This window comes from Rana temporaria, chromosome 6 (assembly GCF_905171775.1).
Source record: "Rana temporaria chromosome 6, aRanTem1.1, whole genome shotgun sequence".
Taxonomy (NCBI): Eukaryota; Metazoa; Chordata; class Amphibia; order Anura; family Ranidae; genus Rana; species Rana temporaria.
In genome coordinates, this window is record NC_053494.1 from 2,522,833 (window position 1) to 2,594,921 (window position 72,089).

A 72,089-nucleotide genomic window follows, 5' to 3' on the forward strand; every position below is an offset into this window, starting at 1 on the left:
ACTGGCAAAGATATTTTTCTGGCGCCTGTCGTCAGTAGCAGAGTCTTTGCTTTCTCGCCATCAGCACTGTTCGGTCCAGGGTAGGAGCACCTTCACAGCGGTGTTAGCTGTCCGGGAGGCCTTGGAGCGGTGCAGGGCTGCAGGCTGGGGAAAGTACTTGCTGACATTGGATCAGGCAAAGGCTTTTGATCGTGTTAACCATGCTCCTTAGTAAGTACGGTCTGCCAGGTGGTTTTGTTGATTGGATGAAAGTCTTGTATAAGGGGGCAGAAAGCTTCCCTCTTGTTAATGGTTGGGTTGGGCAGTCCTTTGAGGTTGGCTCCGGGGGGCGCCAGGGCTGTCCCCTGAGTCCCCTGCTCTATGTGTTTGCAATCGACCTCTTCATCAGGAGGCTAGAGAGCGGCATGTTGTGTGGGGTACCAGTGGGGCTCCCGGGTGAGCCGCCATTGAGGGTTGTTGCCTATGCGGACGATGTATCGGTGATTGTCACTGGGACGGATGAGGCGGAGGAGGTGGTCTCTCTGACATCACGGTATTCTGAAGCATCAGGCTCCAAGATCAATCAGGAAAAGAGCGAAGTTTTATGGATGGGAAAGGAAGGTGAGGGGTTTGATCTCCCGGACACCTTTCCAGTGCCCCGGGAAAGAATTAAGATACTAGGCATTGAATTTGGACCCGGCGATTATGGCCTCAAAAACTGGGAAGGCAGACTGGAAATTGCCAATGCTAAGGTGGTCAACTGGAAGAGATGGAAGTTATCTATGAGGGAAAGGGTTGATCTGATTAAGACTTACCTGATACCGATCTTCTTGTATGTCAGCTTTGTCTGCATCTTGCCAGTGTCTCTCTATGCTAGGGTCAGTAGTGTGTTCTTCCAGATGCTGTGGGGGAACAGACTGAACCCCATCAAGAGGAATGTCACCTACCTATCCAGGAGGGAGGGTGGCTTAGGTATGGTCAACCCAGTTCTTTTCTTTTCACTGCTATTTCTCAAGTTTAACATTGGTAGTATGCTTGCAGTGGAACCTCCTGGATGGGCAGGCATATTTAGATCTTGGTTTAGTCCTTTTCTGTGACTTTGGGAAGAAGGTGGCCAAGTGAAGAATCGCAGGGGTCATCGTGGTCAGCTACCAGCCTATGTAGCTCCGTGCCTGAAGTTACTGCGGCAGTGGCGATTGTCGGCTGAAGATCTCAGATCGGTTCCGAGGAAAGACCTTATGAGTCGAGTCTTGAGCGAAGTCTTTCATGACCCACTGGCCTTAAGGGATTGCCCAGGCCCAGTTTTGAGGGTGGGGTTGAGACTTATTAATTTGGATAGAATACCTCCTAAATTTAGGGATCTGGCCTGGTTGTGCTTCCATGGGAGGCTCTATGTTCGGGGCAATTTGAAATTCCGCAGTGGGGTGGATCGTAGCTGTCCTCAGGAGGAGTGTGCAGGTGAGGAGGAGACTATGGACCATTTTCTGCTTCGTTGCCCTTTTAACATAGAAGTGTACAAACAGGTGGGGCGGGCGCTCGGTGTTCCTTTCCTCTCCAGGCTGGGTTATGCCGAGTGGGTGTACGGAGCATTCAGTACCGGTGGAGGTTTTTGTTTGGATACACTTTTTTTAGTTAGCCTAGTGGTCCGTTATTTCACCTGGAACGCACGGTGTCAGGTCAGCATTCGGCAAAAAATCCTTCCTGTTGAGGTGGTGGTGTATGACATTGTGCATGAGGTGGGGAAGATTCGGGGGCTTGAGAGAGACAAGCGGGGTCAGGGGGCTTGGCTGAAGGCGTGGAGGGGTTTCAAGCCTCCCTGACTGCCAGGAGTCTCTTTCCCGGGTGTGGCTGTCTGTCTCTTATCACCCTAGATTATTATTTTTGATACATTTTTGATAAATGGCTGCGTACATAGGTGACGGGTTGTGCCTCTTAGGCCCTCTCTGCTGCTTTGTGTAAATAGTTTTGTAGTAATGTTTTGGTAGTGGTGTATAGTGTATATATTGTATATATTCTGAACCTGGATGTGTATTTCTTGGATTTATGTTTGAAGTTTTGTACTATAGTTTTGTTTTTTACTTTTGTATAAAATTGGTTGCTTGATTCTTTTCAATAAAAGATCAATAGTGTCCCATCATTGGTGTCAGTGGGAGGAATAGTGTCCCATCATTGGTGTCAGTGGGAGGAATAGTGTCCCATCATTGGTGTCAGTGGGAGGAATAGTGTCCCATCATTGGTGTCAGTGGGAGGAATAGTGTCCTATGGTTGATGTCAATTGACGGAATCCTGTCCCATCATTGGAGTCAGTGGGAGGAATTGTGAAATTATGTTGGTGTCATTGTGAGGAATTGTGTCCTTTTGTTGATGTTAGTGGAGGAATAGTGGCCCATTGTTGGGATCAATGGAAGGAATTATGCCCTATCTCTGGTTTCAGTTGGAGTTGTGCCCTTTTGATGGTATCAGTGGGAGGAATAGTGCCTCATTGTTTGTGTCAGTGGAGGAATTGTGCCCTTTTGATGGAGTCAGTGGGAGAAATAGTGCCCCATGTTTGGTGCCAGCGACAGGAATTATGCCCCATTGTTGGTGTCAGTGGATGTTATAGAGCCCAAAGAGCCAGGTAAAGATAAGGGAAGGGCTGCAACAGCCCCCGCCTCCCCTCCCCCCCCTCGGGCTGCATTTTGGAGACCACTGTTGTATAGGATTTATGTAGTTCCAATAGTTTGCACAGCGCTCTACTAAATAAAGAGAGACGGTACAGTTACAATTAATCTTTTCTAGATTTTTTTTCAGCTGTGAAAAATATGAATTACTATATTTTGCACAACTTTCAGACGTTTAGCAACTTTAAAGTATGTCCGTACAAAACTTGTTTTCCTTATGCCCCGTACACACCATCACTTTATGTGATGAAAAAAAACGACATTTTCTGTGAAGTAAAAAACGAAATTTTTGAAACTTCAATTTTCAAAGAGGAAGTTGCCTACACACCATCGTTTTTCTCACAATGCTCTAGCAAAGCGAGGTTATGTTCACCACGTTTTTCCATTGAAGCTCGCTTCATAACTAGCTTCTGGGCATGCGCGGGTGTAAAAACGTCATTTTAAACGTCGTTTTTTGCTACACACGGTCAATTTCTGTGAAGTAAAAAACGACGTTTTGAAAACGACACATAAAATTGAAGCATGCTTCAATTTTTTGGGGTGTTTTTTACAAGACATAAAACGACGTTTTCCCCCACACACGGTCATTTAAAGTGACGTTTTTAAAAACATTGTTTTTTTTCATCACATAAAGTGATGGTGTGTACGGGGCATACGTTTTGAATGGCATTGGGAAGGATTAGAAGCCCCATCAGGTGTATTTGGTTCTCAGTTAGAAAGATTTCCCCTCACTTCCTGTCTGGCAAAATGTTGTTAGCAGAACTGGAAGTGAAGGGAACTTGTTAGATGGATTTTCTTGAATATAAAGATCGTTTAACTCTTTCACGGCCACTGAAATTCATTGGTGGCAGTGATGGCATTTACATCTAAAGAAGTACATTTTTTGGTTGGTATTCTCATAGAAATGGTTCACCACCCCTGCCTGACCCCACCCCGCCATGTATCCTGGACTCTGCTGCCCCTCCTGGATGCCTGGGACATTCATGACTGGTATCAGTGGGAGGGGGGGGGGGTTGAGGGTAATTAGCAGTGGTTGCTAATGCTCTATTTTTAGGGGGGTGGCAAACAAACCCCCCGACCCCCCACCCCCTGTTCGTTCGGTTAGTCGGTCAGTCAAACCCCCCACCCCACCATTGCTTGCCCGTCAATTATCCCATTAGCCCTGCACTTACCCCATCCAGGCTGCGGACAGCTTCGGTGGCTTCCTCCTGCATCTCCTCCTCTGTGCTTCCCCCCTGCTCCCGGACAATACAGACGCTTTTCCTCTCAAGCCAATCAGGTTTTAAAACCAGCTTCCTGATTGGCTGGGAGAAGAAGCAGAAAGACAATAGCGAATATTAATTTGCTATTGTAACACAACTGGGTGAGCTCAGGGCGCAGTTCTATGCGCCCCAAGCCCACACTTTTTTAAGCCATTTAGAGCCTCTGGCTTTTATCATGTGCTTTAAAAAATAAACATTGAAATCCATGTGTCTGGCATCCTGCTTGTAGATTAGGAGCCGGGTGCAGGGCTTAGGAGGGCGGCACCCCTACACCCCTAATGTAATGACCTCCACTGGTAATTGGTAAACATCCACCTGATGATTGGCCCTGTAGTGAATGAAGCCCCGAAGCTCCGAGTGATTCATCATTCCCTGGCCATTGGGGGCTGAGAAGAAGATCATCAAGCATGGTCTGAGTTTAATAAGTTTCAGTGGAAGGCAAAGGAGACATTGAGGACCCCTGATATCTCATTAAAAGGAATCTGTCACTTTCTTTTATGCCAAAAAAAGGTTAAAATTATTGAATTCTAAATAAAATTGATGAAACATCTCTCTGTCCACTTACCAGTAGTTGGGTTTGGTCTGGGCTCGTCCATTTATTCTCTCCTTATCAGTAGCTTCTTCTTTTTTTTTAAACATCCAGGATCCATAGTTCAGGTTTGTCAGATTATTTTGCGTAAACACTTCCAGTAGCACTCATATATGTGTTCTGACTTTTTTTATTTTTCATAGACTGTTTTGCTGTAACTCTGAGGCCCCGTACACACGGTCGGACCGAACCGATGAGAATGAACCAAAGTTCAGTTTCATCGGACCAAACCGACCGTGTGTATAGGCCATCGGTCTGTTTTCCTTCGGTCCAAAGTTTTAAAACATGCTTCAAAACCGAACCGATGGACCGCTGCCCGATCGGTCCAAACCGATGGTTAGTACAGAAAAGCATTGGTTCAAAACCCGCGCAAGGTCAGAATCAAGTTGACGCATGCTTGGAAGCATTGAACTTTGTTTTTTTCAGCACGTCGTGTGTCTTACGTCACCGCGTTCTGACCCGATCGGATTTTGAACTGATGGTGTGTACACACATCAGACCATCAGGCCACTTCAGCGGTGAACCGATGAAAACAGTCCGTCGGACCATTCTCATCGGTTTTGTCCGACCGTGTGTACGGGGCCTGAGTTGTATCTGTGGCTGTATCTAGTGTTGTGTCTGTAGCCAGGCTCAGAACGTGTTGGAAAGATGCTGCAGATATGACTTCTACCATTCAAGATAGTAATGGACACTCTGCCGAGCCCTTCTTGTTTTATTGTAAAATATCAGAAACACAAGTTACTAAAAGCATATAAAGCTTTCCCATGTATAAGACTTTGCCCCTTTGGACCGCAGTAAAGTGCTCATGATGTGATATACAATATAAGAGAATTTCTGTCTGTTGGGAGGATTTCCTTCCACTTGTTTCTCAATCAATTATTTTTATTAAGAAAGGCAGTGAGAGGAAATCTCCCCAATGGAGGAGCCATTACAAATCAAAATCTGATTGGGAGCCAACCTTCCATTACTCCATGCAAATTAAATCTAGTTCTTTTGTTTTGTATCTCTACAGGTCAGAGCAAACCTGATGGACGTAGTGGATGCGTCACAGAAGGTAAGTTCATGATGAGAAAGAAATAGAGAGGGAGAGGAAAAAGAGAAAGAAGAATGGAGACAGAGATGAATGAAAGAGAAAAAAAGAGAGAGAGGAGAGACATAGAGCGAGAGAGAGAGCAAGAGAGAGTAAGAGACAGAGAAAGAGAGAGCGAGAGACAGAGAAAGAGAGAGCGAGAGAGAGCGAGAGAGGATGAGAGTGAGAGAGAGAGAGAGAGAGAGAGAGAGGGGAAGGGAGAGAAAGAGGGAGACAGGAGAGGGGGAGGAAGGGGGAGGAAGTCAAAGAGAGATAGATGGAGAGAGAGATAAAAAGAGAGAGAGAGAGCAAAAGAGACAGAGAGAGGAGAGGGTGAGAGCGAGGGAGACAAAGAGTAAAGGAGAGAAAGAGAGGGCGAGGGAGAGAGAAGAGAGAGAAAGAGGCAGAGAGGGGATAGAGAAGAGAGGAGTGAGAGAGGAGGAGAGAGACAGAAGTACAGAGAGAAATAAAGGGAGGGGGATGGGTAATATAGAGATAGTGGAGAAAAAAATGAGGAGGGAGGGAGGAGGAGAAGGGAGAAGAGAGGAGAGAGAGCAAGAGAGAGAGGAAAGTGGGAGAGATAGAGAGAGAGAGAGAGAGAGAGAGAGAGAGAGGGAGGAAAAGGGATAGATAGCAAATGAGAGAAAGAAACATAGAGAGGGAGAGGGGGGAGAGATGGAAAGAGAGAGAGAGAGAGTGAGAGGGAGAAGCATTTAGAGGGGGGGCAGGGAAAGAGAGAGAGAGAAAGGGAGGGAAAGAGAGGAGTGAAAGAGAGAGACACAGAGAGGGGGAGAAGCATAGAGAGAGGGAGAGATGGGGAAAGAGAGAGCGAAAAGGAGGGAAAGAAAAGGGAGAGAGAGGAGAGAAAGAGAGAGAGAGGGAGAAGCATAGAGAGGGGGAGAAGTATGGAGAGGGGAGAGGGGGAAGAGAGAGAGAGAGAAAAAGAGGGAAAGAGAGGAGAGAGAAAGGGGGGAAGAGAAGCATAGAGAGGGAGGAGACAGGGAAAGAGCGAGAGAGAGAAAAGGAGGGAAAGAGAGGAGAGAAAGAGAGAGAGCGAGAAAGGGAAAGATAGAGACACAGAGAGTTGGAGAAGCATAGAGTGGGGGGGAGACAGGGAAAGAGAGAGAGAGAGAAAAGAAGGGAAAGAAAGAAGAGAAAGAGAAGGAGAAAGAGAGAGGAGAGAGAAAAGGGGGAGGGAAAGCTGCCGTTGGAGAGATAGTAGCACAAACCAGGTGGGTGGAATAGAACCTCAGTGGATGCTGATGTCCTCAAGAGACACAAAGTCAGAGAGGGACTCATACATCGGCACCAATAAAACACAAAAAACACTTTTTGGATAGCTTGGCAGTTAAACCTTTTGAACCTTCCCCAGAGTCTCCATCCTTGACCTATGCGGTGGACACCACAGGAAGCATGTATGATGACTTTACAGAACTGAAGAAAGTGAACACCTGGCTTCTGGAACGTGTGGCTCTTAAATTTCCATGCAGTTTCCGGCAGTACACTATGGTGGAGTTCAATGATCCTGGTATGTCTCTGTTCTTTATATCATAACTAAATCAGCAACACAAAACATTGTTAAAGATCACCCCTAAATGCACTATCCTGCAGAGTTAAAATGTTAAACTAATGTTTAAACTTACTATAGGAATGGTCTAACACCAGGGGTTCCCTTCACAAATACATTTGCTCTTCTCCCCACCCCACACGTATGAAGCTCTTCATTGATATTTATTATCACACATATCCTCTTACCATTGTACCATCCAAAGTCTTTATCTTCACAGCTTAATATGCTTACAAATACAGCCATCCAACTAGATTTACCCCAAGCCCGACATTCACCTCTCCACTTGCTCCAGCTGCACATAAATGGCACAATACCGACACCAACATCGCTTCTTCTGAGGTCAGCGCCACAAACGGACCAAAGCCATTAACTCTGTAATGGTATACTTTGTACACAGTGCCCCAACCATTCATCCAGCCCTTCTAAATACCATTGTCATATTAATCTCATATCCATTTCTGCCCCAAGCTTCAGCTTTGTATACAACCCTTGAGTGACTCTACTCCCCCGATGAGTGTAAGCAGCCATAGAGATGAATGGAACTATATTCTAATGCCGCATACACAGGATCAGAATTTCCAACAACAAATGTTGGATTGAGCTTTTGGTTGGATATTCCGACTGTGTGAAGGCTCTATCGGACATTTGCTGTCGGAATTTCCGCCAACAAATGTTTGAGAGCTGGTTCTCAATTTTTCCAACGGCAAAAGTTCTTGTCGGAAATTCCAATCGCGTGTAGCCATTTCCGATGCACAAAAGTGCTGCGCATGCTCGTAACCAATTCAACACATGCTCGGAATCATTGTACTTCATTTTTCTTGGCTTGTCGTAGTGTTGTACGTCACTGCGTTCTTGACCATCGGAATTTCCGAGCAACATTTGTGCGACCGTGTGTATCCAAGACAAGTTTGAGCCAACATTCCGTCAAAAATAAAAAACACGGTTTTGTTGTCGGATTTTCCGATCGTGTGTACGTGGCATAAGACTGAAGAAACAATAGAGCCAATCTATTCAACTAGGAATGAACTGTGTAGGTGGATTCTCACCAACAAGTTTATTGTTCAGGACAAATGGGATAACGTGCATCTTGAAGGACGAGGCGTTCCTGGATGAAGGCGAAGGTTGAACTCAATAAATACGTAGCAAAGAAAATCCATATTACAATCTAATAGCCAGATTCATAAAGAGTTACGCCGGCGTATCAGTAGATACGCCGGCGTAACTCGGAATCTAAGCCGTCGTACATTTAAGTGTATTCTCAAATTGAGTTACACTTAAATGTAGCTAAGATACGACAGCCTGCGCCGTCGTATGTTAGCTGTCTAGTTCTGCCGGCCGCTAGGGGCGTGAACGCTGATTTACGCCTAGAATGCGTAAATCAGCGAGATACGCAGATTCACGAACGTACGATTGCCTGTCGCAGTGAAGATACGCCGTTTACGTAAGGCGTTTTCCGGCGTAAAGTTAGTCGAACAAATAGCTGGCCTAGCCAATGTTAAGTATGGCCGTCGTTCCAGCGTCGAAATTTGAAAATTTTACGTTGTTTGCGTAAGTCGTCCGTGAATGGGGCTGGACGTAATTTACGTTCACGTCGAAACCAATACGTCCTTGCGGCATACTTTGGAGCAATGCACACTGGGATATGTCCACGGACGGCGCATGCGCCGTTCGTAAAAAAACGTCAATCACGTCAGGTCACGAAACATTTACATAAAACACGCCCCCCTGTTCCTTATTTGAATTAGGCGCGCTTAGGCCGGCCCATTTACGCTACGCCGCCGTAACTTAGGAGGCAAGTGCTTTGTGAATACAGCACTTGCCTCTCTGACTTACGGCGGCGTAGCGTAAATACGATACGCTACGCCGCCTCAACATTAAGCCGCCCTACCTGAATCTGGCTATAAATCTGCACACTCACAGCAGCTGCTTCTAGCATCTTATTGAATAGAAGTATTTGGGGTTCTTAATATCTCAGTACAGAAATTAACTGATTGCTATTTCATTTTTCAGATGTGGGACCCGTCAGGATCACTGACAAAATGGCAGAATTTGGCTCTTTCTTTAACAATCTGGAAGCCATAGATGGTGGAGACTGTCCAGAATTGTCAATGACAGGAGTCAAGTTGGCTCTCCAGTCCTCCCCCCACATGTCATTCATCATCGTACTAACAGATGCTTCATCTAAAGATTATACAAACGCAACTTTGATGAATGAAGTCATAACGCTGATAGATACCACAAAGTCCCAGGTATGGAATTAATTCATTAAAATTGACAAACCCACATAAGTTATAGTCAGCAATTTATTTTCGGTTGATAATACACCTGATATATACAGAACACATAGAGTAAAGTGACCAGATTTTTTTAATGAAATCCGCCATTTACTAGTAATATCGGCAATCAACGACTCTCTGTCCATCGCCGCCACCGCCCACCTCACAGCCTGTCAAGTCCTACTCTCTGGGCCCCGGCTACTACTGGGTGGGGAGGAAGATCACTCCACCAGGGAAGGCAAGAAGTTAAGCAGGCAGGCGGCTGCCCTGGACTTGAGCCGAGGAAGAAGAAAAATTCCCTCCACTCTGACCAGCACATGATCATCAGAAAGGGGCACAGATAATGGAAAAAAATACACCCCCTAAGCTAGTAGGAGCGATGGAGCGGGGGTGTGTAATTCAGATTTTTTTTTATTCTGCACTGACTGTCTTTGAAATTTCCCCAGACAATGTTCAAATCCAATCCAGGGACAAAACCGGGGACAGATTTGGTCCGGGGACAGTGTCCTCAATCTGGGGACTGTCCCCTGAAACCGGGGATGTCTGGTCACCTACCCTAGAGTGTCAGAGTAAAAGCAAAACTCAAATAAGACATTCTGTTTATTGATAAAAACATTAAGGAGATGGGAAAAGTGTCAAGAAGCCCAATAAGCTTTAACCACTTCCTGCTGGCAGGGCATACATGGCTGTCCTCTGGTTTCAGTGGACATACCGGGATGGTGGTGCACCTACAGGGCATCACCCGGGTATGTATTTTTTCAGCTGGTGATTGTCTTTCAGACAGAAGTGTTCTGAGTGGCTAATAAGCCACTTTATTACTTCTGCAGGTGGCAGAATGGGGTCCCACCCCTTCCTGCCACCGCCTCTCCCGGGCTCACCGGTCCCATCACAGAGGCCAGGAGATATGCGGCTGGTGGCGGTGGCGGTCCTGTACAGAGAGAGAGAAAATTACGTTGTTCCTTCTCTCTGTAACCCCCAGAAACCGGGAGCGAGGAGTAGTTTGTCACTTTCAGTTCTGCCCCTTTGTTTATCTGGCCAGGTAAGTAGTCAATCAGAACAATCTGTGTCTGATCAGCTACATGGGAGGCCAGAGGAGAGATTTGGGGTCTAATAGACCCCAGATCTCACCATAAAGGGGATCTGTCACATCCCATGCTATCACAAGGTATGTTGTTCATCCCTTGTGACAGCAATACAGTTAGTATAAAAAAAGTTAAAAAAAATTGTGTATAAAATAAATAAATATTTATATAAAAAAATTAGGTGACCCCGTTCCATCGTGCATAGGAGTGCAAATGCATACATTACTCCTGCATACATATGTAAATGCACATGCATATGTAAAAAAATTGTGTTTGCAAATACTGTGTGACATAAAAAATTGCAACATCCACAATTGTATCTACTAGGGTCTCTGCTAAACAAACAAACAAAAAATTCATATATAATGTTTGGGGGTTCTGTGTAATTTCCTAGCAAAACAAGGTTGATTTTTACATGAAGGAGGAAAATGTCAGAAATGGCCTGGGTGGGGAGGGGTTAAGAGATAGTAGAGTTGATTCAGCAGCTAGTTTGATAACTAAAGTGCTTCAACACAAGTGATAATTTTTTAGGGAGCATTTCATTACTCTACCATGAGATTACAATAACTACCCTACAATGAGATTACAATCATTACTCTACCATGAGATTATAATCATTACTCTACCATGAGATTACAATCATTATTCTACCATGAGATTACAATCATTACTCTACCATGAGATTATAATCATTACTCTACCATGAGATTATAATCATTACTCTACCATGAGATTATAATCATTACTCTACCATGAGATTACAATCATTACTCTACCATGAGATTATAATCATTACTCTACCATGAGATTATAATCATTACTCTACCATGAGATTATAATCATTACTCTACCATGAGATTATAATCATTACTCTACCATGAGATTACAATCATTACTCTACCATGAGATTACAATCATTACTCTACCATGAGATTACAATCATTACTCTACCATGAGATTCCAACTATTACTCTACCATGAGATTACAATCATTACTCTACAATGAGATGCCAGCCATTACTCTACCATGAGATTCCAATCATTACTCTACCATGAGATTCTAATCATTACCCTACCATGAGATTCCAATCATTACTCTACCATGAGATTACAATCATTACTCTACCATGAGATTATAATCCTTACTCTACCATGAGATTCCAACTATTACTCTAAGGCCACGTACACACGACCGGTTCATCCGATGAGAATGGTCCGATGTACCGTTTTCATCGGTCCAGCGCTGAAGCGGCCTGATGGTCTGATGTGCCTACACACCATCGTTCCAAAAACCGATCGGGTCAGAACGCGGTGACGTAAAACACACAACGTTCTGAAAAAAAACAAAGTTCAATGCTTCCAAGCATGCGTCGACTTGATTCTGAGCATGCGTGGATTTTGAACCAATGCTTTTCTGTACTAACCATCGGTTTTGACCCATCGGTCAGTGGTCCATCGGTTCGATTTTAAAGCAAGTTCTCTAACTTTTGTCCGAAGGACAACAGACCGATGGGCCGTACACACGGACGGTTTGGACCAATGAAACTGGACTTCGGTCCATTCTCATCGGTTTGGACCGACCGTGTGTACGTGGCCTTACATGAGAATCCAATCATTACTCTACAATGCTATTATAATCATTACTCTACCTAGAGATTCCAATCATTACTCTATCATGAGATTCCAATCATTACTCTACAATGCGATTATAATCATTACTCTACCATGAGATTCCAATCATTACTCTACCATGAGATTCCAATCATTACTCTACCATGAGATTCCAATCATTACTCTACCATGAGATTATAATCATTACTCTACCATGAGATTATAATCATTACTCTACCATGAGATTACAATCATTACTCTACCATGAGATTATAATCATTACTCTACCATGAGATTATAATCATTACTCTACCATGAGATTACAATCATTACTCTACCATGAGATTACAATCATTACTCTACCATGAGATTACAATCATTACTCTACCATGAGATTCCAATCATTACTCTACCATGAGATTCCAATCATTACTCTACCATGAGATTCCAATCATTACTCTACCATGAGATTATAATCATTACTCTACCATGAGATTCCAATCATTACTCTACCATGAGATTATAATCATTACCCTAACATGAGATTAAAATCATTACTCTACCATGAGATTCCAATCATTACTCTACCATGAGATTACAATCATTACTCTACCATGAGATTCCAACTATTACTCTACCATGAGATTCCAATCATTACTCTACAATGAGATGCCAGCCATTACTCTACCATGAGATTCCAATCATTACTCTACCATGAGATTCTAATCATTACCCTACCATGAGATTATAATCATTACTCTACCATGAGATTATAATCATTACTCTACCATGAGATTCCAACTATTACTCTAAGGCCACGTACACACGACCGGTTCATCCGATGAGAATGGTCCGATGCACCGTTTTCATCGGTCCACCGCTGAAGCGGCCTGATGGTCTGATGTGCCTACACACCATCGTTCCAAAATCCGATCGGGTCAGAACGCGGTGACGTAAAACACACAACGTTCTGAAAAAAAACGAAGTTCAATGCTTCCAAGCATGCGTCGACTTGATTCTGAGCATGCGTGGATTTTGAACCAATGCTTTTCTGTACTAACCATCGGTTTTGACCCATCGGTCAGTGGTCCATCGGTTCGATTTTAAAGCAAGTTCTCTAACTTTTGTCCGAAGGACAACAGACCGATGGGCCGTACACACGGACGGTTTGGACCGATGAAACTGGACTTCGGTCCATTCTCATCGGTTTGGACCGACCGTGTGTACGTGGCCTTACATGAGAATCCAATCATTACTCTACAATGCGATTATAATCATTACTCTACCTAGAGATTCCAATCATTACTCTATCATGAGATTCCAATCATTACTCTACAATGCGATTATAATCATTACTCTACCATGAGATTCCAATCATTACTCTACCATGAGATTCCAATCATTACTCTACCATGAGATTCCAATCATTACTCTACCATGAGATTCCAATCATTACCCTACCATGAGATTATAATCATTACTCTACCATGAGATTATAATCATTACTCTACCATGAGTATACAATCATTACTCTACCAGCCCCTGGCACCCCCACTACAGCCTAGAAGTGAAAAAAGGTATTGCTTCACTTTAAGTACATTTTCGTTTGAAATACATGCTCTGGTCCCATTGTGTACTTAAAAGTGGGGCATGCCTGTATAGATGTTCTCTCCCAGGGACGGTATTGTCATTGGAGGAAGATCCCTGAAAGAAGGGACACAGACCAAAAGAAATCCTGGTGGGTGTTTGAGGTGACTGAATACATTTAATCCAAGCCAATGCTAGAACATCCCTTTTAGATGCTACCCATTAATAATTATTAACATTGTGTCTTCTTCTCACTGTAGGTCCTTTTCCTCACCACTGGAATTTGTGTAAGTGAGATCTCTCCCGATTACACCATATACAGGAATGTCTCCTCGCGAAGCTTCGGACACGTCTTCAGACTTACCATTCCTGATCTGAATAAAGTAAGTCATTTGTATCCGATCATTTCATTGTTATTACACAACAAATCTATGAAAACCTTCTGGCTTTTTTGCCTATATCAGTTTAGGTTCCCCACCCAACCATGAAGAGCAAAGATATCCTAATGTACCAAGTAATGAAAAACAGGACATTTGGGACTTTGAGTGAAGCAGTGGACTGGTAGGGGTTAAAAATGAAATTGAACAGATTTGTATTGCATATGTGTATTGTAGTAATAAATCACATATATAACAGGTAGCGTGTACATAAGCACATAGCATAACCAATAATACATCCATATACAAATATTAGTATGGTAACACATAGCAATACATTGTTAAGATCAAAAGGGGATACAGTGTGTATAACCACATAAAACCTGAGCAACACATAACAACATGTTGTAACGTAAAAAAAATTCAATAGTCGTAAAGAAAATGGTATGTCTGAATAGAGTACTAATAGTGCATATAGCTACATCCTTGATGCCCGACGCGTTGCGTGTAAAAAACACTTCCTCGGGGGCGGATGCTATAGGGTGTCTAAAACAAGAGAGTAAAAACGAATGAGATGATTAACTCAGTGCCACCAGAGGAGACAATCTGTGAACTCTGGGTACTTACGAAGTAAACCAAGCTGTGGTGTATGTGAGAGCTGGGCCGAGGGGGACTGTCCGTCCTGGGAGCTGAGGTGTCAGAGAGTCCAGCACATGACAAGCCACAAAACAGGACCAAATACCTGGTTCCATGACTTCAATGGCAACTTGCTGTCTGGGGATGATACCTTTGCGGCTATTCGTTTAATAAAAATGCAAAAAAAAAAATATCCCCTATTTTGTAAACGCTATAAATTTTGCGCAAACCAATCGATAAACGCTTATTGCGATTTTTTTTACCAAAAATAGGTAGAAGAATACGTATCGGCCTAAACTGAGGGGAAAAAAAATTATATATGTTTTTGGGGGATATTTATTACAGCAAAAGGTTAAAAATATTGAATTTTTTTCAAAATTGTCGCTCTATTTTTGTTTATAGCGCAAAAAAATAAAAAACGCAGAGGTGATAAAATACCACCAAAAGAAAGCTCTATTTGTGGGGAAAAAAGGACGCCAATTTTGTTTGGGAGCCACGTCGCACGACCACGCAATTGTCAGTTAAAGCGACGCAGTGCCGAATCGCAAAACCTGGCTGGGCATTTAGCTGCCTAAAGGTCCGGGGCTTAACCGGTTAATGTCTAAACCACTGGCACCAAAAGTGAGCACACCCCCTAAGTGAAAATCTCCAAATTGGGCCGAAAGTGTCAATATTTTGTGTGGCCACCATTATTTTCCAGTACTGCCTTAACCCTCTTGGGCATGGAGGTCACCAGAGCTTCACAGGTTGTCAATGGAGTCCTCTTCTCCTCCTCCATGATGACATCACAGAGCTGACGGATGTTAGAGACTTTGCGCTCCTCCACCTTCCGTTTGAGGATCCCCCACAGATGACCAATAGGGTTTAGGTCTGGAGACACTACTTTACATTGTAGAAAAGTGTAATTTATTCAGTGTTGTCACATGAAAAGATAGAATAAAATATTTTCAAAAATGTGAGGGGTGTACTCACTTTTGTGACATACAGTATATCCCATAGTTTGCGGACTCTATAACTTTCCTACAGACTAAATAATATTCACTGATTTGGGTTCTTTTACCCAAAAAATGGAGCAGTATACATTTGGCTTAAATTTATGAAGAAAGATTATTTGTTTGCAAAATTTTATAACAGAAATGAATAAAAACATGACTTTTTTTTAAATTGTTGGTATTTTTTCGTTTATATTCAAAAACAATATGGTGATCAAATATAACCAAAAAAATCTCTATTTGTGGCGAAATAAAATTATATAAATTTATATTAGGTACAGTGGTGACCGAGCAATTGACATTTAAATTAGCACAGCGCTGAAGAGCAAAAAATGCTGCCGGTCATGGGGGTAAAGCCTTCAAGTCCAGGTCAAGTGGTTAAAATCATATATAGCCAGATTCAGAGAGACTTACGACGGCGTATCAGTAGATACACCGTCTTAAGTCCGAATGAGCGCCGTTGTATCTTTGCACACATTCTTAAAATGAGATACGCCTCACTGTTGCCAAGATACGACCGATGTAATTCTCCTACGCCGTCGTATCTTATGTGCATATTTACGCTGGCCGCTAGGGGCGTTTATGTTGATTTACGCGTTGAATATGTAAATGAGCAAGATACGCCGATTCACGAACGTACGTACGCCCGTCGCAGTCAGCTACGCTGTTTATGTAAGGCGTTTTTCCGGCGTAAAGATAAACCACCAAAAAGATGGCGCAGCCCATGCAAGGTATGGACGACGGAACAGCCGTCGTATTTTACGTCGTTTGCGTAAGCCATACGCGAATGGGGCTGGGCGTAGGTTACGTTCACGTCGAAAGCATTGAGTATTTGCGACGTTATTCTGAGCATGCGTGCGCATGCGCCGTACCAACGGCCCTTCATTTACATGGGGTCACGGTTACTTTACATGTAGCACGCCCACTACCTGCCTAACTTAAATTAGGGGGGGGTTACGCCAGCCTATTTCCGCTACGCCAACGTAACTTACGGAGCAAGTGCTTTGTGAATACTGGCCTTGCCTCACTATGTTACGTCGGCGTAGTGCAAATGGGATGCGCTACGCCGGCCAAAAGATACGCCAATCTACCTGAATCTGACTAATAATGTCTAAACCACTGTCAACAAAAGTGAGTACACCCCTTGGTGGAAAGCAGGTGTGATACATTTGGTGTTATCGCTCTCACTCTCTCATACTGGTCACTGGAAGTACAACATGGCACCTCATGGCAAAGAACAACACAACACAACATCAATACCCGGCCTCACAAATGAGCACAAATTCCCACAGATACCCTCCAATGATGAAGTTCAGGTGTCTCCAATGAAGGGTCCTAGTAATACTCCATCATAGACAATTGGGCTCTTCCAACCTTATGGTGACAGTTTGGTGAATACCAGCATGGCTTGTCCAGTTTGGAGTAGAGGAACTTGAGTTTCCCTCACAGAGCCCTGAACTCCACCCTAGTGAACACATTTGGGATGATTTGGAATGCCGATGGTGAGCCAGGTCTGCTAATCCAACATCAATAGCTGAGCTTACAAATGGACACAAATTCCCACAGACACCCTTCAGAGTGTTGTGGAAAGTCTTCTGAGAAGAGTGGAGAATGTTATTGTGGCAAAGAGGGTCAAGTCAGGTCCAACATTCAGCCATACATTATAGGAGTTATAGGATAGAAAATATCTAATATGTTTGGACCTAAAGACAAACTATTATTTTGGTCTGAGGTCCTTAGATTGCTAACCCTCTGAGGAAGATAGAGAGATACCACTACCTCTGAATGGATGGGATGGAGGGTTGCAACTATACATATATATATATATATATATATATATATATATTTATTTATTTTTTGTGTGTGTTCTAGGCATTTCATTACTTGGATTACACCCTTTCAATGGCACTTAACAGTTCAAAGCGTCTCTACTCTGGAGACTTTACTGACCTTGTTCACAGCAAATCTTTTTCAGTCAATGATATTTTCTGGACACTAATGATCACCACAGATGGTCGGATTAACTCTTTTGAATTTGTAGGACCTGCCGGTAAGTCGACCATTTTCTTTTGTTGTCCGGACCATTTTTATGGGGGGCAGGCATTAACACCAGCTTGATTACTGTGGACTAAAGGATGCAGGACATTGTGTGTCCCATGGACTTTGGTTGGAACAATTATGCCATGTACACACAACCGTTTTCTCCATCGGTATAAACTCTGAGTTTTTCCGACGGAATTCCGCTCAAGCTGTCTTGCATACACATGGACACACCAAATTCCGACCATCAAAAACGAGGTGACGTACAACACTACGAAGAGCCTAGAAAAATGAAGTTCAATGCTTCCGAGCATGCGTCAAATTGTTTCCGAGCATGCATGTTTTTTTTCTCCGTCGGCATTCGACAAATTGAATTTCCGATCAAATTTTTTTCCGCCATATTCTCTTTCCAAATCCGTCGGAATTTCTAACGGAAAAAGTACGATGGGGCATACAGACGGTCAGAATATTCGATGAAAAAATTCCGTCTGACTTTTTCCATCGGAAATTCCGACTGTGTGTACGCGGCATAAGTGATGACATTTTCACGATTTGACCTTTGTGTATTTATGTGCTCGGTCGTTCCTCCTGGACTCTTGTTATTCATTTAACTGCCAAAGAAGGCTACTACACTCCAGGTACCTTCAATGGATCCTGTCCATGCTCACAATCCCAAAAATTTGGTGATCCCCTAGTGGGAACATCCTGTATCTTCTGAGGCTTTTGTGCCCGGATAAAAGCACTGAGAAAAATTGTCATCATTGCTGTAAAAAACTCAGAGATCTATTAATAATTAATAATTGTTTTCACTCAGGATTCACACATTTTCCTAAATGAGTAAATCTTGAGTGAAAGTTGTGTTGTTATTGAATGAAAACATTTATATTATAGACTTCTTAAATCTAAGCAGGTTTTAGCGTATTTTCTTATTACCCACAACTGGGTTTCTCAACTAGGGTTCCTCCAGAGGTTGCTTGGGGTTCCTTAAACAATGAACATGTATTGCTTCTCAGATAAGTTCCCACTAACACCATTGATCTTTTTTAGCTATCTGTAAGGGGGGATTCATCCCAATGACCACAAGTGTAAGGAGCATTCTTCCCACTGACCATCACACTCATGTATCATAAATTGTAGATAGAGGAATTTTTAGAAGGGGTTCCCTGAGACCAGAAAGTTGAGAAAAGGTTGAGGAAGGCTGATCTAGAACTTGAAGAATGTTGGTGATAAAGCCCTAAGGTACCAAAACAACCATTGAAATTGACCAAACTATAACCAAATTGTGTGGAAACCAGGCTCATATATGACTAATTTATGTAAAAATGGCGCATTGGATGATGGGAAACAAAGAACATAATTATCAAGATATTTGGTTAAAATTGGAAGATCTGAAGACTTGGCTACCATCTAAGAGCAGACAACGAATATGACATCTAAGAGGACAAGGGGGTACTCTTTATGTCTGGAGGAAAAGAGATTTAACCTCCAAATAAGGAACGTTTTTTTTCACAGTGATGCCGCGTATATAGACGATCAGACATTCCGACAACAAAACCGTAGATAGCCTACACACGATCGGAATATCCGACCAAAAGCTCCCATCGGACTTTTCTTGTCGGAATTTCTGATTGTGTGTACACGGCATTAGAGCTGTGAAAATGTGAAATAGACTCCCTCAAGAGTTGTTCTGACCAGCTCAGTACATATTATTTTTATGCAAAATCTTTATACAGAGATATAAAAACAAAACAGTTGAGGCTTTTGAAGAAATTAAGGGCATCAATTACAAGAGACAGGAGAAAATGACAACTCCATTACCCCAATATACTCAAAATTCCCAGGATGTACTGGGGAAACACTAACTTTTACAAGCCAAGTGCAGTAAACATTTGTGCTAAATGCCCTGTACACGCGACCGGTTTTCCCATCGGAAAAACTGTGATGAGAGCTTTTCGACGGGAATCCCGACCATGTGTATGCTCCATCAGACTTTTTCCTACAGGAAAACTGCCAGGAAAAAAAGAGAGCAGGATCTCTTTTTTCCCATCAGGAAAAATCCTAGTGGGAAACCCGTTGGTCTGTATGCTTTTCCAATGGGAAAAAAAACATGCATGCTTGGAAACTAGTTGACGCATGCTCGGAAGCATAGAACGTCATTTTTTCAGCTCGTCGTAGTCTTTTACGTCACCGTTTTCATGGCAGTCAAAAGTTAATCGGACTTTTTGTGTGACCGTGTGTATGCAAGGCAGGCTTGAGAGGAATTCCGTCAGGAAAACCATTGTTTTTTTGTTTTGTTTTTTATGGGAAAACTGCTCGTGTGTACTGGGCATCAAAATATTAAACACCAATATCGATCAATAAACTAAGCAAAAAACTGAAGGCCTATGAAATCTCCCAGCTCCATGGATGTGCTTGATAAACCCCAAACTAAGAAGTAATCAGAGAACTAAGAGGAAAGGGGGAGATGAGGGAAGAATAGGAGCCAAAGATCTCCGCCATTCCCTTCCATGGGAGAAAAAAAGGGACACCTAAAGAGAAGGTGGAGAAAAAAAACAGGTCAGCAACCCTAGCCTGTTATCTTCACAAGGTTGTTAAATAAATAATAGCCATCAGAAAAAAAAAAACTAGCGCTATCATCATATTAATTGTTTGTATGTGTCAGAGGACGGGAACTCTATAGTGCCGACGTTTCGTAAAACCGTGAAAATATATCCATACACCGATAATACCACTCCTCCGCCTGTTGTATACCTTTAAGATCCAATCCTTATCCATTAGGACCACGGAGAACTTCCAAAGTAAATTAGTTTAAGAAAGTCCTGAATTCTTTCCTAAACACACATAATATAACAGGATAGTGACATTTATAGGTAAAGTTGATCCGGGGAATACCCGATTGCCTCTTTGGGAGGGTCAGGAAGGGATTTTTCCCCGCTGGATCTACTGTGGGTATCAAATGATGTATATGGAGGTTTTTGATTTATGTGTGTTTATTTTTTATTTTTTTTGGGGGGGGGGGGGTTGAACCGAATGAACTTGAGTCCAGATTAAAGCGGGGGTTCACCCAAAAAAAAAATATAATAATATTACATCTAGCAGAGCCAGCATAGTAAGGGCATTTACGTTTGGCATTTTTTTTTTCGTACATACCTTTATATTCTGTTTTTGTCCAGGGCTTTCGGGTTTCAATGACTGCGGGACTGGGCGTTCCTATCCTTCTGTTGGATGATTGACGGCTTGTGAAACAGGTCCCCTGTCGCACAATGCGCATCACCAGATGTCGGGAAATAGCCGAGCTGCGAGTCGGCACTATACGGCGCCTGCGCAGTCAGCTCTACACGGCGGGCACAGGCGCCGTATAGTTCCGACTCGCAGCTCGGCTATTTCCGGAAATCTGGTGACAGGTCAACTGTTTCACAAGTTGTCAATCATCGAACGGAAGGATAGGAACGCTCAGTCCCGCAGTCATTGGAACCCTAAGGCAGGGATAGGAAAGCCCAGTCCCGGAGTCATCAGAACGCGGAAGCCCTGGACCAAAACAGAATGTACAGGTAAGTACGGAGAAAAAAAAAATGCCGAAAGTATATGCCCTTACTATGCTGCCTCTAATGTTAAAAATTAGTTTTTAGGGTGAACCTCCACTTTAATTATGTAACTAGGTTGATAAAAATTACCCCTTTGTTTGTTTTTTGTGTAGGTTCTGTTCTTGCCCTGGAGGAACTGGTGTCAGAGCACTGGGGTTCTATGCATCTCTTCAAAAATCCCATCAAAGGAAATTATCGTATTAATATAAATGCAGGAGGCGTCCACGCCATTCGCATACAAGGATTCTCAGGTAGCAGCACTGGGTTACCTTTGCTAAAGAAAAATAATAGTAGTTGATTAATTTCCAGAAAAAATAATTTTCCAGAAATAATCAGGAGATATGGTGTGTTACTTATTTTTCTTCTGATTAATTACATCTTTTTTTTTTTTTTTTCAGTCACAAATGTACCAAGTAAGTATTTTATGTTATCAGACAACACTGGTAAAAGGTAAACTTTAATGATTTTTTGCTTCTCTTTCTAATGTATTGCACTCACTCCAGACACGTGCCACCATCATGACCAATATCACCTTGTAATTCAAATGTTCACAGCCTAGAGCAGTCATGGGAAAGATGTATCTCTTATGGTATCTTGTCATATCCTCCAAGAGGTATAATTAGGTCTTTATAGGTCTAGGTCTTTCATTACACACGTGAAATTCGTTTTTTTAACACATTTTGACAAATTGGTAAATTTGGAATTATCTGAATTAACAAAAACCTGTTTAACAAATTTTACCGAATATTTGTAAATTCATAAATTTGTAAGTGCATAAATAAAAAATGAGAAAATTAGAAAATTCTGAAATTTGTAAATTCGTAATTTCGTAATTGGAATTTGAAAACCTCAGAATTAAAAAAACCTGTTTAAATGAGTTGTAAAGGAAAAAAACATCAGATGATGCCGGCCCACCCCCCGAGCCCAAATTTTACTTACCTGACCCTTCGAGAGTCACGCGCTCGCCCCTGTCATCCTCCTCGAGTTGAAGCCCGGCTGTTGATTGACTGCAGTGGATGGATGGAAAGCAGCGCAGCCATTGGCTGATGCTGCTGTCAATCACATCCAATGACGCGGCGCGCCGGGGGGGTGGGGTCGAGTGAAACAGCGGCAGCTATGGCCGCCACTGTATCACGGGAGCGTGCCCGCAACAGCTACACACCATGCAAGCTCGTTTGCATGTCTGTGTGTAGTTGCTGCGGGGAGAAGCTGTGACAGCTGCCGAGGGACCCCAGAAGACCAGATTCGGGGCCACTGTGTGCAAAACGAACTGCACAGTGGAGGTAAGTATAGCATGTTTGTTATTTAAAAGAAAAAAAAATTCCTTAAACAAATTTTTCTTAATATTCATAAATTCGAAAATTTGTAAGTTGGTAAATTTCAAATTCGTAAATATGTAAATTTGTAAATTTGTGAATCCAAAAACCCGAAAATTAGAAATTCTGAAATAATAACTAACTACAGTATTAAATTATTGGAATTTCCTTTCAAATTCGGCTGTTTATCCCAAGTTACAAATTATCCAAAATAATGAAATCTAAACAAATGGAACGTAAGGCCCCATGCACACGAGACGCTATTACAAACGCCTCTAATCTCAGCTTTTCAAAGGCAAAAACCGGCATTTAAAACGCCCGTTTTTGCTGCGAATTGCGCTGCGTTTTGCCGCGATTTGCGGCGTTTTACCGCGATTTGCGGCTGTCAGCGTTTATCGCCAAAACACTGTAGACCCTCCCCAAGCTCAGAATCAAACTATTTGTGCCGCGTTTTGCCGCGTTTAGCAGCGTTTTGCCGCGTTTAGCGGCGTTTTGCCGCAATTTGCGTCTAAAACGCAAAAGCTGAAAGCTTCTGAACCCAAAATTTTGGGTTTGAAAAAAACGGCCCTAAACCCAACTGCTTTGAAACGCCAAAAAACGTGATTGTGTGCATGGACACATAGGATAACATTAAATGTGTTCAGGGGCAGTTGAAAAAAATGCCCAAATGCCTCTGAACTCAAGTTTAGCAGCGTCTCGTGTGCATGGGGCCTAACAAATTAATAATAATAAATAACAATAATAAGTAACTAGCAGCTAACACAGCAAACAGATGAAAACTATAAGCAAGAAAATTGTGTATGTAAAAAAGTGTAGCGCTGGAAGTGTAGCGCTGGAAGTCTGAGTCAAATGTTGAATGACCATCAGACTATATAAACAAAATAAATGTGTAACTCTTAAAATAAATGTTCAATGTGAGCAGAAAAGCAATATTTGTAGTGCAATACAAAGTGAAAAAATAATTGTGATTTTAAAGTCCATACAAAAAAAACGGTAAAAGTTCACCATATGACTAAGCACAAAGGTTATGAAAGAAATAAATCAATGAATGGAATCTTGAATCCATCATGATGATATCCATATGGTGAATGCAAATAATGATTAATAGTGAAGAGAACCGCCACCAGGTGCAATGAAGGCTTACCGGATGGTTTGAACTCAGGGAAACATATGTTTCCGTGAGTCAAAAAAACTTGTGCAATCAGGTAACAGCAACTTCTTCAGTACTTGGACAACAAAGACATCCAGATTTTCACAGAATCAAGATCTCCATGGAAGGGCGATTCAGCAAAGAGTGATGTCAGATTCTCAACAGAATGCCGTAAATATTCAAAAAAGGGGAATAGAAAGGAAGACCACATAGTGTAATTTCATAAAAATGTGAACAATATTTAATTAAGCTGAAAAACTTACATTTAAAACGGATAATGAGCGCTCTGAGTATATAGGTTGTGGCAGCAGTGGAGTCCTTTCCGACGCGTTTCGTCTCAATAGACATCGTCTATTGAGACGAAACGTGTCGGAAGGACTCCACTGCCGCCACAACCTATATACTCAGAGCGCTCATTATCTGTTTTAAATGTAAGTTTTCCAACTTCAGTGATACCTTAATTTATACTTTGTTAACCTTCTGAGTGGTGTTCCCGAGTCTGATTCGGGGTGAGATTTTTTGGCTACGATCGGTAACCCTGAGTCAGACTCGGGCTCGCCTCGCTGAATCCACAGGCATGGTTTACTTACCTTGTCCCTGGATCCAGCGATGCCGCCGCGCTGTGTGAGCGAGCGGGGCCTTGCTCGATTCACACAGTGCCTCTGTGTGCCGCCGATCTCCGTTCCCTGCGACGTTACGACGCACGGGGACGGAGAACGCCGCCAAATTCAAAAAGGTAAACAAACACATTACATACAGTATACTGTATGTAAAAAACTGCACACCCCTTTGTCCCTAGTGGTCTGTCCAGTGTCCTGCATGTACTTTTATAAAATAAAAACTGTTCTTTCTGCCTGGAAACTGTAGATTGTCCATAGCAACCAAAAGTGTCCCTTTATGTCAGAAATAGTTTTAGAGCAGCTAAAAAACAGCGATAATAAATTATAATCACTTGCAGAATTGTGCGATAGCGATTTGTGGGGAAATTCGTCATAAAAAAAAATTTCAGTGATTTTTGAGTTGATTACATTATTGAATAATTTTTATTATAATTATATTATTATTTGTTATAATTATTTATAGTTTATTATATTATAATTTATGATTTTGTTTTTAAAAAAATATCATACCTGGGATGCCTACTAGACTCTTGTTTGGTCAGATTTAAGTGAGTTATTTCTAAGAATTACAGGCCTACAGTATAAAACGCCAAATTTCTTTGCAAAATAATTGCACCGCTTTTGGTACGTAATTCCAGACAGAATCATACCGCCAGGGAGGTTAAATGTATCTGCAAGATGATCTTGTATTGCCCACTCCTCCTTCTATGTTGTAGGGAGGTTAGCCTTTAACCTTTATGGTTATTTTGAACCTCTTTATATTTTTGTTTTGTGGATTCTTGAAGGGGAATCTATTCAGTACCTGTGCCAATCACAGCACCCTGTACCATATGATAACTGTGGGCTAATCACAGCACATGATAGTAAATTGCAGCTGTTTTGAATGTAACCCATTCATGATGGTTCAAAATATTGATGTTATAATAATTATCAAGTGTGATAATCAATCTGTCTTCAGTCTTGTCACATGAAAAGATAGAATAAAATATTTACAAAAATGTGAGGGGTGTACATACTTTTGTGATATACTATATATCCGATAGTTTGTAGATGCTATCACTTTCACAAAAAAAAAAAAATTAATATACACAGATTGGGATTTTTTTTTACCAAAAACATATAGCAGAACACATTTTATGATTTTTTGGGGGGATATTTTTTTATTTATTTCAGTCTTTTTTTGTTTTTATTGCAATAAAATAAAAATAAAATAAGTGCTGATCAATCAAATACCACCAAAAGAAAGCTCTCTTTGTGTGAAAAAAAAATAAAAAATCATATACATTTCACATGGGTACAAAGCTGAATGCAATTACCAGTTAAAGTAGCACAGTGCTAAATAGCAAAAAATGGTCTGGTCATAAGGGGGGTGGGGGTAAAACCCCCTTGAGGTCAAGGGGTTAATGAATTCAGGGCCAGGGAGAGATATAAATAGAATACGGTACAGTCAGCGGTGATGGCGGTTCAGGTGATGGTGGTTCAGGTGATGGTGGCCCAGGTGATGGTGGTTCAGGTGATGGTGTATCGGGTGATGGTGGCCCAGGTGATGGTGGTTCAGGTGATGGTGGCCCAGGTGATGCTGGATCAGGTGATGGTGCCCAGGTGATGCTGGATCAAGTGATGGTGGTTCAGATGATGGTGGTTCAGGTGAATGTGGTTCAGGTGATGGTGGTTCAGGTGATGGTGGTTCAGGTGATGGTGGTTCAGGTGATGGTGGTTCATGGCCCAGGTGATGGTGGTTCAGGTGATGGTGGCCCAGGTGATGGTGGTTCAGGTGGTGGTGGTGGCCCAGGTGATGGTGGTTCAGGTGATGGTGGCCCAGGTGATGGTGGTTCAGGTGATGGTGGCCCAGGTGATGGTGGTTCAGGTGATGGTGGCCCAGGTGATGGTGGTTCAGGTGATGGTGGCCCAGGTGATGGTGGTTCAGGTGATGGTGGTTCAGGTGATGGTGGTTCAGGTGATGGTGGCCCAGGTGACGGTGGTTCAGGTGATGGTGGTTCAGGTGATGGTGGTTCAGGTGTTGGTGGTTCAGGTGATGGTGGTTCAGGTGATGGTGGCCCAGGGGAAGAATGACTGAAGGGTGAGGTCATTGTGTATTTGTATTTGCACCACCGCTGTTGCCTATGACATCTTTAGGGCCGGGGGACAAAATGTACATATCAACAAAGTGTGGTCAGCAATGGTGACACAGAATGAGATCCAATATGTACAGTTTTGTTTTGGCATCTGTAAAGCCAGAAAAGCTGGTTTAGAGGAAAGCAGGTTTTAGAATGAATGGTATTGGTAAGTTTATTGATCATGTTTTTCTTTTTCTTTCTTTCGCAATTGCAAAAGATTGCACAGATTGTCACCCTAATGCTAAGTGTGAGAAATATGCTGAGTACGAGAAATGTGTCTGCATGGACGGCTACATTGGAGATGGAAATGACTGTACTGACATTGATGAGTGCGCCTACCCTTGGACACACAGCTGTCCTGAGGGCATTTGTGAGAACACTGATGGCTCTTATATCTGCCGCTGTCCAAATGGTGGCATCGCTTTAAATGGTACCTGCAAAGTTATCAGTTGTGACAATCCCATCCCGAACAATTGTCATCGTTTCGCAAAATGCACTGATAACATTCATGGATATACCTGTAAGTGTCACGATGGTTACTACGGGGATGGGTTCCATTGTGAAATTGATGAATGCCAGACAGGTATATGTGGCACTGGAATGGACTGTACCAAGTTACTTGGCTCCTATCGCTGCTATAATCCTTGTGTAAGCCACACGGTGCTCGATGAGCCCTGGAGAAGCACAGACAGAAAGTTCTCCTCAACCAAGAACTGTGATATTTCCAAGAACGGGTGGTATCAGTTTGTTGGCAATGGAGGTGTTCGTATACCAGAAACCTGCATACCCGAAGGTAGCTGTAGTACAGACTATCCAGTGTGGATGAATGGAACACATCCGGTCATTACAGACGGCATCGTGAGCCGCCCTGCTTGTGCCAATTGGAATGGAAACTGCTGTCGTTGGACATCAACCATACAGGTGAAAGCTTGTCCATTGGGATTCCATGTGTACAAATTAATCAAAACTCCAGACTCAGAGTGCGCATTGTCCTATTGCACCGGTAAGTGATTTATTTCCTTTTCCCAGAAAAAATAAATAAAGTGTGATTAGACTTATCAAGGTTTAAAGTTCTCCAGGTTGTGGAAAATCTAAAAACAGCAAATCAAGATCAACTGGGTTTGAAGAAATTTGATTGTTCACTTCAGTCTTCCTAACTCTAAAGTGGTTCTAAAAGCTTCTAAACCTTCTGTGTGCAGCAGCTCCCTCAGCCCCCTGCCCCCCCTAATACTTACCCGAGCCCCATCTTGATCCAGCTCTCATGCAATGGGCATTAGAGCCTCAGCTCACAGCCAGTGAGGCAATTAGCAGAGAGAGGGGGAGGGGCCAAACCACAACTCTGTGTGTGAATGGTCCCGCAAAGCTGAGGCTCAGAAACAAACCAGCTTGGGTTCCCCCCATTGCAAGCTGCAAGTTGCTTGGGGAGAGAACCTCTGGGGGGATCTAGGATGGAGAAGGGCCTGGGGGTTCTAGTAGATGAGAGGCTCAGCAATGCCAAGCTGCTGCTAACAAAGCAAACAATATTGGCATTAAAAAGGGGATCAACTCCAGAGATATAAGGATAAATTCTCCCACTCTACAAGACTCTGGTCCGGCCGCACCTGGAGTATGCCGTCCAGTTCTGGGCTCCAGTCCTCAGGAAGAATGTACTGGAAATGGAGAGAGTAGAAAGAAGGATAACAAAGCTAATAAAGGGTCTGGAGGTTATGAGTAGGGATGAGCCGAACACCCCCCTGTTCGGTTCGCACCAGAACTTGCGAACACACCAAACGTTTGTGAACTTTAGAACCCCGTTAAAGTCTATGGGACTCGAACATTTAAAATCTAAAGTGCTAATTTTAAAGGCTAATATGCAAGTTATTGTCCTAAAAAGTTTTTGGGGACCCGGGTCCTGTCCCAGGGGACATGTATCAATGCAAAAAAAGTTTTAAAAACGGCCGTTTTTTCAGGAGCAGTGAATTTAATAATGCTAAAAGTGAAACAATAAAAGTGTAATATTACTTTAAATTTCAGTATGCATGTGAAATAGCGCATGTTTCCCATACATAGAACTGTCCCTGCACAAAGTGTCAATTCTGAAAGGAAAAACAGTCTTCCCCAGTGACGTAGCAGAGGGTGCGTCAGAGGGGGCGGGGTCACGTGACGGGTGGCCCCGCTTCCCCTATATAAGAAATGTCACAGCTTCAGCGCGTCATTCGCTGGGCTGTGTCCAGCGGAGAGAGGAGGTCGGCGTGGCTGCGCTCTGGATGGATGGATCTTCTCATCGCTGGAACGGAGATCACCTGTCGCTGGATACAGACAACATTGGAGCAGGGAGCTGGGGCTGAGTAGAATACCACTGCTGGATTTTTTTATTTATTTTTTTATTAATAAAGGACTTTTTTCTACGGTGTCTGTGTGTTTTTTCCAACTATTTACACTTCCTTCGTGAAATGGTAGGGGTACAATACCTCATTACCAATTCACAGGGGGGGGCAGGATCTGGGGGTCCCCTTTGTTAAAGGGGTCTTCCCGATTCTGATAAGCCCCCCGCCCGCAGACCCCCACAACCACCGGGCAAGGGTTGTGGGGATGAGGCCCTTGTCCCCATCAACATGGGGACATCCTCCCCATGTTGAGGGCATGTGGCCTGGTGCGGTTCAGGAGAGGGGGGGCCGCACTCTGTCCCCCCCTCTTTTCTGCGGCCATCTAGGTTAACGTGCTCGGATAAGGGGTCTGGTGTGGATTTCTGGGGGAACTCCACGCCATTTTTTTTTTAAATTGACGGCTGGGGTTCCCCTTAATATCCATTCCAGTCATGAAGGGCCTGGTAATGGAATTTGGGGGAACCCCCACGCTTTTTTTTATTTTTTTATGAATGAATCCTCTCTGAATTGCCAGAGCCGACAATTCATTAGAGCTGCAAAGCCGGTTTTAAATGTCTTTTTTTCCTATCAGAAATGACACTTTGTGCAGGGACAGTTCTATGTACAGGAAACATGCGCTATTTCACATGCTAACTTTACACCCCCCCTAGGTACGAAATTTAAAGGAATATTTCACTTTTATTATTTCACTTTTAGCATTATTAAATTCACTGCATCCTGAAAAAATGTCCGTTTTAAAAAAAAAAATTGCATTGATACATGTCCCCTGGGGCAGGACCCGGGTCCCCAAACACTTTTTAGGAAAATCAATTGTATATTAGCTTTTAAAATTAGCACTTTCGATTTCTCCGATAGACTTTAACAGGGTGTGCAGCGGCTTTTCGAATTTGCCGCGAACACCCCTAATTGTTCGTTGTTCGCCGAACAGGCAATGTTCGAGTCAAACATGAGTTCGATTTGAACTCGAAGCTCATCCCTAGTTGTGAGGAAAGGTTGTGAGCTCTGAACTTTTTTTTTTTTTAAACAATGGTTTTTATTGAAAAATTTTCAAACGTACATAAAGAAGAGTATAGCATTCAGCAATTACTGTATGACCATAGATTGATGCATAGATGGTTCGTTAAAATTCGTAAAGTAGCTCAATAAAACAGTGACATTTTTCAAGAGTAGGTGCACTTCACAAAAGGTTCTACTAGTTTTGAAAGTAAATGAAGCAGAAACATCGTGCATTCCAGTTCAATAACAATTCTACATGACACACCGATTAATATGACCTATTCACAGATATACCGCAGCTTTGGACCATTGAGACCAGGGTTGCCATAAATCCAGCTTCTGCTGGTATTTGCCCTCACTGGATGCTAGCATTAATTCGTAGTTTTGGTGTGTGTTCACCTGATCTAGGGTGTGTTCAACGGTCGGGGCGTGTGGGGTTTTCCAAAGTATCGTAATGGATAGTCTGGCTGACAGGAGAATATTAGTCACTACCACTCTGTAGGGTGGAGGAACGTCCTCTATCGTCAAGTTTAATAAAGCCAAGGCAGGTGTTGGGGGCACCAATTTGTGAGCAATATCCGTTATGATGTGGAATACCGTCTTCCAATAGGGTTGGATGAGCGGGCATGTCCAGAGAATATGCAATAGGTCACCTCTGTGTTTACTGCATCTCCAGCAAATGTCAGTCGACATTTGAGCAAAACAGTGTTTCACCCTAAGATAGTTGAACAATTCTGTATATTTAAGATTAAACTTCTCTTGCAGGCGTGGAAAGGATGATAGAGACCCCTCGTGGAGAATATCCCCAATGTACTTTATACCCTGAGATTTCCAATTAGCGAGGGAAAGGTCCGACGTAAAGTGTATTAGCACATCTATCGGGAGGGGTGGAGAAAACATGAAGTCTCGCGTTTTGCCTATGTTCGCCAATTTCTGCCAAGCGGTGGCAGCCACCTTCATTGTGGGGGGAAGTGATTTGGAGACCGGGATTCCCACCGGAATCCCCAGCAGCCAACTTTTCAGGTCATGATGGTGGAGTACAGCTGTTTCCAAGTGGCCCCAAAGAGTGGTTGGGGGCACTCGGAACCAGTCTCGGAGTTGCGTCAATACCGAAGCCCAGTGATAATCCTCAAAATCAATAGATCCGGCCCCTCCCGCCAACTTGTGTTTGGTGAGCATGTGTTTGGCGCACCTAGATTTTTTCCCTTGCCACAGGAGTCTATTAAGCAGTGTTTGGAGGGATCTGAAGTATGATTTTGGTATGGGTATAGGAACGGTGCGAAATAGGTACAAGACTTGGGGTAAGTATAACATTTTAAAAGCCGCCAGCCTCCCTGACCAGGATAATTCATGTTTGGCTAGTGTTTGCGTGTCTGATTGGAGTTTGGCAAGGAAGGGTTTAAAGTTGCAAGCAAAAAGAGTTTTTATCGATCTCGTTAATTTGATTCCCAAGTAGGATATAGTATCGTCCGTCCAAGTGAAGGGGCATTGGTTTTGTAGAAGATGTTTAGAGGTAGCATCAAGTCCTAAATCTAAGACATACGATTTACTGGCGTTTACTTTGTAGTATGAGATACTACTAAACCATTGGAGAGTATCATAAGCTTCTATCAACGAGGATGTGGGATTCGTCAGCATGAGGATAACATCATCCGCGAATAAACTAATTTTATGATGTTGGGAGCCGATATTGAAGCCGGTTATCTTAGGATTTTGACGAATGTGTTCCGCGAGCGGTTCAATTAACAAGTTGAAAATCAACGGGGATAGTGGACATCCCTGTCTCGTACCGTTGGTTATAGTAAATGGACGGGAAAGCATGTCTGCTGAGAAAACTCTGGCCGATGGCGTGGAATATAGCGCTAGGATAGCCTTTAATATTGGACCTTCGAATCCGAACGTTCCAAGTACTTGGCCGAGGTAACCCCAATGAATCCTGTCGAACGCCTTCTCTGCATCCAAAGATAGGAGCAGAGAAGGCGTTCCCGTCGATTCAGCATGGTGAATGATATCGATTAGTCTCCTGGTGGCGTCAGACGTTTGTCTGCCCGATGTGAACCCGGATTGGTCACTGTGTACCAGAGTGGGCATAATCTCACGTAATCGTGTGGCAACTGTTTTAGCATAGATTTTTAAATCCAGGTTTAAAAGCGAGATGGGGCAAAAGTTCTGAGGATGGACTGGGTCCTTCCCCGGCTTGGGGAGGGTAATTATCACTGCTTGTAGGGTTTCATTCGGAATTGTGGAGGAGGTAATAACGTTTTTATAAAAGGAAGTCAAGTGGTGAGCTAGTAGGTGGCTATACTGTTTGTAATATTCCCCGGTAAGCCCGTCAGGGCCCGGTGATTTACCCATAGGGAGTGAGGCTATAGTCGCCAATATTTCCGTTTCTGTGAAGGGGTCATTCAGGCGGGACAGCTGTTCAGGTGTTAGCGTCGGCAACTTCACATGGTTAAGAAAGTCAGCAATCTCGTCAGGGGTGGGTTGATGGGTGTCGGGGTCCCTCTGTAAGTTATAAAGGTCGCTGTAGTAGTCGCTGAAGGCGTCTGCCATTTTCTGAGGGTCTCTAAGTTCGGTATTCGTGTGTGGGTGATATAGACGATCTATTCTATTTTTTGTCCTGCGACCATTGATGCGTTGAGCAAGAGCCTTGCCCGCTTCGTTTGAGGTGGAATAAGAGGCAGCTTTCAGCTTCCTCTGGGTGCGTTCAAAGGCGTGCAAGAGAAGTAATCTCAATTCCTGCCTCAGGGTTAAGATTTCCGCTGAGCGCGTCGGTAACGTGTGTTTTTTGTTTTGCGTTTCTAAGTCATCTATCCGTGAGGTAATTGTGTCGATCCGTAGAAGTCGTTGCTTTTTGTGTTGAGAGCTAAGTTTAATCAAAGTTCCCCTAATGCACGCTTTATGCGCATTCCACAGCACTCCCTGGTCAGGCACTGAGCCTACATTGGTGTCAAAATATTCCGTCAGTCGGTCGGTGATTTCTGGGGTGTAGGAAGGATGTTGGAGGATAAAATTGTTCGCCCTCCATAGGCGGGACTGTTTCGGTTTCGGGAGATCCTCCCAAGTTATCGAAACAGGGGAGTGGTCTGACCAGGAGGTGGTGTGGATGACCGCCGTGCTAATGTCTTGGAGTAGCCATTTGTCTGTCAAAAATAAATCGATACGAGAGTAGGTTCCATGGAAAGGAGAGAAGTAAGAGTAATCCCTCTCCGAGCCATGTAAGCATCGCCATGCATCAAACAAATCGTGTGTGCTCATGAATGCCTTCAGAGGGGATTCCCTGCGTTTCGTTGCAGAGGTGGTGTCCAAATGGACCTCCGGTACCAGATTGAAGTCGCCGCATATAAGCAGGCGCCCCTGACGCAAGGGTTGTACGATTGCCATCAATTTACGGAAGAATCTCATCTGATGCACATTCGGAGCGTACACGTTAATCAGAGTAAACACAACATTGTTAATAGTACAAATAAGAATGATATATCGCCCTTCCGGGTCCAGGACGGATTGTTTCAAATGAAACGAGGTGGAGTCCTTGACTGCAATCAGGACTCCTCTTTGCTTTGACGTGAAAGGTGCAGAGAAGACCTGATTGAAGTGCCTGTGCTTGCACACAGGAGCAGCAGTAGAGAGAAAGTGGGTCTCCTGTACACACAGGATATCACACTGTAAGTCCATAGCTGTTTTCCACAGCGAGTGTCTCTTAGCAGGATGGTTAAGCCCATTTGCATTGATGGATAGTATGTGGAGTGGCATTGTCGTGTAGTGTACCCCACGGGGTTAGTCACTTACGGTTTGAAGAGAGTTCCAGAGGCTCGTAGCCCAGGTCCTGCCCAACAATGGATCTAGGCGTAGCCTCGACTATCTGGAGGACTGTAGGGAAGGAGACTTATGCGGTGGTATCTGCAATAGGCAAGTCAGAGTAAAGAAATGTATTGAGCTGATAACAGGTCATAAACACAGGTTAGGTAACCTAGGTGGAACAGCCACCAATACGATCAGCCGGTGGGATAGAGGGTAAACAGGACCCAACTAAGCCACTGTGGGGGTGTAAAGTCACTCTATAGTAAAGCTATGATACCGGAACAAACAGAACACAATAGAACAGTTAGAATACGGCTAGCAGCCGAGGGGGAGAGCTTTCTCGTAGATGTGAAGGCCCATGAAGTGATAAGACTGAGCAAGGATTCAGGTGGATTTCCTGGTTTGGTTGTGCCGTGGCTGGCGAGGCTCCCTTTGGGACAAGGGGTTTGCAGGATGTTGTGGTGGATCCGGGATAATCCCCCAGGAGTGTAGAAGCTGGAGCCCTTTATCCAGTGAATGTATCACGTGCGCCGCTCCGTTTCTGGTGACAAGAATGATGCCGGGTAGCGCCATTTGAATTGGATCTTGTGGTTATGTAACCCTTTGGTGACTGGATTCAATTGCCTCCTCAGTTGCAGGGTGTATTTAGACAGGTCAGCGTAGAGGGAAACTCCCTCATAGGGCCCAGGAAGTGCTGGATTATTCCTGACGGTCATAAGGAGTCGTTCTTTGATATGAAAAAAATGGACTCTCATTAATATGTCCCTGGGGACAGATGCGGCAAGGTGTGAGGGTTTGGCGATCCTGTGAAAACGATCTATGATTAAGTCCCTGGGTGATGCGTCAGGTAGAACAGTATGCATCAGCTCTTTGGCGTATCTGGGAAGATCAATTGGCAGGATAGATTTAGGAACCCCTCTCAATTTCACGTTGTTTCTCCTGGACCTATCCTCCAAATCTGCTAACTTGGATCGCACCCAGGATTGTTCCTCTTTTACTTCATGTAGTGAATCAATGAGATCGTTAATCGTGGAGGTTCATTCCTCCATGCTGTCTTCCAGGTGGGTCACCCTGTCATCAATAACTCGCATATCAGCAGTCATTTTAGTGAACAGAGAGGATAAATCAGTCATTAAAGAACCCTGCAGGGATAATAGCATGTCCTTCAATGTTGTGTCAAGCACTGGTAGGCCTGTAGTAGGGAAGGACGCCATAGAGGATTGCAGGGCCTGGTTGGATTTCAGGGGACTGAAGGCCTGGGGCTCGAGTAGCGCCTGAGGTGCTGGCTGGGTGTCAAGCCGCATACAGGCCTTGGCCGGGCTGCCTGTGATCGGGTTGTCACCCGGTCTGCCTGAGGGGGATAACGGAAAGCTCTGACCTGCGTTTTCAGGCGGTATCTCGTCAGGGAGATCCGTGTATGCCTCCGGAGCCGCCGCGCCGTCGCCATCTTGGATCGGACTGACCTTGTGCTGCGGCTTGGTGAAGAAGGCTGTCAGCTTTTGCGGCTGCAAGTCCGTCATCCTCTTTCGGGACATGGCTCCCCGGGACGTCAGGGCTGTTAGGGTGCTGGATGGCGGTCGATTGTGCTGTTTTCCGGGCCTGTGTCGCTCCTATTCTCCCCTCAAGCTGACGAGCTCTGCAGTTAGGCAGCCATCTCCGACGCTGGCAGACCACGCCCCCGTGAGCTCTGAACTTATTCTCTCTGGAGAAGAGAGACGATGAGAGGGGAGATGATTTCTGTACTGGTGACCCCACAATAGGGAGAAAACTTTTCCCCGGTAGGGAGTTTAATAAGACACGCGACCATTCACTAAAATTAGAAGAAAAGAGTTTTAACCTTAAACTATGTAGAGGGTTCTTTACTGTGAAGCCCTGTACACACGGGCCAGAATCTCGTCAGGAATTTTTTTTTGTTTTCCCTGACAAGATTCTTGGCAAGAATCTCTTCCGGCCCGAGCGTACAGACATTCCTTACAAAAGAACCGCGGTGATGTCATCCCGTACGATAAGCATGCGCTCGTCACATTCGATTCCGTCGTCACCATCTTGCTGCACCCTACCTTTGCCTAGGAAGCTACCGCGCATGCGTCAAAGTCATTACGAGCATACGTGGGTTTCCATGGCGACAGGTAAGTATACAGACGCTCGGGTTTCTCGGCAGGAAAACACTGCCGAGAATCACGACTAGAAAATAGAGAGCAGGTTCTCTATTTTTCTTGTTGAGATTTTAGGCAGTTTTCTTGACCAGAAACCTATAAACTTCGTACACACGCTCGGTTTCCTCAGCAAGAAAGTTCTGCCAGCAGTTTTCTTACTGGTTATTGCAGAATAAACCAAGCGTATGTACAAGGCTTAAGAGCGGCAAGGATGTGGAATTCCCTTCCACAGGCGGTGGTCTCAGCGGGGGAGGGACATCGATAGTTTCACAAAACTATTAGATAATCACCTGAATGACCACAACATACAGAGATATACAATGTAATACTGACATATAATCACACACATAGGTTGGACTTGTGTCTTTTTTTAACCTCACCTACTATGTAACTATGATTTCTATCATCCAATCATGTACAAGCAAACATTCTGTTTTTTATTTTCCTTGCATGTCCCCCTCAGATCTACAGCGAAGTGCACAGTGGATTTGCCTTTAGTAAATAAACCCCATAGTCTCTTACTAACCATTAACTGTTCACTTCTGCATCCCTCTTCCACAGCTCAACTATACACCCCCCCCCATCCACACCTCATCTCATTCCCCAATCACAGCTAACCTGTGCATCCCCCATCTGCAGCTCTCCTCTGTGCCGCCATCTACAGCTCATCTCTGCAATCTCACTTACAGTTCACTTCTGTGTCTCTGTCCACAGCTTACCTCTGCTTTCCAATCCACAGCTCACGTTCACCTCCCCCTATCAACATCACACCTCTGCATCTCCCTTCCACATATAACTGCTTCATCCATGTCCACAGCTTACCTATGCTTTCCCATCCACAGATGTGTGCACCTATTCCACATCTCATGTCTCCCCCCCATTCCACTTACTTCTGAACCCCCTATTCCACAGCTCACCTCTGTGCCTCCTGTTCACAACAAAACTTCTCCCCCCCTCCCTCTCCCCCCTCTGCACAGCTCTCACCTTTGCCCTTCATTCCATCCACAACTCCCACCTCAGCAACCCCCCCCCCCCACCCATCAATTGCTCTCAGCTTGCACTCCTCTCATATTCACAGCTCTCACTTTTGCACCTAGTACCCACCCCCCTTCCTCCATGGTCACCTCTACACAAGACCCACCCACAGCTATTACCTCTGCACCTAGAACCATCCCCAATACACTGCTGTCACCGACCATCTACAGATCTCACTTCTGAGCTCAGCAGCCCCCACTTCCCTCCTATTCACATTTCTTTCTTCTGCTCCCAGTATCTCCTATCCATCTCTCACTTTGGGTGCTGCATACTCCAAAACTCTTCACTCTTCTAAGGCTGACCACCTGTCCTCCTTATAGAAGCGAACACATCTCTATTAAGCAGCTTCCTGTATGGGGACTGTACACAGGTATCAGTTGCTGTGGGGCCAGTCTAGCACATGTCCTAGGTGGCGGTGCATGCAACTCCCCTGCCCCCATGTCTCAGGGGAGCTTTGCAGTGAGGTTATCAGCAAGTTGGAGAAGCATTTAGACCCGCACAACATCTTAAATAGCACTGAAATCTGGTGGGGTGCAGCCCATCCCAGCACCCCCTAGATCAAGCCTTGTGTGAATGTGTTTGCACATGCTCAGAAGAATTTAAAAACATTCACAGTTTGCAAGTTCATTAGGTTTCCAAACCAATTCACTCATCTACAATGTTTCTCGGGCCGTCTTCTTTATATTATCTGATTTACCAATGTACCCCAGAAGTTTTATTTGTCCTAATCATTATCCTCTGCTCTCTTTAGATTCTCATACAAAGACATGTAAAGTGGATGAGGAATGGCAGAAAAGGGACAAAGGATATGGATGTTTTTGCAAACCTCCGCATAACATTAACGGTATGTATGCAAGAAATCGAGGAGTTACCTTATTTTTTTACGTTTTTTTATAGTTGAAGTCATCTAGCATTGCAAATAATATTAAGAAGCCACTTAACGTTTAACCCCAAACAAAACATTTTATTGTAGCTTTGGATAGTAAAAATGTCAGTTGGGTTTTTATTGCTGTCCGTGACACTATCGGAGAATAAAGATGAGACAACTTCTAAAAAGTTATTTTTTTATTTTATTAACTATATATATTCAATTTGTATACAAAAGTATAATATGTTAGAATCAGAAGTAGTATGCCAGCAAGGGCAACAAAGTAAAATACCTAGGGGTTGCTTTACAAAAACTGGAGAGTGCAAAATCTGGTGCAGCTGTGAGTGGGAGCCAATCAGCTTCTAACCTCAGCTTGTTCAATTAGGCTTTGACGAAAAAAAACTGGAAGCTGATTGGTTTCTATTCAGAGCTGCACCAGATTTTGCACTCTTTAGTTTTAGTAAATCAACCCCATAGTCTTCACAGAGTGAAACAGTGAAAACTGAAAACGTACGTCATAGCAAGCAAGATAGAACTACATGGCTTAGAGCCTACAAACATTCACAAGATAACTAGTATCATAGTATCTGGTCTAGCAAGAGTAACTAATGATTCTACCAAAGAGGTGACCTAAGGAGTGGAAGCAGGTAATCTAAAAAGTTTTGATCAGTCGTGGTTTGGCTGAAGATTTTAAAAAGATTGCAACCAAGAAGTCTCATTGAAGCGATCAGTAAACCCGTGTTTGAAAAGGTTGTATTACAGAGCAGTACATAATGCAAATTAGGCAAACTTGTATTGTAAGCTCTTAGCAGTCCCACCTGGGAAAATGAGGCCAAAACACTGCTTGAGCCACTTTCTTTAACATTTTTACTAGTGACACTTAGATAAAAGAGGGGTGCCTAGTGGGACTGGTAGTTATGCTAAGGAACAGTGCAACCTCAGGGGTGCTGGCAGTCCATCTAAGTAGCAGTCCAATATGGTGGGAATAGTAGTCAAGCTAAGGAAGGGTAGAACTTGGTGGAACTAGAAGTTAAAGTAAGGGACAGTGGACCTTGGTGGGACTAAGGAAGGAATCTAAGGAAAGGTGGAACCTGGTGGGACTGGCAGTTAATCTAAGGAAGGGTGGATCCTCGTGGGACTGGCAGTTAATCTAAGGGAGGGTGGATCCTGGTGGGACTGGCAGTTAATCTATGGAAGGGTTGATCCTGGTGGGAATGGAAGTTAATCTATGGAAGGGTGGATCCTGATGGGACTGGAAGTTAATCTATGGAAGGGTGTATCCTGCTGGGACTGGCAGTTACTCTAAGGAAGGGTGGATCCTGGTGGGACTGGCAGTTACTCTAAGGAAGGGTGGATCCTGGTGGGACTGGCAGTTAATCTACGGAAGGGTGGATCCTGGTGGAACTGGCAGTTAATCTACGGAAGGGTGGATCCTGGTGGGACTCTAAGGAAGGGTGGAGCCTGGTAGGACTGGCAGTTACTCTAAGGAAGGGTGAATCCTTGTGGGACTGGCAGTTAATCTATGCAAGGGTGGATCCTGGTGGGACTGGCAGTTACTCTAAGGAAGGGTGGATCCTGTTGGGACTGGCAGTTAATCTACGGAAGGGTGGGACCTGGTGGGACTGGCAGTCAAGCAAAGAATGCCCAATAAACAGCAGAAGGGGATTTAAGGCAGAAACAGTTTTAGGAGTAGCCTTCAGTCCCTTCATCCCAGAGTCTTTTAGGAAAATCATATTGGCAAAAAAGAAACACTGAAATTCAGATTTGGCATAGGACATCAAAATTCATGAAATTCTGTGAAAATGTAACTCCAACCCCACCAACGAACCTCACACATATATTATTATACTGTGCTGCTCTCACTGCTAAACGAATTTGAGGTTTGAGTAGTATAAATGCAAATATTTATGTAATAGCCCCAAGTAAATTGAAGAATGATTTATTCTGACAAAAAATTATAAATATTTCCAATAAATCTTTCTGATGGAAACACAAAAAAATGATTAAAAAAAGGTCTCAAGTTGAGTGATCATAGTTTTGTTTATTGATCTGTAAGCATCCCCCTATGAATAAAAAAATTAGGTTATGCAGATCAAAATATTAATACAAAGTCTGTGCAAACTAAATCACGTAAAGGAAGCCTCTCCTCCATATAAGTATTCAATAATAGATAACTCTATGTGGCCAAGTATCGTTCAGAGTCCATGAAAAAATCCTCCTCAGAATATGTTGTGGGACCAACATATGGCTAGAAATCATTCAGAGTTCATGGAAAAAAATTCTAATAGAATATAGTGTAGGACCAACCCACAAATGAATGGTGTAGATGGGCTACTGAATGTGGCTAGATATCAATCAGAGTCCATGAAGATGTCCTTTAATGAAATATGTTATAAGACCAACCCACATATGGCACATATATCAAACATCACTGGAAGACTCCCAGGGGGAGGTGCCCATATCATCACAAAAAGCTTTCATGTAGCTTGTAACATAGCCCTCCATGGTTGACAGTTATATCTTAATAGGGAAGTTCTTCTGATTATCTAGAGCAGGGGTCTCCAAACTACAGCCCTCCACTTGTTCAGAAACTACAATTCCCATCATGCCAAGTCATGGCAACAGCTGGAAGGCCGTAGTTTGGAGATCCCTGATCTAGAGTATAACTCATAATTGCCCAGTAGAGGAGCCACCAGTTTTGATTAGAGAACATTCCAAGACATATACAGCAACACTCAAATGGATGGAGTAATACTTAGCCATCATCCATGTGGGTCTTGAAAGATCCAGACTGTTCTCATAGAAAGTAGTGGTCTATGGGTCTGTGTCCAGAGGAACCATGGTCTCTTAAATAGATGGAGGAGCTAAGGTAGTGGGGGGCCATCTCAAAAGCTGACATTATGGGAGCAAGGCTGGAAGCCTGACCAGTTCAGTCGGTCATGCCGGCTGCTTCAGTGGCAAATGTCACCAATGCACATGAGGACACCGTTTATCTTCCTTCTTTGACTCATAATAACATAGTATCTTCTTTATTTATCTGCACCCCCATCAGAGCAAGAGCATCTCTTATATCAGAGTCCTTTCATTACAGTCTCCATCAGAGTTCTTTTTACATCAGATTCCCTATCAGTGGTCCAACCTTACCTTGCTCAAGTCATAACGCATACCTCCCTTCTTTTTGAGATGGGAACGAGGGACACCTATTAGCAAAAGTATGTAGCATTGGACTCACCCCCTGCAACACCCCATTTAAAGGCGAATTATATATTTTTTTTACCACTGCTATTTCTTTATATTGGCCTTTGAAATTTACAAATGTAGCAATTTAGAAATTGGATGAAAGGTTTAGCTCTGGGAGATACTGTTTGAAAGAAAAAAGTGCATTTTATATACAACCATGTAGACCAGACCAAAACGAGGGACAAATGAGGAGGACAGAGGGACATTGTTCCAAATCAGGCACAGTCCTGACCAAAATCAGAGACAGTTGGTCAATGTAGCAGCAGGGTGGGAAAAAAAGAAAGAGGAGGAGCATATATAATTAGAGGAAGTCTGTCCTCTTGCTGAAGCAGGCAGGTCATCGATTGCTAAGGTTATCCTAACAACCAAAAGATGGAAAAATACAGCAGAGTGGGGGGCATCTGACCAAGCTAGGGGCCAAACGCAATCCTGTGGCTGGTTGGATTACCTCCTATTTTCTATATTTTTTCACCTCCTCCATCATTACTTAAAAGCTCCTTCTCCATTTAATTCCATTATCCTGGGAATCCTTTATGTTGGCTGTAATTTTTGGGGAATATGTAAAGGGACCCCTGAAAGATAATAACTTTTATATCCATGTTCCATTGAAAGATTTGTCACAGGTGGTTCCTGATCTGATCTGCGGATTGTACGACATGAGAGCCGCCTTCCATAAATGTCAGTTTAATGATGCCGACATTTACTTCAATGAGAGTCATGTGCTGAATAACAGCAGATTAACCTTCCTGGATGACCCCGTCACAAATACCTTCTCAATCATAGACATTCTGGAAACCTACAAATACGGACTTGTGGCCTATGTAAGTGTTCTCCAATACTTCTATTATTGTTGTTGTTTCTGTATGGTGACCTCTCCCCCAAGACTGGATGGAGAAATCGGGGGTCTAAAGACCCCCGATGCCTCCTTTGCACTTCAAAGTATTCAGATCACCGAAAACGGCAATTCTGAATACTGTGAATTTTTTTTAATCCGGCGCCATTGGCAGCCGAGAATCCCGGGAAGTGACGTCATGACGTCGCTTCCGTGTTTACATGGCGGAGACTGAATTGAAGCCGTTTACGGCCTAGTTTCATCCTGCGCCTGGACACTGGAGGTGCCAGATCGAGGATCGGGTCTGAGCGGCGAGAGGCGGCGGGAGGGGGGGATGTCCTCTCCCGCTCCTCCGGCATAACAACCGAGCGGCTTTTAGCCGCATCGGTAGTTATGTCTGGATAGCCAATCGCCGGCTCTAAACAACGGTACTGAATGATGACTGCAGCTGCGGGCATCATCCCGGTATAACCCCTGAAAGCTGAGGACGCATATATGCGTACGCGCGGCGTGAAAGGGTTAAACACACATACCCACATCCTGTTAGGGGAGAGGAGACAGATCGTGTGTTTCTAGTATATAGGAACAACGATCGGTCTCCTCCCCCCACAGTTAGAACACACAGTGAGGGAATACAGTTAACCCCTTGATCGCCCCCTAGTGTTAACCCCTTCCCTGCCAGTCATATTTATACAGTAATCAGTGCATATTTTTTAGCTCTGATTGCTCTAAATATCAATGGTCCGAAAAATGTGTCAAAAGTGTCCAATCTGTCCACCGCAATGTCACAGTCCTGGTAAAAAACGCAGATCACCACCATTACTAGTAAAAAAAAAAAGAATAAAAATGCCATAAATCCATACCGTTTAGTAAACCCTATAACTTTTGCGCAAACCAATCAATATACGCTTATTGCTATTTTTTACCAAAAATATGTAGAAGAATACTGAGGAAAAAAAAAATGATATTTATTATAGCAAAAAGTGCAAAATATTGTGTTCAAAATTGTCGGTCTTGTTTTGTTTATAGCGCAAAAAAAATAAAAAAATGCAGAGGTGATCAAATACCACCAAAAGAAAGCTCTATTTGTGGGGAAAAAATTACGTAATTTATTTTTGGGTACAGTGTAGCACGACCGCTCAATTGTCAGTTAAAATAGCCCCCGGTCAGGAGGGGGGCATATCCTTCCGGGGCTGAAGTAGATAATCCCATCGCCCTATCCCATGTGACTATTTGACGTTATATAGAATTTGTGTGTTGGAGCAGTAAATATATAAAACAATAAATAATGAAAATTATATTTTTTTGTTTTGTTTTTATTGTTTTATTTTTGTTTCTATAAAGGAAAAAAACAGCACCCATGTCACATATAAGACTATTATCACCATTGAAGTGGAGAAACCTGGTGCAATAATCATAAGGAAAAATCCAATTTATATAACCCTACTATGTGTCTATCCATTGGATATGATGACAAGTCTGAATATAACTTTGAAACCTATCCTCAGGTAATAATAATAATAATAATAATAATAATAAAAAAAACATCAAAAGGTGAGTCTAGGTTGAATAGAAAATGTATAAAGGACAACTGCTTAGTAACTTGTTAAAAAAAATACATATGATCAGCGCAATAAACAATGTGATTGTGAAAATAAAAATACAAATACATAATCAATATAATAGGCTACTAATAGGCTTAACATTGCTGCCCACACCACTTATGCCCCATACACGCGACCGGGTTTTCCGACAGGAAAACTGCGAGGGGAGCTTTTGGTCAGGAATCCCATTCGTGTGTATCCTCCCTCGCAGTTTTTCTGATGGGAAAACTGCCAAACCCGCCGGACAAAAAAAAGAGAAGCAGCTCTCTTTTTTCCCAATGGGATTCCTGACAGACTTTTATCCATCAGAAAACCCGGCCATGAGTAGCAGAAAACTAAAATTTTGGGCAGTTTTCCTGTGGGGGAAAAACTCAGATGGAGCATAAAACATAAAACACGGTCGGGATTCCAGAGGAAAAGCTCTCATCTGAGTTTTCCCGACAGGAAAACAGAGCGTCTGTAAGGGGGAAAAGTAGAGAGCAGGTACTTGGTTTTCCCCTCTGGATTTCCGACGGACCTTTTCGCGTCGGGAATCCCGGTCGTGTGTACGCGGCATTAGAGTGTATCCATATGTGACTCTCAATAGGTAATACACAAAATATAAAGTCCAAATATTGTCCAAATCCCACCATGGTGCAACTTTCCGTGACAGTTTATTGATATCCAGTGACCACCTCCCAATGTTGACCCCACTACAGAGTCACACACGCCTATAGTAATATTTCTCAGGATGCTTCTGGGAAACCCTTCAACCTCCTGGCATTCCTGGACAAGACAGACCTCCTCCATGATATGGACCCCACTACAGAGTCACAAACGCCTGGAGAAAGGGGCCTGACACTTAGGCCGCGTACACACGGTCGGTCAAAACTGATGGAAACGGACTGAAGGACCGTTTCATCGGTCCAAACCGATGGTGTGTGGGCCCCATCGGTCAGTTATCCTTTGGTCAAAAATTGTAGAACTTGCTTTAAAATTGAACCGATGGACGCCTAACCGTTAGGTCAAAACCGACGGTTAGTATGCAAAAGCATCGGTTAAAAACCTGCGCATGCTCAGAATCAAGTCGACGCATGTTTGGAAGCATTGAACTTCATTTTTCTCAGCACGTTGTTGTGTTTTACGTCACCGCGTTCTGACACAATCGTTTTTTTAACTGATGGTGTGTAGGCACATCAGACCATCAGTCAGCTTCATCGGTTAACCGATGAGAACGCTCCTTCGGACCGTTCTCATCAGATGGACTGATCGTGTGTACGAGGCTTAAAAGATCTGCCACTGTGAGAATATGTCTATTCTATTTGATCGGGACCAGTAAAGCACAAGAATTTGGATGAGTGATGGGATGCGTGGGGCTCCCTGACTTTAATATGACAATGTTGTCAATAGATTTGCTATATGGTGAAAGGCGGAGGTAATTTTTTTGCAAAAATTTTTATTAATTTTTTATGACATTTTGTAATAAAGTGTGAGCCCAAAGAGTCCTTGAATAGAGTTTTCCTGTTTTCGTGAGGAATGCCGCGTACACGCGACCGTTTTTCGGGTTCTAAAAAATTATGTTTTTAAGGGTCTACAAAAAACGAAGTTTTTTTCAACGATCATTAAAACGGCGTTGCCTACACACGATTGTGAAAAAAAAATGCTCTAGCAAAGCGTGGTGACGTACAACACGTACAACGGCACTATAAAGGGGAGGTTCCATGCGGATGGCGCCACCCTTGGGGTAAAGTTCCATGGAGACCGTGAGGTTTATTTACTAAAGCTAGAGAGGGCAAAACGAGTCACAATTCTGCAGAAAAAAACAATCAGCTTCTAACCTCAGCTTGTTTTTTTAAAGGAGTTGTAAAGTCATTCTATGCATTAAGGTGACAATCCTTCTCTGGTGCAGCTGCCTCCCAGAGCCCCCCCTTTCTTACTTGAACCCAATCGTTCCAGTGATGAGCATGAGCCCAGCAGCTCCAGCTGTTGTCTCAAGTCCTCATTGGATAAATTGATAGCAGCAGGAGCCATTGGCTCCCACTGCTGTCCATCAAATCCAGTGACACAGAGTGGAGGGGGCGGGGATAATCCCTGCTCTCTGCGTCAATGGACATAGCAGCAGGACTCGGGAGGGCGTGTGCATGCGTGCCCCCCAGGGAAAGCAAGCGGCTCTCCATGAGGGCACTTGAGGAGGAGCCAAAAGCACCACCGGGAGACCCCAGAAAAGGAGGAGCGGAGTACATTCACTTTAAGCTTTAGCAATAAAACCTGGAAGCTGATTGGTTTCTATGCAGAATTATGACATATGTTGCCCTCTCTAGCTTCAGTAAATAAACCCCAGTCTGTCCAGGACCAGGTATAGGAAGAAATATTGAAACTGCCAGGTAATAAACATAACAGATTATGTGAACAACAGTGGCACCCGCCCCTTAATCCATATGCTTGGCCCCTAATCTCCATGCAGGGCGCTGTACACATGGATTTCAATAGGTTTTTTTGTTTGTTTTTTTAAGCACATGATTAGAGCACTGCTCCCAAAGCCTTGTCACTTGTGTGACATTAGCAAATTAATATTCTCTAATGTCTTCCTGCTTTTCCCCTGGCCAATAAGAAAGTGGGTCCTGAGATCCAAATGGCCAGGGAGACCCGATTGGCAGGGGGTCCTAAGACCTGATTGGCTGGGAGGAGAAGCAACTGCCAGGGCTCGGGAGGAGATGCAGGGGGAAGCCACCAAAGCCGCGACCTAGATGGGGTAAGTGCGGTGGTGGTGGGTGGCCTGGTGGGCGACGAGCGTGTGGAGCAGCGATCGAGCGATGGTGGGAGGTGTGGGGTGTGAGGGGGCCATGTTTGTCTCCACCAAAAAAAAATTGAGCACCAGCCGCCACTGGTGAACAGTCATTAGTAATGATAAACAAAGTAGGTACTGCAGGGTTGTATAACCCCAGCATGTACACACCGGTTATCCTGCTTTAGGTTCCCAAGATGGGAAACACCTATCTGAAGGAGATTTTGGTGAAGGAGATTATTCCTTTAGGAGGAATGAGACCCCATTGATGAGCCAGACAAAGCCCTTCAGCTACTAAAGTAATGATGTGTGAGGTGCCAAGTTTCATAATAAGCAATTTGGGGGGGCATCCCCACATGCATGCCACCTTATTATTGCAGAGGATTATGGTGCTGGAGACAAGTTCCTTTCAGGCCAGGATAGTATAATGTGAAAGATCAGTAAAAGAAGGCAAGGATCAGCCATGCTGGCTCAGCAGCCTTATCAGGATAGTCATGTGACAGTCATTTTTCTGTGGTAGGCCATTATCTTCTATCCTACAGTTGTGTAGAGTACCTATGTATTGCTTTATTGTCTATAACTATGACCGAACCCTTCTAATTTCCCTCCTTCTATCCTTTTCCTTCTTTACCAGTTTGTTTTTTAGCTGTCATTAAATTATTAGTGTTGTATATCTAAATTTTGTTTATCATTATTTTTCTATTTAAAATGCAGCTCTATAAATATCACAGTTTTGGGGATAGGACAGTTCGAAGTCATCATGGCTCTCTATCAAGATAGCGGCTACACAAATCCATACACAGGATCATCCCTTACCCTGTCTACAGATAAATTCCTGTATGTCGGAGTGTTTGTTAGAGGAGGCACATCAAATTTTGTTCTGGTGATGAAGAACTGCTACGCCACCCCAACATCTGATCCAAATAACTCCCTGAAATACTACATCATCCAAAACGGGTAAATTTAGATGTAAACCGAGACAACTACTGACGCCTGACATTTGCTTCTCCATGACCAGTAGTGATAGATGAGAGATCTGTGAACCAACTTTGGTTTACTCCCATAAAACATGGACAGCAGACTGGGATCTCCATAACAGATGAAAAAATAGGAAAATATTGGAAACATGTATAGCACTGTCCCCGTAGGGCTTGCTGAGTGTTGGCATCATAGGTCTGTCCCTGGTTACCTGCAGCTGGTTGCTAATGGTTCCCACTTAGTTGTGGAGGATTCCCACTTAGGTGCTGAGGATTCCCTCCTTAGATACTGAGGATTCCCACTTAGGTGCTGAGGGTTCCCTCCTTAGATACTGAGGATTCCCACTTAGGTGCTGAGGTTTCCCACTTAGGTGCTGAGGATTCCCTCCTTAGATACTGAAAGTTCCCACTTAGGTGCTGAGGGTTCCCTCCTTAGATGCTGAGGATTGCCACTTAGGTGCTGAGGGTTCCCACTTAGGTGCTGAAGGTTCCCTCCTTAGATACTGAGGGTTCCCACTTAGGTGCTTAGGTGCTGAGGGTTCTCTCCTTAGATGTTGAGGGTTCCCTCCTTAGATACTGAGGGTTCCCACTTAGGTGCTGAGGGTTCCCACTTAGGTGCTGAGGATTCCCCGCTTAGGTGCTGAGGATTCCCCGCTTAAATGCTGAGGGTTCCCACTTTGATGCTAAGGGTTCCCTCCTTAGATACTGAGGATTTCCACGTAGGTGCTGAGGATTCCCACTTAGGTGCTGAGGATTCCCACTTAGGTGCTGAGGATTTCACTTAGATGCTGAGGATTCCCTCTTAAGATGCTGAGGGTTCCCATTGTTGCTAGGGGGATTCCCGTGTGGCTGCTAAGGATTTCCTCATTATGCTGCTAAGGGTTCCCGCTGTTAGGCCCTTACTCCCGTTTGCTCATTACTCAAAGACTAGTCCAAGGTATTTTTTTTTTATTTATTTGGAACTTGGATGGGAGAAGGGATGAGTGGGATACTCCAACAATAATTATTCACAAAGGATGAGGACAACTCTCACTTGGCCTCACCAGATTGGTATTAGAAGCAGTCACACTGCTTTGACCATACAGCCACATGTATGGAAGGGTTAAGTCTTCTTGCTCTCACTAGCAGCAGACTCGATGCACTAATTTATCTTCAGGACACTCTCTAGCATACCCTTTATTGACACTCGTCCACTGACTCTTCTAGCTGAAGCAGGGCGGTCCTCACTCGACAGTTCCCAAAGACACAGATCTGTACTCACGGTAGGCAGAATCAGATCCTTCCTGGTGTCTCCCTTCCAGTCAGCTCTGCAGAACCTCTGGGTTCAGGTTCATTCTCTCTCTTTCTAGGCCCCTCTCCCTCCTGGACTCTGTTCCCCCGGCTCAACTCACTCTGAGCACATGTACTCTGGACTTATACACAGTATTCCACAATGCAATGCAGCACTTTCCTTCTGCTAATTGCCAGGGCTGTAACAAGGCCTGTGCACCCACTTGCCAGGTCCACTCCCACTGTCCAATATGCCTCCCTATTGGATTGGTGGGGCACAGTCAGAACAAGCTAAGCTGCACCTGAGTACAATGAGCAGACCTAACCAATAGATCCTGTTCCCTGATAGGCATAGAGCATGCTAAGTTTTACCTGATCATCTTTCTGGTAAGCAGAAAGACCAAAAAACTATACTCTCTTCTAGGACCTACCTAGGAGGGTGCTACGCATGGGTGCAGAGATCTCTATACAAGTGTCCAGAGACAGGAGTAAGCTGTTCTTCAACCCACCTGTGTCCATCCAAAACTGAAGTACCAGATCTGATTGGCCATTCCCTTTATTTATATAAACCACAATTTACATTGTCAGTTCTCTAAATAGAGTATAATGTGTATAAAGTGATTGTTGGTAAAATGTCCTTTCATCTCATAGCTGTCCTAACAAGCAAGATGGAACTATAACTGTTGAAGAGAACGGTGTCTCCAGACAAGGACGGTTTTCTGTGCAAATGTTCAAGTTTGTTGGAAAGGACTACAATGAAGTGCATCTACACTGTGCTGTCAGCCTGTGTGACACCAATACTGGATCTTGTAAACCTGTAAGTAATTTCCAGCTAAAAAAAGGGTTAGAGGAGATAAGTAGGCCGGTCTAGTCCCAAAGTCCATAACCAGAACACCAGAAACAATGAGGCAAACACTCAAAATGATGACCCCCTTCCCCAGAATGATGACTTTTGTTGTCTCAGTACCTTCAGTCTGTAATATTCTCAAGCAGCTCAGATTTTTTTTTTTTTTTTTTTTTTTAATTTTTATTTATACAAAATAGAAGACCGGCCCACAAGGACCACAGCAAATAAACAGTACAACAGTTGTCATATGGAGGCATACATATGAGACATGACAGTTACATGAGAGAAAAGTTTTGCAATTACTCTAAAACTGTCCGTGGGAACATCTCCCCCGGCTGGGTGTGGCAGCGTACGGCACGGAAGGCTATATGCCACCCGCCCCGCATCACCGCCTCCAGTTCAAAAGCTAGCCCCTCATCTCCTTCTGTGCTCTTGTGGTGTCTTTCTGCAGTCTGGTACTATGGAACCGTGTGCCAGTCCTCCACCATTTCCGTTTTCTAAGTGTAGTAAAGTATAGGAAAATAGAAATAAAGATCTGGGTGCTGCTCAGTGAGCAGTCCCGTGACAAAGAGGGGAGAGATAGAAAAGTACAGGAGTAGAGGGTGAAGAGAGGTATAAGGATAGGTATTTAAGTAATGGATCGGGGAGTGTGTGGGGGGGGGGGGGGGGGGAGGTTCGCGAGCATGGACCAGCATCTCTGTCCATCGGTTTCTTTTTGTCTTGGCGGCTTTTGCCGTCAGGGTCGCGTGTCCAGGTGTGGGGGCAGGCTCTGATCAGGGGGTGACAGCGGTTCTCCTCTGAGGGCTTGGCCCTCTTCGGAGTATTTAAATATAGCCCATAATTGCCAGGTCTGGGAGTAGAGTTCACCCCTGTCTTGTTTTGACAGGACTAGATCCTCCATCCGCCCGATCTCATCTACCTTCCGTAACCACATGGCAACCGTCGGCGGGTTGGAGGATTTCCAGCACAGGGGGACACAGGCCTTAGCTGCGTCTAGCAGGTGGCGCACCACCGACTTTTTGTATACCCGCGCTGGGGTAGAGGTTGCATGGAGTAAGAAGTACGCTGGGTCATCTGGGACCTCGCGCTCCGTGAATCTTTGTGTAATTCGTCTTACTCCCTCCCAGAACGGCTTGAGGAGTGGGCAAGACCAAAAGATATGCATTAGTGTCCCCTTGTCTGATCGGCACCTCCAGCAGAGGTCTGATGTGTCCGGGAAGAGTTTGTGCAATAGGTCTGGTGTTCTGTACCACCTTGTCAGCAGTTTGTAATTGGTCTCCTGGACCTTGGTGCAAATTGATGATTTATGTGTAAATGTAAGTATCTGCTGTCTCTTAGCTGGTGTTAGCTGATAGCCCAAGTCTTGTTCCCATCTGTCAAGGCTAGGGACCTGATACCCTTCTACGGGGGTCACCAGCAGCGTATGTAGTAAGGACAGGGCGTGGGGTAACGCTCCTGGCTCCTCGCACAACTCCTCCAAAGTCGTAAGAGTCTGTCCGGTGGGTGGTGGGGGGATGGTTCTGAGGAAGTGGTCCAGCTGGCCGGCTCTCATAAAGTCCAGCTGATACTGACCAGACTGGTCCATCAGCTGGGTTGACGTCTTCCACCTACCCATCTCACTGAAGTGTGCGGCCTGAAAAGTCCCCGAATCGCGGAGTGCAACAAATTTGGCGTCTCTAAGTCCCGGTATAAAGTTTGGGGTGCCTAAAATTGGGCGTAGCGGTGAGGTCTCCGTTGTCAGGCGGTACTGCTCTAACAGTCTCGCGCATACCTTGGTAGTATTCCCTATCAGTGGATGATGCTGTATGTCAGTTTGTTGTAGGGCACGGCACCACGGAGCACGTCGTAGCATGATGCTACTTTGTGCCTGCTCTAATTGTGGCCACAGTTTGAGCGAGCTGTGTCGGTTCCAGTCTATAAGACGGTTTAACTGCGCTGCATGATAATACGTACGTATGTTTGGCATGGCTAGGCCACCACATAATTTAGGTAATGAGAGGACAGCTTTGTTTACTCGGGAACGCTTCCCTGCCCACAAGAAAGCCCCAAACGCGGCCTGTGTTTGTTTAAAAAACTCTGAGGGGACATGCACAGGTAGGGCTTGCAATAAGTACACAAATTTGGGCAGAATGGACATCTTCAGAATGTTGCACCTACCGAACCAGGAATGTAATCCAACGGTCCAGCGGTTCAACAGTTGTTGGACTGTCTTAAGTAAAGAAGGGAAATTAAGTTGGAATATGTTAGTCAGTCGTGGCGGGATCCTTGTTCCTAAATACGTTAGTGCTGTGTCCGTCCATTTTAGGTGAAAGCTTTGTTTAAGTCGGGTCAGTAGTGGTTGAGAAATTCCCACCCCCATCACCTCTGACTTTGACAGGTTAATTTTTAGGTTCGACAGCTTGCCATATGTTTCAAATTCACGCATCAAATTTGGAAGGGACGTCGACGGGTTAGTCAGAGAGAACAGCATGTCATCAGCATAGGCTGAGACTTTGTATTGGTTGTTTCCAACCGCTATTCCCGTGATATTTGGGTTCCGCCGTATTTGCCGTAGGAAGGGTTCCAGCGTCAGGGCGAATAGGAGGGGTGACAGCGGGCATCCCTGTCTGGTCCCATTCGCGATCGGAAACGGGTCTGACTGCGTTCCATTTGCTCTTACTCTGGCCGTTGGTTTTGTATAGGCCGCTGTAATCCATCTCATCATTTTCTGACCTATCCCTACGTGACTCAAGGTGGCGAACAAGAAGCTCCAGCTCACCCGGTCGAATGCCTTTTCGGCGTCTGTTCCTACAAAGACACAGGGGACTTTCGTTTTATTAGCTACGTGGAGTAGGTTCAACACCTTGGTCGTATTGTCCCTGGCCTCCCTGGTTGGGACAAATCCCACTTGATCCAGGTGAACAAGTCCAGGGAGATACTTCTGAATTCTCGTGGCGATCACTTTTGTGAACAGCTTTATGTCAGTGTTCAGCAGTGAAATGGGTCGATAACTGCCGCATTGACCCGGGTCTTTACCCTCTTTATGGATCACTGCTATTTGCGCCTGCAGAGTGGAAATATGGAACGCGCTCTCTGTCCCCAAGGTATTGAACAGGCTCACCAAATGGTTCCCCAGAGATGGCAGCAGGGTCTTGTAGTATGTGGCCGTAAGGCCGTCTGGGCCCGGGGCCTTCCCTGGTTTGGAGGATTTTAGTGCAATCTGTACCTCTGGTAGGGTAATTGGCTCCTCCAGCTCTTCCCTCATTTCTGCTGTTAAGGTCGGCATGCTGGAGGAGGTCAGATACTCCCTCGTCTGGTTCGGGTCAAGTTCTGGGATTGGGCCTGGGAGGTTATATAGGTTTGTATAAAAAAATTTAAATTCCTGGGTAATCTGTTGAGGGGTGGAGACCTTCCGACCTTCGCGTGTAACTATGTGCGGTATGTATGATGTTGCGTTTTGTGTACGGAGCGCTCGCGCCAACATTCTCCCGCATTTAACGCCCGATTCGTAGCCATGTCGCCTACATATCTGTATCGCCGCTTTGGCCTTGAAATGTAGCAGATCCGTGATCTGTGTGCGAGTGGTGTTTAGTTCCGAGTTCGTTTGGGGTGTCTGGGACTGCTTATGTCGGATTTCTAGTAGCTTTAACTTATCGAGCAGTTTGTTGAGTTGGTCTGTTCTCTGTCTCTTCAGTCTGGCCCCATGTTTGATTAAAATCCCCCTTACGACCGCCTTGTGGGCTTCCCAGATTACTCCCGCATCACTGTCTTGTGTGGTGTTAGAGTCAAAGTAATGCCTCATCTCCTCCACTACCTCTGTCATGGTATCAGCGTCCTGTAGTAGGCTCTCATTAAGTCGCCAGGGACGTGTCTGGGCCGTCTGTGCGTCTGTCAGAGCATATACTAGCGTGACCGGTGCGTGATCGGACCAAGTTATCGATCCTATCGACACATCCTCCACCGCCGAAAGATGTCTGTGGGGTATCAGGAAGTAGTCAATCCTGGAATAGGATGTATGGGGTTTGGAGTAGAAGGTATAGTCCTTCTCTCCAGGGTGGAGAAGGCGCCAGGCGTCCACCAGCTGTGCCGAGTGTAGCGTCGTGTGTATGCGTTTACGGGAGTCTCTGGAGGCAGAGGAGAGTCCCGTCGAGGTGTCCTCTTCAGGAATTAAAGGAATGTTAAGGTCGCCTCCTATAATTAGTTGTCCCTCTGCGAATCTCATTAACTGTTTTAGTTGTCTGGATAGAAAAGTATCTTGGCGCTCGTTTGGGGCGTAGAGGTTCGCTATAGTGACCTGAACCTGCCCAATTCTGCCCTTCAGGAACAGAAATCGTCCCTCCGTGTCTAATTTAGCGTCCTCACACGACCAGGGAACTCTAGCTGAGAGCAGTATGGAGACTCCCCTGGATTTCGCTGCCGCATATTTTGAGTGGTACACTGTGGGATATTGCCTGCTTTTTAGTATAGGTACGTTCCCTTCCCTAAAATGCGTCTCCTGTAACAATACCACGTCCGCGCCTAAGCGACGCATATCACCTAGGAGCATTCTCCTCTTTTCTGGGATGTTCATGCCTTTGGCGTTTAATGACACCACTGTCAGCCTGTCCATGCTCGCGAACTCGGAGGGGGGTATGTCCCCCTGGGTCAACGGGGGGTAGGAAGATGTGGGATGGGGGGTGTGTCCCCTCTGGTATAGGGGGGAAGGGTGTAAAGGAGTACAGGGAGGGTGGGGGGGAGTAGGGGAAAGGGAAGATTCAAGTTAGGAGGCCACCAACAGAGTGTGTGGCTAAAGAGAAAAGAGTCTAAGTTAGCTTAAACAGCTAAAGGCGCTCTCCAGCTAAGAGAAAGCTGGGAATCGAGCGCAGGCCTAAGTGGGTAGGTGGGTAGGACAGGGTCTGCAGAGGCGAGCTCCCGAGTCCCCGTCCCCCCCCCCCGACCATAGTTGTTGTTGGGGCCCAAGTTGACAGTGCAATCTAAGTCATCAAACATTCCAGGTGCAATATAACATCAGATTATTCATAACATATTATAACCAAGCATAACGGAACAACACAGCACCACATGGATCATAGCAATTCAAAGATAACAGGGCATTGTATGCCTATCCTCAGCACGGAGTGATATTAATCCCCTTGTGAGGGGGGCCCCTCTGTTGTGCTCTATGTACATGGTGCTGTTTCTAACTAGAACTGGCATAGTGGTGGTGATCCATGTCATCTCCCCCCCCCTTTATGTTAAATAACACTACCTCTCCCTCCCTCCACGTCCCGCCCAATAAGGAACAGGGAGACCACCGAGGTATTCTCCCCAAGTGAAAGATTCCCCCACCACCTTGAGCAGCCGCTCAGCAGTCCCTCTCCCAGCTTCCGAGCGTTCCCCGGTGCAATTGTGTCCCCCTCTCATCCCTCAGGTCCCCTCAGCTCACCCCCGCATGACCATCGCCCAGGTCCCTAGAGGGCTCAGCTACGTCTCTGCATACCCGCTGGTCCGAAGGTGGGGAACCTCCATCTCCCTCCCCCCCCACCGGGAAGCGGCTTCAAGTGTCACTGAAGGGGAGACTGTTGTGTGATGACCGCATGTCCCGTTACCAACATGAGCGAATCATTGCACGACCCCCCTGTGGGGTGGGAGTACGAGGGAGCACCTGTCCGCCCGACGGGGGTATAAGGGTGAGAGGACCTGTTTCCTCAGCAGGGGAGCGCCAATCTCCAACCGGCCCAGGGGCCTCCTCATACTGTGCATGTGCATGTGGCTTACAGGGGTTGGTTGCCTTCCCCCACCCCCCGCTTAACATCAAAAATCGGGCGTGGGTTCAAAATGGGGGGCCATTTCCAGGTCTAAGCCCATGCACTCCCCCCCTCCCCCCCGGACCAACATGGCGCGGGGGGAGGAAAGAGAATCCGACCGGCCCCGGCAGTCCGGGCCCATGTCCAGGGAGAAGGGGGTCATGTGTCAGAACGTCATTCAGGGCCCGCTTACAGCCAACGTGCCCATTAGTGGGGCGGGAGATTGGGGGACACCCCGTTTGTCAGGTGGGGATAGGAGGGCGAGTGTTCTCATTACCTCGGCAGGGGATCCTCAGCTTCAGGTCAGGCAAGGGGTCTCTGCAGCCCGGGCATATTTATGTGGCCTACAGGGGTTAGTTGCCATCCCCCACCCTCCACTGAACATTTAACAACCGCAGTGGGATCTAAGTGGTTGAATGGCCAGGCCCTAACAATGTCTATGGCCGTTCCTTCTTTGCCCAGGGCCGACTGCGTGGATGGGAAGAAAAGTATGCCTGATGTCAGGCTGAACATGGTAGTTAACATTCAGTTTTATGGAGAGGGGGGGTCAAACAATGGGTCATCATGCAGGGTCTACTCACGCTATCCCTGCAGCTCGTTCCCCGATGGTGCTCTTTGCCGTCGTCTGTTCTGTCTACGCTGTCTCGGCTGTGCTGCTGCTCTGTAGTTGGAAGGCCCCGATCTTCCGATCGTACGCGGCAGGATCTGCAGCCAGTCTGGCACCGATACAGGTTCAGCTCCCAAGAACCGGAACAGTCCCGGTAGGTCCACCGGAGTCATCATGGTGTAGGCCATGCCTTCTTTCCGAAAGGTGACAGATAGTGGGTAACCCCAACGGTAGGTAAAACCGAGCTGCTTCGCCAGGTCCAGAACCGGTCTGAGCATTGCCCTTCGTCTAAGTGTTGCCCTGGATAGGTCCGGCAAGATCGTGATCCGCGCTCCCTCCACCGTCACCTCCTCGTGATCCCAAGCTCCTCGTACTATGCGCTCCTTCTGGGCATATCTGAGTAGTCTGCAGATCACGTCTCGCGGCCTGTCCTGTTCCGCCATTCTGGGGCCCACAGCGCGGTGCGCCCTGTCGATCTCGATCTCCTCCAGCGGCTCCCCCAGCACTTCTCGGAACAGTTCCTGGAGTTTCCCCTCTAGTGCCTCTGCATCCACCGTCTCTGGTAACCCCCGTAGCCGCAGATTGTTGCGGCGGCTTCGGTCTTCCACATCTTCCAGGTGGAGCTGCAGGGCGACCGCCGTGTCCCTATGTTGGTCTCTCGCTCTCTCCAGGCCCGCCACCCGCTGCTCCAGGGCCGTGAATGATGTCTCGCCCGACGTCACTCTCTCCGCCAGGGATGATACGTCCGCTTTTACCTCCTGGAAGTCCCGACGGTGGGTCTCTTCTAGTTTGAGGATCAGCGCCTCTATGTCTGAGCGCGTGGGCAGGGCCTCAAGCAGGGCCCGAATTTCTCTCTCCACCGGGGAGCCCCCCGGGGAGGAGGACGGGGATTCCATTCCAAGGTCCGCAAGGCTCAGTGGTGCACGAGAGCCTGAAGGTAAGTCCGGTGTCGCTGGTGCTAGGGACCACTCTCCACGCTCCAGGGTGTCTGTGCGGGCTGCAGGCGCCGCACCGCGTGGCGCCGTTGCTCTGGCTCCCGGGGATATCCGCTGGTGGTGTTGGAAGTACCGGTGCAAATCTCCGGACGGAGCGCTGGATCTGGTCACCCGGGTAGTAGCTTTACTGCTACGCTTTTTGGCCGATTGCATGCCTGATATAGTGGTGTTTTGGCCGGTATAGGGGAGGACAAGGCCGGGAGCTCGATGAAGAAGCAGCTTCACTCAGCCATGTCCAGGCCACGCCCCCCCAGATTTTATTTTTAATCAGACAGTTCTATGTGTAGCACTACCCCAGTAGGAGCTGCTGGTTATTATTTTGGGTCTTGCCGTCACCCCCACAGTTCACCGTAACAGAAACTTAGGGGCAGATCCACAAAGATCTGCACCGGCGCAGCGTATCTAAGATACGCTACGCTGCCATAACTTACTTGGCTTTGTTTCAAATCCACAACGAATTCGCGCCATAAGTTACAGCGGCGTAGTGTATCTCTCGCGGCGTAAGGGCGCAGAATTCAAATGCGGCGGGTAGGGGGCATGTTTCATTTAAATGAAGCGCGTCCCCGTGCCGAATGAACTGCGCATGCGCTGTCCGCAAAATTTCCCGATGTGCATTGCGCTAAATGACGTTGCAAGGACGTCATTGTTTTTGACGTGAACGTAAATGGCGTCCAGCCCCATTCACGGACGACTTACGCAAACAACGTAAAATTTTCAAAATTAGACGCCACCAGATAGCAGCTTTAACTATACGCCGGAAAAAGCCGAACGGAAACTACGTAAAAGAATGAGACGGCCACTTGTACGTTCGTGGATCGTCGGAAATAGCTAATTTGCATACTCGACGCGGATTACGACGTGAACGCCACCCAGCGGCCGCCGGAAAATTGCATCTTAGATCCGACGGCGTACTAAGGCGTACAGCTGTCGGATCTAACACAGATGCCGTCGTATCTTGTTTGGTGGATACCAAAACAAAGATACAACGCGCAAAATGTGAAATTACGTGGCGTATCAACAGATACGCCGGCGTAATTTCTTTGAGGATCTGCCCCTTAGAGTCTATATTGAGGAATGCGCCCACAGATGTATGCACCAGTCACTTATGGCCAGATTAACGTAGAGCCGCGTATCTTTTGGCCGGCGTAGCACATCCCATTTGCACTACGCCGACATAACATAGTGAGGCAAGGCCAGTATTCACAAAGCACTTGCTCCGTAAGTTACGTCGGCGTAGCGCAAATGGGCCGGCGTAACCCTGCCTAATTCAAAGTAGGCATGTAGTGGGCGGGCTACATTTAAATTAACCGTGACCCCATGTAAATGAAGGCCGTTCATACGGCGCATGCGCGTGCATGCTCAGAATCACGTCGCAAATACTCAATGCTTTCGACGTGAACTTAACCTACGCCCAGCCCCATTCACGTACGCTTATGCAAACAACGTAAAATACGACGGCTGTTCCGTCGTCCATACCTTGCATGGGCTGCGCCATCTTTTTGGTGATTTATCTTTACGTCGGCGTATGTCTTACGTAAACGGCGTAGCTTACTGCGACGGGCGTACGTACGTTCGTGAATCGGCGTATCTTGCTCATTTACATATTCGACGCGTAAATCAACGTACACGCCCCTAGCGGCCAGCGTAAATAGGCAGCCAAGATACGACGGCGTAGGAGACTTACGTCGGTCGTATCTTGGCCAAATTCAGGCGTATCTGGTTTCCAGTATACGCCTAAAGATACGACGGCGCGCATTCGGACTTACGACGGCGTATCTACTGATACGCCAGTGTAAGTCTACGTGAATCTGGCTACTAGTCTTTTTCCAATGCTCTTTTTTATTAAACAACTTTCAGCAGTAGAGGGATGGAGGGTTAGGGGAAGTTCAAATACCTTGTGCAGATCACTGAGGAACTTTAGATCCAGGAAACAAATACCACTTCTTGTTAGCGGATCTTGCTCACCTGGATATGCCTCTCTCACCGGCCTAGCAGCCGGAATGATGCATGGACAAAAAAGTCTCTGCCACAGACTTGATAATAGCGATAAACGGTTGAACAATCCTCTGCCACAGGATTTGGTGATCAGTAATTGTCAAGCGAACACAGCTACACAGTACCCAAAAGTCCTTTAAGCCATCCGGCAGTACTGTGAGACAGATTGGTCAGGGGTCATCATCCAATTGAGTCACCAGGCCCTTCTTGAGATACCAGCCTTCCGCTCGGTCTTCTCCAAGATGAGTCCTCCCTTGGATCTTTCAATTGCTTGGCTTCTTTCCGCAGGCAAGACAGCACAGGACCATCTCTGAACCAGCAGGCCACAGACAAACTTCTTCTTGTATCCATTGCCTGATGAAGAGGTCCTGCGTGGCCTCGAAACGTTGCAATTCTTGTGATGTTTTCTTTGAATTAAAACTTTTGGACGTTTTATACGATCCGTGGTGTGCTGTTCATGAACTCTATGACTCTCCACATACTGAACAATCTTGAAACTATATAGTCAGCAGAATCAGAACATCAGAGAGTCACCATCTTGTCTGATCTGAGATTCAAGGAGCTCATCATTGTTGGCATTTTCATTAAGTTTCCCCAGGAAAATGGTGATCTCAAACTCTGACTACTCAGTTTAATAATAAATGCTACACAATCAACCCAACTCAGCAATATAAAAAAATAAAATAAACCCACATTTTAAAAAATCACCAATTTTAACATTTATGTAGAAAAGTCCCGGGGCCCCTGAAGCCCAATGGTGACCTCCAGAGTTAAGGATAGCTGACATCCTTCAGTGTAGCGTGGGTTACAAGTCATGGTGGGTGTAATTACTCAACGAGCTCCCAGTCTCTCTCACTAGACTTCAGATCCAGTAGCCACTGGATCCCCTGAGATCTTCCACTCAGTAGCTTCCTCAAGCTTCTCCCCCGCTTCCCTGCTGGGTCCCTGGCTTGGCACTCACAGATACTCCTCAAGCTTCACTCTTGCTGACACGCTAGGTCCACGGCTTGGCACTCCACAAGCGTCACCTCTTCTGTCCCACTGGGTCCCTGACTTTGCACTTGCTGAAGCTTTCCCACTTCTTCACCATCCCCAGTTAACGAGAAGTCTGCTCTGGTACTGGCCTCAGCTCACTTACTGTGGTATCCAGTAGCAAGGTGGTTGGTCCCTTTGTGGCGAAAGCTTCCCCTCCGACCACAACTGGTTCCCAGGCCGGCGGAACTGTTACTTCTGGTTGGACTACAAGCCCACAGTACCAACTCTACACTACTTCTGGATAGGCTCTCAGATAGCCTAGCAGCCAGATGTTCCTGGGATATGCCTTTGTATGGCATAGCAGCCCGGGGCAATACGACACATGTCCACTCAGACAGCTGTCCAAGTGGCTCAGAACACTGACCACCTGACTCCACCCAAATAAATAGGCTCTCCAAGCAGGCCAAGGGACCCAAGAAAATCTCTGCCCATTGGCTGAGACACACCATGTATTCCTAATCTGCCCTTGAAATGCCCTTTTCTTATCTAATGTCACCAGATACCCGGCCACCTAGTGACAGAAGAGAGATGATCAGGCTTGTGGTATCTTTTAATGCTTTATTTCAAGTTGAACTTGGTTGGGATGCAAGGAGCTGTAGGATGCTTCAGAACATGGTGCAATAATCAGAAGACACTCTTTGGTTTGTCTAAACATCTTGGTATAGTCCTCTTTATCAGACACTAGGGGAGTGAGCAACACTGGGACCTTGAAAAGGGGGAATGTCCCAATCAGAGCAAACACTGGAACTGATGCTCAAAAGGATAGTAGCAGTAGACAGTCACTAGGATCCTACACTTAGGCCCGTACTCACACAATGTCCCTAGATACTTGGATATCTCCATCCAATATCAGATAGACATTTCTTCCATGAATTCCCAGACTGGATCCTCAGTGAAGTCCCTTGGTATGGCTCCAGCTATTATAAAAAAAAATAGGCCCCCCAGCTACCTCTGAGCTGTGAACTTGATTAACTCCAGCAAACTCCAGTTTCACTGCCCTTCAGGCTGGGGACTTTCACTCCTCAATAAGACCCTGCTGCTGCAGGCCCAAGATTATTTATGCACTCCTCAGCCACCAACTGGGCTCCCCCCCCAGAGAGTGGCTGTGGCCACATAGAAATTCAGGCTGTGAATCTGCCTCATCTAACCCACTACATTCTAGAATCCACCAGAAAGCAGGGAGTGGCAGCCAAGCCTGCAACCAGTGAGGCCCAGAACAGCTAAAAACAAGCAAACACCGCTCCAATGATTGCAGGGGAGCTACATAACTAAATTTACCTTAGCTTTTCTATCAACCTATCTAGGAGGGTGCTACACTTACAATAGAATAGATGATCATTATTTTATAACTTTTGTCCATGCATAGGGATGAATAATCTGAAAACTTACCAATTCATTGAGAAACACACAGTTCAGGCAATTGTAGTGGGCAACTGGTGAACTATGATTTGTGTTCTTCTCTGGATATCAGACAATCCTTGGTGTTTATGCTCAGGAGAATTAAACAATTGAATCTTCTATCGCTAGCATATACAGTATCAACAGAAGTGAGTACACCCCTCACATTTTTGTAAATATTTTCTTGTATCTTTTCATGTGACAACACTGAAGAAATGACACTTTGCTACAATGTAAAGTAGTTAGTATTCCAACATGATAACCACCCCAAACACACCTCCAAGACCACCACTGCCTTGCTAGAGAAGCTGAGGGTAAAGGTGATGGACAGGCCAAGCATGTCTCCAGACCTAAACCCTATTGAGCATCTGTGGGACATCCTCAAACGGAAGGTGGAGGAGCGCATGGTCTAAAACATCCACCAGCTCCGTGTCGTCATGGAGGAGGAGAAGAGGACTCCAGTGACAACCTGTGAAGCTCTGGTGACCTCCATGCTCAAGAGGGTTAAGGCAGTGCTGGAAAATAATGGCGGCCACACTAAATATTTTTTTTTTTTTTTTTTTTTTTTTTTAATCAATAGTTTTTATTGAAATTTTTTGCACAAAATGAACAAAAGAAAGGGAAGGTAAGTATACATTGTCAGTATTCCGATCAAGCATGCATATGTGGCAAACCAATATTTACGTCGTCTCAGATACAAAAGAAAACAGGTATTACTTTTCAGGAGTAAGTATGCTTATTACAAACATCAGATCACCGCCTATAGTACAGGCGAGGATATTTTGGTATACTGCGCCGTATAGCCTATTCACAGATACTCCTCTGACCTAGTCCATTGTGACCAGGGTTCCCACTTGTGTTGCATCTTTTGGAGGCGGCCCTCGCTGGAGGCCAACATCAGTTCGTAGTTGTAATGTATATTGATCTGGTCTATGGTACGTTCCATGGATGGTACTTGAGTGGTTTTCCATAGTCTAGTGATTGCCAGTCTTGCTACAAGAAGAACGTTGGTCAGTACCACCCAGTATTTGGGGGGTACCACGTCAATTGTCAAATTCAACAGTGCCAGAGCAGGGTTTGGGTCTATCTGTGTCTGAGCGATATCCGTAGCAATACGGAATATCTCTGTCCAGTACGGTTGTATAAGAGGACATGACCAGAGGATGTGGAGGATGTCTCCTCTACCGGAGTCGCATCTCCAGCAGTTTTCAGACGTGGAGGGGCTAAATTTCGCTACCCTCGTGGGGGTTAGATACCACCGTAGGGATATTTTTTGTGCTAGTTCCCGGCCACACTAAATATTGACACTTTGGGTCCAATTTGGAGATTTTTTACTTAGGGGTGTACTCACTTTTGTTACCAGTGGTTTAGACATTAATGGCTGCGTGTTGAGTTATTTTGAGGGGACAGCAAATTTACACTGTTATACAAGATGTACACTCACTACACAACATTGTAGATACAAAGTGTCATTTCTTCAGTGTTGTCACATGAAAAGATACAAGAAAATATTTACACAAATGTGACTGAGGGGTGTACTTACTTTTGTCAGATACTGTAGCTCAGACATAGATATCACATTCCAGGCATGGTAGGATCTAGCAATGGACATGATTGGGAATACATGGAAGGAGTAATAAACAGGAACCTGCAATTTGGGAGAGACGGACATTTAACAAAGTAATTCGAAGTGGGAGAACTTCTGCTTTAACTCCCCAATAGTAATACGGTAATTGATAAGTATTAAAAAAAAAAAATATTGGAATACAAAGAAGCATGGCCCCTTGCCCCAAATATTTTCCACGTGCTGAGGAACTTCTTGTAGTAGTTGGTCGCATTAAACAGGACTAGTTTCTCCAAGCCACTTATTGAGTTCCAATGTCAGGGACACACCCCAACATTTATATCTACACAGGTAGAACAAACACACTGTAAAGTGGTTGCAAACCTTTACATATACCCAGTAAAGTTACTGGCCTCAGGTGATGAGATGAAACAAATCCTACTTAGGTTACCCTGTCTATCTCCAGGCTTATCTTCTCATTAGCCCTTCAAAGTGCTTAATCTATAAAACTTGTCTAATGCCGCGTACACAAGAAAAGTCTGATGGGAGCTTTTGGTTGGAAAATCTGACCGTGTTGAGTTGAGTTGAGTTGAGAGGTATCTTAATATAGCGCGGTCTTACCCCGAAGGGTCCCGATACGCCCCCTAGCAGAGTTCCTGGGAAAAGAAGACCCAGGAACCAAAAGCAGCACAGAGCTTCAGAAAGGGTGGAAGAGAGAGGCTAGGCTCCATCAGACTTTTTCTGTTGGAATTTCCGACAGCAAAAATTTGAGAGCTGGTTCTCAAATTTTCTGACGGGAAAAGTTCTTGTCAGAAATTCCGATTGTCTATATGCAATTCCGACAGAAACAAAAAAAAAAAACACTCATGCTCGGAAATCAATTTGACGTGTGCTCGGAATCATTGAACTTAATTTTCTCAGCTTGTCGTAGTGTTGTACATCACGGGTTCTTGATGGTCGGAATTTCAGACAACATTTGTGTGACCGTGTGTATGCAACAAAAGTTTAAGCAAACATCCGTCAGAAAAAAATCAACGGTTTTCTTGTCGGAATTTCCGATCGTGTGTACGCGGCATTAGAGTTCAGAAAAAGGGGACAGAGAGCTGAAATTACACTCTTCAGAGCTCTGATAAGAGAGCTCTGAGAGCTGATTGGAGGGAAGTGACACGCCTATCTCTACACAGCTCACAGGAACAGAGCTGAGGCTGTCAATCAACTGGAAGTCCCTCCCCTGTCACCATTTTTCTCTTGGTGTCAGAAGTCAGAAATTGTCATGCTGTTAGCGGAAAAATAAAGCAACAGACGGAAATTAGCCCTGGACTGAGACAAGTACACACTATAAAGGCATAGGCTTTGTTCATATTTTATGTCTGAGGTTTATAACCACTTTATTCCAGTCACTATGATATCTAAAGATGTTGGCTGTCTAAGAACAGAATTGGACATGTGAAAGTTGTGGAACCCCCCGTCCTACGTATGTAATCCCATCCCTGGTGTCCTTGTTTGCTGTAGAATGAACAGCATACAGATATAGAATTGCCTTCTTAAACCAGAAGGTATTTATTCATCTTCACTTCCAGCACAAATCCCCAAAACAAGGAGTTTTGTCTCTGCTTATGGTTAAGTGATCGTTGATTTGCATGACTCAGCCCACTTACATATAAGGCTACAAAGTGTGCAACATTTTCCAATTATTTTCTACAAATATGAAAGTGATAAGGTGGGAACCTGACCTACATTCAGTCATCTCAGCAACTTATCTCTGTAAATAGTATGGTGGCTTCATAGAGATACGATCTTATGCCGCGTACACACGATCGGAAAATCCGACAAGAAAACCGAGAGCTGAGAAAAAGAAGTTCAATGCTTCTGAGCATGCGTCGACTTGATTGCGAGCATGCATGGTTTTTGGTGCGTCGGAAATTGCATACAGACGATCGGAATTTCCTCCACTAACTGTTCTTGTCGGAAAATTTGAGAACCAGCTCTTAATTTTTTTTGGGCGGAAATTTGGACAGAAAAATTCTGATGGAGCGTACACACAGTCGGAATTTCCGACCAGCAGCTCACATCGGACTTTTCTTGTCGGAATTTTCCGATCGTGTGTATGCAACATTATACTGATGAATTTGTGTCATCCATCTCTCTTTTCTTAATGGTTTTGTTTGTTTTAAAAGTGTACCAGAGCGGGAAGCCGAAGTGATGGAACAAAATCTGCCACAAGTTTTGATGGTACTCTGACAATTGGACCAATCAAGAGATCAGGAGGTAAACTTGTGATTGGATACTTATTATCTTCTTATGTTTGATGATTTTTTTTTTTTTTATCTGCTTATTGGGAAAAACCCCCAAATGATCCCATTGCACCAAAACTCCTTCTAGAACAGAGATCATTCCAGGATGACAGAGGACACAGAGGTTGTCGTATGTCTCATGGACATCACCGATTATCTACAATGTATTATATATTAGGATTATTTTATACTTGTACAATATAATGTGATGATCATATCATTGATTGGTTGCTCCTGTACATTATATATGGTGATAAGAAAAGCATTCAAGATCCCATACACTTTTCTCCTATTGTTGTCCCTCAATATAAATCTAGAGAAGTTTCCTAAAGGGAATATTCTAGAGGAAAGTGTGTTCCAGTGGCGGCTGGTGCTCAATTATTTGGGGGAGGGGTGACCCTACGATCTCCCCCTTCTATTCCCTCCCCTGTCTGAGCCGGGGAGTGCTGGACGTGGCTGAGCTGTTGCAGGTGAGCCATCCCTGGAGACCTCGCTCCGTGGACATTTATTCTCCTCCCGGCCGAACTGGAATTAAGTCCTGAGACTTCCAGGCCAATCGGGTCTCAGAAGCCACTTCCTGATTGGCCAGGAGGAGAATCAGGAAGACAATCGTGAATAATAATTTGCTATTGTCACACAACTGGGTGGGCTCAGGGAGCAGTGCTCTGCGTCCCGAACCCACCCTTTTTTTAAACAATTTAGAGCCTCAGGCTCTAATCATGTGCTTAAAAAACAAAACATTGAAATCCATGCGACGCATGGATGGGGGGGGGGTGGCGCCCATGTGTCCGGTGTGGACGGGCCGCCACTGGTGTGTTCTATACCTGTATGAAGCCTCACATACCTTTCAGAGACCTCATGAAACCCCCAACCCTCGATTGCTATAATAAGTCAATGTCTACCAGATTTTAGAGCTGAACACTTAGGCCAGGGGTGCCCAACCTTTTGAAGAGTGAGGGCCACTTAAGCAACTTGGTAACCAGTCAGGGGCCACAATGAGCGGAGCGGGCAAATGATAGGTCACGGCTACTCTATAGGCCCTCTGATTCACCCTGATGGAAGGGGGCAAATTCCCTTTTGTTTTTCGGATTGGAGGTAGGCAGGCGTAAACGTACATCTGACGCTCTATAGAGGTGAATTGAGGGTCCCATTTGGTCAGTCTGGTCGTGTGAAAAAGGCCTAAGACTGCTTTCACACTGATGTGCTGCGGTTTACCCGGAACTGCGGGTGCAGCGTAGTGCACCTGTGTCTATCCTGCGGGTTAGCTGAACTTTGCCATAAACCCCGCATGTGGCAAAAGCCAGCACTGTAGAGGAAGCATTGGCTTATGCGGCTCTGCTCCACAGCCACTTTCTTCCTCTACCACCAGCTTCATTCACAACACTGATGCTGTGGTATGGCGGGTCGGCAACCTGCGATCTGGACTTGCCAACCCGCCATTCCAAAGCAGGAGGTCGCGGGCCACATCAGAGGGCTCTGCGGGCCACATGTGGCCCCCGGGCCACTGGTTGGCCACCCCTGACTTAGGCCAACTCTTCCTAGCCCCTGCCAATTGGTCAATAAAGCTGCCCTTCAGAGATACAGTATAAGCCAATAGGATGGGAGAGGCAGGAAGGGACAGCCCTGAGCTCTGAACCACAGGTACATGTCATCATTTTATAATAAAGCATGGGGATTCTGAACCACCCTGATGTTCTGCAAGGTATGAGAGATGCTTTAACAAGTGATCTGGGTAAAATGGGACCGATCCCTTTGCCAATTAAGCTGTAGCAGCCGGATCCATTATTGGTTCTCATCCCCAATCATTATATTTAAAATTCACTATTTTCACTTTTATTGGGGAAAGTCTAAACATGTGGATACCCAGTGGTCATTGACACTGGAAGAAACAGCCCAGGGCTTCGAACATTATTGTTTTATAATAAAACACAGATACACAGCAAGGTATGAGAGACAATCTGAGGTCCAAGGAGTGATCTGGGTAAAATGTAATATCTTCTGTATAGGCTAGTTTACACTACAAAGCATGGCTGTGGACAGGCTTTGTTAAAGCTCTCTGAACGCCAGTCAAAGCTCCTGTCACTAAATAAAATGGTAAGCTTACAGTCCTATTTACACCTTCCTTTTGCTTGGTGCTTCAGTGGAGCTTCAATGGGGCTTCAGTGGGCTTCGATGAGGCTTCAGTGGAGCTTCAATGGAGCTTCAATAAGCCTTTGATGGGGCTTTGGTGGGGCTTCCATGGGGCTTCAATGAACCTTTGATGGGGCTTTGGTGGGGCTTCGATTAAAGGGCTTTGGTGAGGCTTTGGGGGCTTCAATGAGGCTTTGGTGTAGCTTTGATGGGGCTTCAATGAGGATTTGGTGGGGCTTTGTTGTGGCTTCAGTGGGGCTTCAAGCAAGCTTTGCCATAGACTTCTTTGGAGGCTTTGAAGACGCTCTGAAACACAACTAAAGCAACATGGGGTATAATTTTTTGAAGCAAAGCCGAAGCAAAGCAAAAGCAAGATGTAAACAGGACTATAAGCTAACCATTTTATTTAGTGACAGGAGCTTTAACTGGCATTCAGAGAGCTTTACCAAAGCTTGTCTGAAACCTTGTTTTGAAGCGAGTGTAAACTAGCCCTAAAAGTGTGTTCAAGCCGAAGCAAGTGTAAATGAACACTTATGCCCCGTACACACGATCGGATTTTCCGTAGTAAAAACCTTGGATGATTTTTCCGATGGAATTCCTCTCAAGCTTGGCTTGCATACACACGGTCACACAAAACTTCTCTGAACTTTTGATCATCAAGAACGCGGTGACGTACAATACTACGACGAGCCGAGAAAATTAAGTTTAATGCTTCCGAGCATGCGTCAAATTGTTTCTGAGCATGCGTCCGAATTTTGCGCGTTGGAATTGCTACAGACGATCAGAATTTCCGATCAAAATTTTTTTCCGTCTGAAAATTTGAGAACCAGGTCTCAAATTTTTGTTGGTGGAAATTCCGACAGGAAAAGTCTGATGGAGCCTACGCACGGTCAGAATTTCCAACCAAAAGCTCACATCAGACTTTTTTTATTGGAATTTCCGATCGTGTGTGGGGGAAATTACAGTCCACTCCTTTATTGGTTCTCTTCCTGAAACATCAACTCTTTTCCCTTTTATTGGAGAAAGTCTAAAGGCCCTTACCCACGACGATCAGATATTCCGACAACAATTGTGAGATGAAAGGGTTTTGTCGTATAATCTTCCGACAACAAATCTTGGCTGTGCATGCTCTCAAATTGTCCAACAACAAATGTGTTCCGTCGGATTATACAATCGTGTGTACACAAGTCCATCAGACTAAAATCCAAAGTACAAACACGCATGCTCAGAACCAATGCTAAACATCAGACAACATTTGCAGAAGTTGCCCAAAGAGTGGTGGTAAAGAGCTGAAAAACCACATAGTTTTGTGAATGTTGGCAGAAAAGTTCAACGCCCTTCGGACAAAAATTCATGGATTTGTCCGATGGAAATCCGATCGTGTGTACGAAGGCTTAAAAGTGCTGCTACCCAGTGGTGGGTGACAATGGTGGTGGACTTGTCTGGAAATTTGTTGACTTGTAATTTTCCCCACTTGTCTGAATCATAAAGCACGTCTTATACCTGCCATATGGTGTGATGTCATAGAGCTTCATTGATCATTTAATGAATGATTGGACTAATTGATGGTGTACTGGAGATACAAGATTATGTTAATAAAGTTTTGACTATCTGATGTAATCAGTAATCTATACAATCTATATCCCATTGACACATCATCTGTTTTTATTCTCTACAGCATCCAGCTCTTCCACCATCACTAGTAAGTTTTTGTATTTTCTTTAAATTGTTATTATAAGTAGTGATGAGAGAAACTGACAAACACTTTATTATTTAGGCTAAATGCATTGAATTCCTGGTGATCCTGCCATGAACAATCTTGTTCAGACACATCCTGTTATGGGGTAACAACCACCTCCTAATTGTGCTCCTCACTTGTCACCCTGACACATGAAATTCTGTAGGAGACTATGGGGCACATGTGATAAACAGGGAAAAGCCAGTGATATATGATGATACCATTGCGATCAATGTGAAGAGAGGCAGAACGGGGATCTGACTATGTAAACAAGGTGGATCCCCGTCCTGACAGGGTAGGAGGGAGAAATCAGCTGTTCCTAGTGATCGGGGAACAGCGATCTCCTGCTACTCCCAGTGAGCCCATCCCCCTCACAGTTAGAAACACCTCCTAAGGAACACTTAACCCTTGATCACCACTAGTGTTAAAGTGGCTGTACAGACCACTTTCACCTACAGGTAAGCCTAGATTAAGGATTACCTGTAGGTGCAACAAATATCTCCTAAACCTCCACGGTTAGGAGATATTTACAGTTCCCCGTACGGCGATGTTAAACGCGCATGTGCCGGTGTATGCAGCGCATGCGCACTCTACAAAGGGCACGCTGTGCCGTTTCAAGTTAGGGTCATGCCGTGACTGGCGGCTCCCGTGCACACACACAGGAATGACATCACGCATAACCGGCAAGTCACATAGCTGGAGTTTGCGGCCCCGGAAAGAAGAGGATGAAGAATGGACGCTTCAAGACAGCTAGGAAATCGGGGACATCGCAGACTTCGGTTTCAGGTACGTGACATGCATAGGAGCCCATTGTGCTTTACCTTTGCAGGGAAACAAAGAGGAAGTAAAACCCATCAGGGTTTACTTCCTCTTTAACCCCTTCCCTGCCAGTGTCATTTATACAGTGACAGTGCATTTTTTTAGCCCTGATCACTGTATTGGTGTCACTGGTCACCAAACAGTGTCACTTAGTGTCAGATGTGTCCGCCGCAACGTCGCAGTCCCGCTTAAAATCGCTGATCCCTGCCATTACCAGTAAAACCAATTAAAATAAATAAAAAGTCCCTATATCTACCCCCTATTTTGTAGACGTTATAACTTTTGCGCAAACCAATCAATATATGCTTATTCAAATTTTTTATTTATTTTTTATCAAAAATATGTTGAAGAATATGTATTGGCCTAAACTGATTAAGAAATGTGTTTATATATATATTTGGATGTGTATTAAAGCAGAAAGTAAAAAATATTGTTATTTTTTTTTTCAAAATTGTCGTTCTCTTTTTGTTTATAGCACAAAAAATAAAAACCGCAGAGGTGATCAAATACCACCAAAAGAAAGCTCTATTTCACACTTCGCATGACCGCACAATTGTCAGTTAAAGAGACGCAGTGCCGTATCACAAAAAATTGCCTGGTCAGGAAGGGGGTAAATCCTTTCTGGTGCAGAAGTGGTTTAAGGAGCCACTTTATGGCCCAGATTCTCAAAGGAGATACAACGGCGTATCTCCAGATACGCCGTCGTATCTCTGAGTCTGAGCCGTCGTATCTATGCGCCTGATTCATAGAATCAGTTACGCATAGATTTGTATTAGATCCGACCGGCGTAAGTCTCTTACGCCGTCGGATCGTAACTGCATATTTACGCTGGCCGCTAGGGGCGTGTACGCTGATTTACGCCTAGAAATATGTAAATCAGTTAGATACGTGAATTCACAAACGTACGCCTGGCCGACGCAGTACAGATACGCCATTTACGTTAGGCTTTTCCCGGCGCAAAGTTACCCCTGCTATATGGTGGCGTACATGCGGCGTACCAATGTTAAGTATGGACGTCGTTCCCGCGTCGAATTTTGAAAAATTTACGTCGTTTGCGTAAGTCGTCCGTGAATGGGGCTGGACGTCATTTACGTTCACGTCAAAACCAATACGTCCTTGCGGCGTACTTTGGAGCAATGCACACTGGGATATTCCACGGACGGCGCATGCGCCGTTCGTGAAAAACGTCAATCACGTCGGGTCACAGTACATTTACATAAAACACGCCCCCCTGTTCCACATTTGAATTAGGCGGGCTTACACCGGCCTATTTACGCTACGCCGCCGCAACTTACGGAGCAAGTGCTTTGAGAATACTGCACTTGCCCGTCTAAGTTGCGGAGGCGTAGCGTAAATAGGATACGCTACGCCGGAACAAAGATACACGATCTACAAAAATCTAGCCCTATGTGTTTAAATATTTACAATCAATTTCATGGAGATTCATCCAATATGGCGGCCAATGTAGACAAGACTCTGCTTCAGGTTGTCTCAGAAAATGAAAATAACGTGAATGTGTTTCTCTTTCAGGCGCTCACATATTCTGGACTCTCCTTATCCCGTCTCTGATCCTCCTGATATAATCTCTGTAGTCACCGCCCAGAACTGCACGTCACCAGATGAGACCGATGGAACCAATTTCAATGTTATTTTGTTTTTCTCTTAAGAATACAAAATCCTGATTTTTTTTTTTGGAAACAATGTGTTTGTATAAATATAATTTACTTTGATTTTAATCCAAAATATTCCAAATGTTAAAAGGGACTTTCAAGGCACCATCCTAATGATAGGCGGCAAAAACACAATTAAGAATATTAAAATAAACATACTGGTAATTTATTCATCAAAATGTATTTTCTTAAATTGTTTCTCAATTATTGTTTTCAAATTTGTGGGTAATAAAATTTCATAGTTTGTTGGGTCTGCAAATTGATTCCTTGGGTATTATTTTTAACCCCAGTAATTGCTTCATTGTCGTCTATACTTTTAAAGGAGGATGTAATCTTTGTGAATGGATACATGACTGGGTAATACATTTTTTATAACTGCTTGGAGTATTGCCGCGTACACACGATCGGAAATTCTGTTTTTTTTTCCGACGGAATGTTGGCTTAAACTTGTCTTGGATACACACGGTCACACAAATGTTATCGGAAATTCCGATGGTCAAGAACGCAGTGATGTACAACACTACGGCGAGCCGAGAAAAATTAAGTACAATGATTCTGATAAGTATGTCATCTAGATACACAACAACGCATATGTCGAGAAGGTCTCTGAAAATATCATTCACAAAGCTTTGGAAGGTTGCTGGAGCATTGCACAAGCCGAAAGGCATGACAGTATATTCGAAAAGTCCATAACGTGTGTGAAAGGCGGTCTTCCATTCATCGCCGGATTTAATACAAATCAAATTGTAAGCACCTCTGAGATCAAGTTTAGTGAATATGGTAGAGGCCTGCAATCTTTTAATCAGT

The 72,089-nt window shown here is 44.8% G+C and overlaps 1 protein-coding gene across 1 annotated transcript; it reads left to right on the top strand.

Annotated features, from left to right (window-relative positions):
- Nucleotides 1–2,523: 2,523 nt before the first annotated feature.
- Nucleotides 2,524–49,296, top strand: LOC120942793 (uromodulin-like). Its single transcript, XM_040355718.1, has 14 exons — nucleotides 2,524–2,596; nucleotides 5,503–5,544; nucleotides 6,932–7,087; nucleotides 9,140–9,378; nucleotides 13,946–14,068; nucleotides 17,563–17,740; nucleotides 21,428–21,565; nucleotides 25,869–26,447; nucleotides 26,735–27,520; nucleotides 37,623–37,715; nucleotides 41,592–41,800; nucleotides 43,156–43,319; nucleotides 46,894–47,136; nucleotides 49,077–49,296. Exons 1-14 carry the CDS (start codon nucleotides 2,524–2,526, stop codon nucleotides 49,294–49,296), a joined length of 3,243 nt encoding a protein of 1,080 aa, XP_040211652.1.
- The last annotated feature ends 22,793 nt before the right edge of the window (nucleotides 49,297–72,089 follow it).

Excerpts from the sequence above, each read along its gene's own strand:
- LOC120942793 (XM_040355718.1), top strand. The coding sequence starts at position 2,524 with ATGTTTGGTGCCAGCGACAGGAATTATGCCCCATTGTTGGTGTCAGTG. Across the intron at positions 27,521-37,622 it reads CGCATTGTCCTATTGCACCG|ATTCTCATACAAAGACATGT; the intron begins GTAAGTGATTTA and ends TGCTCTCTTTAG. Across the intron at positions 41,801-43,155 it reads AATACGGACTTGTGGCCTAT|GAAAAAAACAGCACCCATGT; the intron begins GTAAGTGTTCTC and ends GTTTCTATAAAG.